The sequence below is a fragment of the Syngnathus scovelli genome, chromosome 6, assembly GCF_024217435.2.
Source record: "Syngnathus scovelli strain Florida chromosome 6, RoL_Ssco_1.2, whole genome shotgun sequence".
Lineage (NCBI taxonomy): Eukaryota > Metazoa > Chordata > Actinopteri > Syngnathiformes > Syngnathidae > Syngnathus > Syngnathus scovelli.
In genome coordinates this window covers 12,309,422-12,370,369 of record NC_090852.1, presented here as the reverse complement: position 1 = coordinate 12,370,369, position 60,948 = coordinate 12,309,422, and the positions used below count along the sequence as shown (strand labels likewise).

At 39.9% G+C, this 60,948-nt stretch overlaps 2 protein-coding genes across 3 annotated transcripts; both read left to right on the top strand.

Moving 5' to 3' along the window:
• Window positions 1-1,064: 1,064 nt before the first annotated feature.
• Window positions 1,065-3,604, top strand: fjx1 (four-jointed box kinase 1). Its single transcript, XM_049723290.2, has one exon. The coding sequence runs from the start codon at window positions 1,443-1,445 to the stop codon at window positions 2,673-2,675; it is 1,233 nt and encodes a 410-aa protein (XP_049579247.1). The 5' UTR covers window positions 1,065-1,442; the 3' UTR covers window positions 2,676-3,604.
• A 14,928-nt stretch (window positions 3,605-18,532) lies between these two features.
• Window positions 18,533-45,219, top strand: trim44 (tripartite motif containing 44). Of its 2 annotated transcripts, none has more exons than XM_049722683.1 (6): window positions 18,533-18,746; window positions 19,672-20,285; window positions 21,011-21,088; window positions 28,523-28,810; window positions 31,213-31,235; window positions 44,194-45,219. In XM_049722683.1, the coding sequence occupies exons 2-6, from the start codon at window positions 19,722-19,724 to the stop codon at window positions 44,276-44,278; spliced, it is 1,038 nt and encodes a 345-aa protein (XP_049578640.1). In that variant the 5' UTR covers window positions 18,533-18,746; window positions 19,672-19,721; the 3' UTR covers window positions 44,279-45,219. The 2 variants fall into 2 exon arrangements, with proteins under 2 accessions (XP_049578640.1, XP_049578642.1); XM_049722685.2 differs by having other exon boundaries at window positions 19,651-20,285.
• The last annotated feature ends 15,729 nt before the right edge of the window (window positions 45,220-60,948 follow it).

Sequence of the window (60,948 nt, the reverse complement as noted above, 5' to 3'; positions counted from 1 at the left end):
AATTAGCCATCTTTTTCCTTGAGGTATTTCAGTGGAAGGCCTGGTACTCTGGAAACACTAACCTAGAGGTGGCATTCATGCAAAGCCAGGGACGATATTTCCGGAGGGCTGCATTGGATCTCAGCATCAATAAAATCTTGATTCGGCAAATGCTTCGGAGTATGATAAAGCCTTTTCTCATGCTACCTTCCAGGTTATTCAAAGGGCTTCAAACACAAGATTATAATGTTCAACAACCTGAAGTCACTACGAACCTATTATTTGGTGCCAGGCTGCAATTTTGTAATGCTGGTTTAGTGTCACTTGGCGAGGGATGGGCAAGGGAATGACAGGCTTAAACTGCCAAGCCTAAGCTGTTAAATGTTGATGGCCTCACGACTGTCCAACTGATACCTAAAATGACAGAAAATGGAAGTGTGTAGTGGTGACTTCTGGGACACACTGAGAGTAAATTTCTTTTTATTTTGCACTGAAGTACATTGAGAGCCTGAACTTTTTTTTTTTTTTTTTTACAAATATTGTTGAACTAAAAGCCTTTTTTTATACAACTACTTGTATTTTTACATAAGTAAAAATACATTGGTTACTTTTGCTTCCCTGGTGTGTCAAGTGAAGTGAAGTGAAGTGAAGTGAAGTGAAGTGAAGTGAAGTGAAGTGAAGTGAAGTGAAGTCAAGTCAAGTCAAGTCAAGTCAAGTCAAGTCAAGTCAAGTCAAGTCAAGTCAAGTCAAGTCAAGTCAAGTCAAGTCAAGTCAAGTCAAGTCAAGTCAAAGTCAAAGTCAAGTCAAGTTATATAGCCCTAAATCTCAAGCAGTCTCAAAGGGCTTCACATATACAAAAGAAATTGACGATTAGTCTCTGGTGTGGAATAGCCGGACTTTAGGTTAAGGAGATGAGTCATTCTGAAAACTCTTTTGCTGTTTTAAAATGAGAAGAATATGCATGACCCAAAATATAGAAAAGGGATCCCATCCACTACCACGCAAACAGAGCGCAGAGCGCATGGTGCACTTGCTCCGCTCCTCCCTGCGCCCTCCTCCGCACGAACCTCCCATCAACCCGACAACGGAGTCACGTGATTCACCACCGAGCTTTTCAACAAGCCCACACCGCCACAAATCAAACTCAGCCAACACCAGTTTGCAGAGAGAGAGAGCGAGAGAGATAGGGAGACGAGCAAGTGAGAGGATGAGAAGCAGTGAGGCGTCCAGAGCCACTCCATCACCGAAGAGAAACGATGACGAGGGTTCAGTAGAGGACAGATCCAAAATGTCTCCGCGGCGAGGAGGCTTTTGATAAGCATCTGAGATGAGCGGCACGCCGCTTTGGAGTCTCGTTCTCAAGCTGTCCGCTTGCCATTGGGCTCGAGGAGCGCACACGCTTTCGGGCGCCTCAGCTCAGCCGCAGCTTGAATAGAAGTGGATCTTTTGTTGTGCCCTTCGCCATGAGGGTTCTGACATCCAACTTGTTCGCGCTGCTCTTCCTGGGTGCATTCGCGGGGGTTTTCTACGTGTGGAGCTCGCTCGAGGACCGCTTGGAGCGACACAAACGAGGCTTTGCAGTGCCGGGCGTCGGGTCGTTCTTCCCCAAACTCCCCGTGGATCTTTCCGCTAAAACTTTCCGCACTCTGCTTGCTGTCCCAGCAGCACAAAAAATCCAACTCAAGGCTCACAACGAGACCTCAGTAATTCGCCAAGACCACGTGAATGGGAATTCACGGGGAGGGTCAGACAAATTGGACCCCCCCGTGGAGGATGGCATATTTTGGAGCGCCTGGCTGGAAGATCTACTGCCGGTGGGATTCACAGAAGGATACGCCAGGGCTTGGCGAGACAGGGCGAGGGCAGCACGGGTCGTGAAGCTGGAGCCAGGATGCGGCAGGATATCTAATCAGCTCGCCACTTTCGCGGATGGCTCCAAAGCGTGTGTGCGCTACGGGATCAACGCGGATCAGGTGCAAGGTGAAACTTTGACCTATTACCTTGCTTGCTTGCTGGGCATCACCAACGTGCCCCCTCTGGTGCTATCCCAGCTGAACACCTTCAGTGAACAATGGGGGATGGTGAGAACGCACCTAGGTGAACTACAATGGAGCGACCACGCCGTAGTTTCTCTCACTGAGTGGGTTTACAACCTGAGCGGGGTGGTCACACCTGCTCCGCTACGCCAGGAGAGCAGCGGGCTGCACCCCGAGCTTCTAAACAAGACAACGGAGGAGCTCGTAGATCTCATGCAGTGGAGCGACCTGATCATATTTGACTACATGACGGCCAACTTTGACCGGCTGGTGAGCAACCTTTTCAGCCTGCAATGGGACGCGCACGTCATGGAAAGGGACACCAACAATCTCCTGAAAACGCCCCGCGGAGACCTGGTTTTTATAGACAACGAAGCCGGGTTAGTGCACGGCTTCCGGGTGTTAAACATGTGGGAGCAATATCACCAGACTGTGCTGGGCTCCGTGTGCGTGTTCAGGAAGAGGACCGCGCAGCGCGTGGCCGAGCTCCACCAGCGCAGAGATGCCAGGACAAGGCTGCTGGAGCTCTATAGAGACAGCGAGCCATTGTCAGCCAAAATGGGTTTCCTTTCAGACGAGCACGCCGCTGTCCTCCAGGACAGGATAGACAGAGTATACAAACACATTCTAGACTGCAAAGAGAAGTACGGCCAGCTATGAGCATCCACGATGGCCCAAAGATGCAAAACAGACAGTTTTGTCTGGAATATGCAACTGAACTACCTCTTATGGATCAAATATGACGCCTACTTTATCACTATTTGTGCCAGCTTAATCCCTGCTGATTTATCTCACACTATGAATCGCGCTTTGTACACTCTCTTGATTAGGATAACGTGAAGATTATAACAGTGACTGCATGGGGTAACATATAGCCCCTCATGCTCTATGTGTGTTTGGATTATTGCCGTATGGTCTTTAATCCAGATCAAATAAACTCCCGAGCCTTACTGTTTACAATTCAATATTTCATACTTTATTTCTGTTAACATCTGGTCGCTTTTATAGAAAATCTTTTTGCACAGTCAGCTGCCGTACAGGAAGCTGGCACTTGTATTTTTCTTTTTATTCAGCCTTAAAAGTGTAGTATTGTACATGTTGTAAATATTGCTCACCAACTTGTATTAGCAAGTCAGAGGTCCACTAATTTAATGTGCATTGTAACATTCCCAAATACCTTGCCCCACCCCCTCCTTTTAAATATACTCTAATTTATGTTAAAACAATGTGTGCCGTTTAACCGTTATTGTGGTCTGTCAAACATTTAGCAGCCTGCAAGCCGCTATGCCGATCATTACAGTGCTTTCATTGGGGTGGATAAATGCGTGATACTGGCATGAATGTTCCCTCTGAGCCGTCCTGTCAGCCAAAGGCACGCTACCACGGGAAAATGCTAATCCTTTATAATCTTACCAGGAATTATGAAGGAGGAGACAAGTGACATCATTTGATGCATTTTCAAAAGGATTTGCTGTTTCCTAACTAAATTGAAATTAGTTTTCATCTCTTCTTCCACGCCGATCAAATGGCTTCATCAAATAGCTTCGTCTGTTCAGTTAAAGAGTAAAAAACATCTCCTTGAGAGACTATACTGTGCCGAGAGGATAATTAATTAATGCTTTTTCTCTCCGAGGAGGGCTTTCTTTATCATTTTTCAAAGATTGAATTTGAACTGTGGAATGTGTTCAAAGCACGAGTGCACGGGTTTTTATTTGACCGTTTTAAAAGAGCTCTTTCTTTATTAGTTCCATAACAGATTGGACTTCTCTGATCTTTCGAGCAAAAACCAACGATATATGTTTGGAAAGTCCTATTTTCAGCTGCTTGCTCTTCTGCAGCTGGTTTCTTTTACTACTTCTGTATATTCAGCCAACTCACTCCACGGCGCATCACTATTTGCGCATCTTGCGGCATGATAAGTTTTGCGTGCATTATTTCAAACGGTGGCTCCTTATCCGTTTATCAATGGTTGACGCACGTGCAAGTGATTTTATGGTTTTGCCTGGTGGGTCACAATGGCAGTGATGTAGTGTACAAGGTTAAACGGGTATAACAATTTCATCCAGTGCAACCACTTGCTTCAGCCGCTTAGTAGATCAATATATGCTCAAAGTGTGGAGAAAGGAGGTCATGGTAATGGGTTGGTAAATATGTCGACTTGAATTTCACTGGGGGGGGGGGGGGGGGGGGGGGGGCAAGTATTACGTGTACTGTGCATACAGCTGGGCACCATCTAAGCTTGCCTGTTCATGCGGAAAGAGATTTACGACGGGTTGCAGACACCAGGGATTAAACAATGTTGAACTGTGGTCTGCATGTGTAAACCAGACTCACGAGTCCCCTGCTTTTTCTGCCTTTCACGATTTGCCTCACATTTTGTCTTTTGAGCTTTTAATCAATTGTTCACAATACTTTACCTATTTGGTAGCAAAAACAACTAATGAGCTAAATTTTTGCAATTTTTTTTTTTAAATTTAGCCTATTTGTAAATCACACATCGCCCCCAGTTTTTACGCCCGATTTATTCTCTGCCTGCGACACTGCAATGAATGAAACTTTTCCTATAGCTCATGGCACAAAAGCAGTATGTGGGACTTAATTACACCCTTAGTGTGCTGTGGGTCTCCTCACATGTGGTACTTTTGTGTGTGCATGGGTGTGTGTTTGTGTACATGTACAAAGAGTCGCCAGCTCAGACAGTCATGCATCCTGAAGCCAGCAGCTGGCCTCAGCACAGATCTGCAGGTACTTCAAGTGATCTTCCACTTATTTGTGCTCATTGCAAACATTCCAGAGGAGCAGAGGGAGGATCATCTCCATGGACACGCACACACAGTAATTTCTCCAGCAGGAAAATGAAACGGGAACCAGCTGTGTACACAGGCTGTCTTTAATGTTGAAGGTTTGAACCCTGATCGCTTTTCTTCTCACTTATATGAATCCCACGAGAATACGATTGATTCGGATAGTAATTTTCAGAGCACCGATTTTTTTACATAATATTTTAGATTAAAAAATAAAAAGGTAAAATAATATGTAGGTGCTTTGCCATTAAATGACTAACGGAGCAACCCCTCCTTTCCCAGTGGGCTCGCCATGTGTGTGGATGGACATAACTGGCATTCTTTCAAGGCTACATAGTGCAGGGGACTTCCTGCGCATGGCTGAATGATTTCATTATAAAACACAGCACATCGGGAGGAGAGTCACTTAGTCACAGTTGAATGGATACCGTCCATAAAGGGTCAATCGTGGGGGGGCTGGTGCACCGACTCGAGGGGCTCTCACATTGTGGGACGGACATCCAGGCGCTGGTGCGCTGGGAGAGCTGGCACAAAGCCTGACTGTGTTCAAACCAGGGCTACAAACATAAGGTCAGGACCTTTAGGTTTTGTTCTTCAAGAAAGACAAGTTGGAGTCAGACAAGTGAACAACACATTCCTCTGCTAAACAACATAAAAGTACATCTGAATTCCAAATACTTGAATTATTCTAGTTATTTTATAAATGCAGAAAATTCTGCTCGACATTTCATTACATCTTGGAAGTTTAAGAATGAGTATGAATGTTTTTTCTATGTATGCCCTGCGATCGGCTGGCGGCCAATTCAGAAGGCCTCCTGCCCAAAGACAGCCGGGATAGGTTCCAACATGCCCGCGAGCTCGAGAAGATGAGCGATTCAGAAAATGGGAAGCTTAAGAATCATCTTAAAGCAGGACACACTCAAATGTATTCATCTAACGCTTGAGCAGTTTAGTTTTGCATTTTCTGATCATTAAAGAATGCTGCGTGTCAGAGCAAACACAAAAACAGGTGTTGTCCAATCTTTAAGTGATGAAAGGAAAACAAGGAAAACATTGCTCCCTACTTATCCTTCTCGCATCAATTTGTTATCACGGTTGAATAGGCCTCAACTTTATTGCTTTGTTGTAAATTTGACAAACCGCTGATAACAGTTACTTTGATATTTCTACTCATATTGTATCCTGCAATGTGTACAAGTAGGCAAATATCCCTGTCCTGTAATCACAATAAAATCTGTTATAACCTCATTTGAGGTTGTCTCTTTTTTCCCTTCATAAGATTTACTTCATGGTAGTCTTTGCACAAAATAAATCTAGATTAATTTCAATTACATCTTATTTGTTATGCTTCACCCTTAAAAATCTGTCTCCAAAATGTCCTGCAGAGTTTGAATTTTAATTTAAACATTAACACTCCTTCACACAAAGAAAATAGTGTCACATTATTTAATATTTTTTTACATACAGTAAATGCCCTGATATGAAAAATTCTTTACTGAATAAATTGGATTTATTTTCACAATTATGAGAGTATCCCAAAAACCCTTTCAATGTGGCACTTAAAGATAACAATGAGTTGTGCTATGAAGGAGACATGAATTGTTTTCACCTTTGAAAACAGATCCCAGGTATCCTTATTGAAGGCCTTTGACATTCTGGGGTGTAAATAAACAAAGAATAAATAACCACGGCACACTTGAGATCCACTTGCATCGCTCTTGAAATTGGTTGGGGATATAGAGGCTGAGACTAAGCACACTACTGTAGTGCCAATGCAGAGTAGGCTACACATTATGTTACCATGACCAGGTCAGTCCTTGATACAAAGCACCCCAGAGTCTGAATAGATAGATAAGTGAGCCCGCGTAAAGACATATTTTTAACTCATAGACTTCATCACTAACATACTCTTGTCTATCAGTGTGCAGATCTGTACATGTGATGACCACATCACCAAACATAAAGCTGCACATTTACAGCTTGGCAGGTTCTATCCGCTAATCCTAACCCCAAACCCCTTACCCGCTGAACAGATGCATATGTGCCAGTTATTAGATGCTAATGCAAATAATGTTTTTAGCTTCAGATAATTAGTGCTAACGCTGCAGCTCTGCTGACCGACCTATGTGCTTCTTTTAGTCCTTGAAAATGGCTGAGCTTTGCCCACCCTAGCTGCCAGAAACTTAGTGTGAGGGCAGCATTGTCTAAATTAGGCACACTGTTACACTGCAATATGGCAACATTCACCACAACTCACTCACAATTTTTTTTTTTTAATATCAAAGACATTTACATGTAATTTCACACCTAGTGGGTGCAACAACTACCACAAAAAAAAAGAATGTTACCGAATAATAGATAGTCGATATTGTTGTTTAGTATTTCTTTGTTTTATTCACAGATTGTGAAATCAGTTTCTTAGAATACTTATTTCACAGCAGTCAGTTTTTCTCTTCATAACCTGTGATTGACATGCTCAGCTGTTGGTATTTCCATGTTATGCTGCCTTGCTGTATCAAGGGTGCCACTTTCTAGAGCATACTCATTTGCATTAGGTTCATCTCTATGCAAATGAGAATTAGTGTGCTTATGGAAATGACTCGTAAGTTTTCCTTTTCACTGTAGTTTTTCTAACACATTGCACTTAAAAATTTATGCAAAGACCTGCACCTGCCCATTTCTGAATGAACATGATTAAGTAATTTAGCAAATATGAATACTGTTCCGGAGGCGTGTCCAAACTCGGTCCTCGGGGACCATTGTCCTGCCTGATTTCTCCTTGCCTCAACACACCTGATTCAAACGTCCATGGTCGTCATTGTCAAGGTTCTTGTCCTGCTTGTACCAAATTCTGAATATGGTCTAAATATGGGACATTGGAGGTGCACTAACCAGCTAGTGGATTAATGGGCACTCCAAAGGAGAGAGAAAAAGCAGTTAGAGGCACTAAATTAGAATCAGGCACTGAGACTTGCAGTATAAATTGGCCTTAAAGTGCTTATTTTCAGGTTTTGTGATTTGCTCAGTTTGCTGCGACAAAGTCATACAAGCTTTGTGCCAAACATGCCTGAAGTGCAGGGAGGATCAATACACAGAAGGGCAAGAGGACTTGTGATGACACAATTCTTCGACCCTGCTGAAAAAGCACATTCCTCCGGGCTGACTTGATCCCTTGCTGCTTCCCTTGCTCGGCTGCTTTCCGAGTGTAACCTATCCAAGGTGGTGCTCTTGAATTATAGTATCTATTGACACTGCAAGAACTCTGTAATTTGGTCATTTCTATGTAAATTGTGTGTTTGTGACACCATCATAATCTGTACTACTGCACAGGCAGTGCAGCTTTCCATAATCCACAATGTTGTACTTCCACGCAGGAATGAGTGAAGCAGTGGGAAGGTGTCGGAAGAGTCAATCAGTTAAGTAGATAGTTGACAAAGAGTCTAGTGAGAGAAGCAGAGGGCACTCGAGCATGCAGGGATGAGGAGAGGCATTTAAGGTAACTATTTTGGGTTGGATCCAGGTGCGAGCCTCTCTCCCTCAGTATCAGTGGGATACGGCAACAGCTCACCAGAGGCAGACAAAAGTGGGTTTATGGCTTCATTGTCATTTGAATAGGATTTGACATGACCTTCTGATGGTGAGATGAGACCACCAAGTGCAGCATGTACAAGACTGGGGGCAATCTGTCATAATTGTGGCACGATAATACAAATATATGCTGATGTGAGTTGATGGATAGTCGGCTTTGGCTTGAGTGCAAAATGAGACCATCAACCAGAGCGGCTATAGCCAACAAATCTACAAACAGAGGCGCTTTGTTTCTAAAGGTCAACAAGTTGGCAAGAAAATCCTAGAAGTGATTCATTACCTCAGTAACTATCAAGGTTATAATGTCCCTTTGAAAATGATGGTCCCATTTTGAGTCAGAGAAAATAAAACACTGGGTGTTGTCTCCGTCACCATCCTACAACTTTGAGCATTCTTTTTTTTAAAGCTTTGCATCGTGTCCTTGGTATCTCAGGCAGTTCCAACTCTCACTCCTCCTTTCCACTTGTGGCACAACATAAAACAAATTGGTGACAGTCAAAATACCAAAGTCAAGACTTCAAAGCAAGTTCACAGAGCAATGACCAACATCACAAAAGTGCAATCCTATTCTCTCATGTGCTCTGGCAATGTGTAGAGCCTGGGGCAAGATTTTAAAATAGTCGGCCGAGGCCGAGGGATGAGAACATATCCCGAGTATAACACTTTTGAACGTACCGCCACACGGCAAGAGCAACACATCACACACAAAGGGATTTGATTTATGAATAATTCCCACGTCAGATGGGAAATCTTGCAAAACCTCCCGAGATTAAACGTGACTTCGGAGTAAACAAACATAATGAACACGGAAAACGACAGTTTCTGATTTGTTTTGAGCAGAAAAGACACGTTTTGGTGTGCCATGACTTTTGCACCGCATCATCGTCCTTCTGAGCGGCCGAGATTGGGATCGACCTACGATTGTCGGTAGGCGAGATTCAAGGCTAAAATTGGACTGATAATCGTGCGGTATTAACTTGGTTTAAGATCACACTTTTATCAGAATTTTAAATCTTTGAGATACGAGTCATAAATATTTTTATTATTTTGCTTTGACCTGCAAAAACAAACATGAGATACAATGTGTATGCTACAGTGAACTCAACTCAATTTACTTCAGAATAAGCTGCAGTTTGGCTGAATGGAGGAAAAAAAAGAGGCTTCAAGCTGTTCAGTGCTGCTCGTATTTGAAGGTCATTGTCAAACTAAACCTAAAAAAGAAAATTAAATGTTGTGTCAAAAAATGGGATTACTAAAGCCTTCGATGTGACAGTCGTAAATACTTTAAAGGTGGAGTGTGCCATTTTCAAGCTCCCAGCCAGTTTCGAATGTAGTTTGGGGATAGATGATCCAAGTTTTTGGGAGTTATGTATATGGTCCTCAAAAAAAGTAAATTCGTATCTCAAGGAACCATTGTATGATCCAAAGTTATGGTCTATCACTAGTTTTGTTGATTTTATGACCTTTTTCAGTCAGTCATTTTGAAGAATAAAAAAATATCATAGCCAATTTCTGCATCTTGAAACAATACATTACATTTAGTAAGATTCATTTTAGATGTGCAAATACAGGAATATTTCAGGCGTTTGACATCTTAGTGGGAAGCAGGTAAGATACAGTATTTACTTTTTATTGTTTTTCTGTGTTGCCCATTGTTGAAATTTCATAGACCTGAATTTGTAGTTGTATCCCGAGTTTGACCTTCATTTTATACCACGCCTATGAATTCCCAAGTAATGTGATAGAACCACCAAAGAGTCTCACAAAGAGTGATTCTCCTTGTCCCACAGCTAGCAGAACAACAGAGCACTTCTTAATTTTATTGGAGAGGTCATGGCAGTAGTCATGTGGTTGGAGACACACTTGGTCCTTTGTGAAGTCTTTTTTCCATACACAGTACTGTAGTCTTTTGACTTCCCCCACTTGTCGAGTGAAGCACATAGCTGTTGTCACACGCTTTACTGACTTGTCTCAAAAAGGAAGTTGCCCAGACAGACCCAGTTATTACAACACACCTGCAGGGCAAGTCTAGCGTTTTTCCGCAACTCACTGTAGCACTACCTTAAACAAAAGAAAACCAGAGCAAGCATAGTGACACATTTCCGAACCTAAATCCTGGAATATCCTCCCAGTAACACAGAGAATAAATCTGGATCTATTACCACTGTGTCCCTTCATGATTTAATGATCTTATTATTGTTATTATTATATTTGCTTACATCTATTGGTTCTGTGTAGAAATATTTACGATACATTGTAAAAACATCATTTGAATGGAGGTAGGTAAACTTTTGAGCAAACTCCAAAGACAGCTACAAAAGCAGTTTTGTTGGAAGACATGTTTATTTAGTTTATCATTCCCAAAGTGGTTTCTTCAACATAGGCAATCTTTTTTGGGGGGCTGCTGTCATTTGTTTAATCTTATTTCAATTTGAAACTGATTTGTATCATGTCATTTATCTTTAAAAGGCGATGAGAGAGTTTTATTGAACACCTGGGGGTTTGAAAAACAGTATGTCACTCTAAATGGCAAAATTCATGGCCATCCAGTAGGAAATGAAAAACTACATTTAGTGACTGTGAGACTTTGCGTGCGTGTGTGCGTGCGTGTGAAATTATAGCATTGACAAATAACTCTGATGGGCACTTCACTTTTCATTTAATAACATAGAGCTTGTCATCTGCATGGCTTCATTCCAGGCATTTTTATTAAGAAATGCTGTGTGTATTGAATGTCTTTTATGTGAATGTTTGGGATACAATATAATTACATCAATTAATTAAGCAAATCAGGTGCTGGCAGAGACACATTCTTGACTTTTAATTATTCAGTGCAGACATGGTTCGACATTCCTTAAACCAGCTGGTGGAATTCCTCCCTTCTCCCAGCATGACTGTGATCTCGATGTCATGCTTAAATTCATTTGGTGTAGAAGCAAAAGAGAGATCTGGCAGCCAGCTTGAATCTGTTCAACTTTGTTCTTTTTTTTCCCCCCTTCTTTCTAAAATCTGAAGGAAACACAGCTGTTTGCTGAGCGCTCTGAGGTGGGGGGGACTCAGCAAAGAAAAGAATAAGGTAAGGAAGAACAGGGCAGAACGTGGAGAAGCAGAAGACAGAAAAAGAAAAACTATTTAACCGAAGTATATCTAAATACCGTATTTTCCGCACTATAAGGCGCACCTAAAAACCTCAAATTTTCCCAAAAGCCGACAGTGCGCCTTATAATCAGGTGCGCCTTATATATGGACCAATATTGAACCACTACAGCAGGCATGTCCAAAGTCCGGCCCGCGGGCCAAATGTATATATCTTACATATGGACAAAGTTTTAAAATGGGCCATTCATTGAAGGTGCGCCTTATAATCCGGTGCACCTTATATAAGGAGAAAGTTTTAAAATGGGCCATTCATTGAAGGTGCACCTTATAGTGCGGAAAATAAGGTACAGCAGACTATCTCCATTAGGGTAAGGACTTTTTTTGGGGGGGGGGGGAGTCTAGTAGGGGCTCCATGTGAGAACACCTAGATAAACTCTATTGTAATTGTATAAAATAAAACAATATGTAGGGACTTTACCTGCTTTGAAGAACAGCATTTTATGGTCACAAATAGACACATCATCAACACGATCAACTGTCACGCTCAACATGCATGCAACACACGAAAGAAAACCGTAGCCGCGAATGTGTCCCTCATTGACAGGTAGACAAACACACCATGCTGCAACTATCGAGACACGGTGTGTTGATCATGTTCTGCAAAACTGCCAGAGTCAGGTCAGACACTGACCCCAGCCATGTTGTGTTTTTATAACCCCCCCAGGCTTTAAAAACAAACTCCCTCCCTTAAATTCTCTGCACTATTTGTTCCATATGTTGTTGAAACTTGGCCAGCGAACATGAATCACAAGACCAGTCTTGTAATCTATGGTTTCACTTTTAATTAGGAGTTCCGAGATAGTTAACCCCGGACTAATCCATCTGGTTAGCTGGATGTCATCATGTTGCTTTTTATAGATTTAAGGATGCCCAGCAACACCTCTTAGTATACCACTAGTGCTGGACCCCTTTATGCATTCCAGGTGTTCCCATAATTCACAAGCACCAAATACCATAAGGACATTCCTGAACTTCTGAGGCAAACCAGCAGATGAAAGTGTAGATTGATGGCCTGCCAATGGAGTTTGTAAGCGGGAGGGGGGTTGCAGCATGGGTGAGAAAGAGTAAAAGGACACTTCAAAGTACAGGAAGTGGTGCTGTTGTTCTCTGCAAAGCTCCCTCATAGAAATATTCACAATTCTTTTATGCTCTGTGCTTTTGACAGCTGCAGTGCACACATTCAATATGGGTTTGATTTCATTTTTTTAATGCACCATGACAAGAGCATCAGGCAGCCCCATTTAAGATGTCTATCTTCCTCTAACACACATAATTAATAAAGACAAGGTTTGGATTTTCATTCTCATGATTTCAAAGGTGACCCTTTGTGGATTGCCTCCAATTTTCTTTTATCGCACCTAGATACAATATTTCCGCCACTTTAAAATGCCATCTGCTTCTTGAGCTAGCTGGTGACTTTGCATGTAAAATCCAAGGTCATATAGAAATGTGTATCTAGCTATATTTGTGCATGTGTGAATAGATTTGTATTTTCACGTGTGCTCAACTTGCTTGTTTTCTATTGCTGGGGCTCTTGGTCACTGACATTGATGGCTGTGCAGAGCGGTGTTTTTTTTTTTTTAGGTCTGCCTCTGTAAGATTTAGTACATGTTAGTGTGACAAAAACTACAAATTTCAAGGCATTTTGCTCAACAATGCCAGATAGTGCAAAAGCAAAACAGCAAGCACAAATAGTATGGACATGAACACCTTGCATGTTTTTCAGCTCTGTCAAGCATTTCTCCCTGAACGTAAAGATGCGTGATGAATACCAAAATAAACACGGTAAGACTTCAGTTTTCCTTTACTTCCCCATTGGTTGTTATCATTAAAAGAACTATTCCTGTTCCAATTCTGGGTTATTTTCAGGAACTAGGGTGTTCCAAAAGGCATTGTTTGATCATTTTCACAGCTGTCACTGAGGTTTAGCCTGCCAACTTGGCTAGTCAGTCATGAAAGCAAAATGTGCACCTGCAACATTGAGTTTTAAAGGTAGTAACTTATGTTACAAAGTAAGTTGTAATAAAACATACATTAATTATATTACTTTTAGCATATCATATATATTTTGCAATCTATTCATGGCTCATGGTGAAGCCTTGCTAGAACTGTTTTTGTTGGTTCTTCTTTAAATTTGTCACCTTTGTTGGCAGTCATTGCAATGAGCGAGCAAAAGTGCAAACACCCAATTCTGGACCTGTATGCTTGCCTCCACGTGAGACAGAAAGGGTATAAATAGAGGCGGCCCACACATATCATTGTGCCAGACAGAATGTGGCATCTGCTGTGCAAAGTGTTTGAGAACCTCCGAGGGCTTCTCCATTGCTCTCCCCTCCCCCCTCGCACCTTTCATTGCTCCCAGTGATCCCTCTCCTCTTCTCCCCTTCCCCCCGTGTGTCTCGTTTTCTTTCCCTAGTATTTCCCTTTCTCATTCCATTCCTCTGTCTCCTTCTAATTGCCCCTTTGCCCTCCCCCTTCGCACTTAGTGCACATCTGTTGCCGTGCTGAGTGTTGTTGAAGGGACCCAATTTTTTTTTTTTTTTGAGGCAACCAGATCTTATTTCAAAACATACAGTGAGAACCCGGGAAGGATGAAAGACAAGTAGGAATGAAGGGAAAGAGGTGAGAGGGGGGTGAAAGTATGATATTGGTCTCTCCTCCAATGTGATTGAAATCCTGATTCCATATTTACATTTGTTAACAAATTCTTCCTCAGGGAGCTACACATGCATGCAAATACAAGTTAATCCTTTAGGATTAAGCGATGTATTTGCAAGGCAATTTGGAAAAGGATTGCAACTGTGTGAGAGATAAAAGCAGTCATTGTGATTCTCTGCAGGTTAGTCCTCAACCAAAGCCCATGCTAATGATTTAGCCTTCTAATTCTCCGCTCTCGCTTATCCTGCGCAAAGTCAGTTTAACCTTTCTCTTCCTATTTTGCCTTGCAATACTTCACACAGTCACATGACCTATTGCATTTATACAGTGGAGCTAGACATGGGAATGGCATCGAATGGACCCCATTTGCTGCATACAGCCAACCACTGTACTTAGCTTTTGTTTTATTTCCCAGAAGCACACAATTTAATCTCATAATCTGCTTTCACTGTGACTAGTCTTGAATTCATTCACAGGATGGGGACAAAGAGTGGCAGACTGTAAGGCATATACACAAACACACATCGAATCACAATGCCAGCCAAATTAATGAGCATCTGAGCAGCCATTAGATTTTTTAATAATTCCTCCTTCACATGTTCTTCACCTCCCCTTTCCTTTCCACTCTATGCTTTTCATAGCTCCACCCACCTGCTTTGACAGGTAATTTTCCGTTAATGTTTGCTGACACAGCACAGTGCTCGCCCTCTGGCAGGCCAATCATTGCTTTTATCGTTGACAGTGGCGATTCACAGTAGGATAGAGCGTGAGAGGGAGGGGCTGCAGGAAGATGGCAGCCTGTCCAACTGTCAATCGGAGAAACGCCGCAGGTCGTCTTTTCATCCTTTTGTTTGCTTGCAGACTACTTTCTCATCTGTGAAGATGAAATTCTATCTCCAGCCTTTCACTCTGTGTCTTCCTGACTACTCCACCCAACCCTTTTACAATACCTGTTCTCTCCTTATTCCTTTTTAAAAATGTTTTCCCGTTTTCATTCTCTTTTTCATTTTCACCTGTGTTCTCTCCGCCATGTGATGATATCAACAAAAAATACTCCAAAGATTTGCCTTTTTTGTTGGGAAAGGTATCTTTAGTGAAGACTGAGTAAATGCGACCCACATTTAAAGGACCAGTATCATGCTGAGTCAATTTTTTGGAGCTACTAGGTACTAGCCATGTTAAAATGTTATTTCCTCATCAAAACCACCCCAAAGTGGTGTTTTCCTCCATCCACTCATCATGGAGCATTCCTGCTCATTCCACCTCACTAAAGAAAAAGAACAAAAAACAAACTCATTTTACTCAAGGGTTCAATAGCAGCAGACATGAGTTTTTATCCTATGAACATTTCAAATCCACACCAGTGCCAGGATGTGAAACATCAGGGAGCACACAAGAATATTGACCACATTTAGGGGGCTGCTGAGAGGGATCACACCGAATGTCATTACTATAAAACACAAATGACCTGCCAAGTATCTTCTGCCATCCATAATGGCTGGACAGTCCAGCTGTGCCAGAGTGTGCAAAAAACTGAGGTTGTGGTTGTTTTGCATGAAACGTCATTTTTTATGTTAACATGATTATACTTATACCTATTTATTTATACAAGAGGTGGTTTGAATGTTTGCTATATAGTGTTCCATTCATGCATGCATCTGTCCGACTGCCCGCCCATCCGTCAGTCCGCCCGTCCATCCATCCATTCATCCATCCCCCCCATCCATTCATCCATTTTCTGTACTGCTTGCTCATTAGGGTTGCAAGTGATCCGGAGCCTATTTCAGTTAACTTTGGATGAGAGAAAAGGTACACTCTGTACTTGACACATAGATCTTTGCAAGCTAGACAGCGGTGCACAAGTCTCCTTCATGGCATTCCCATCAATTTACTTTCTGTCTTGATGCCAAATACCACAGTACCCCATCTGGACTCCATGTCTCAGTGAGCTCAAAATATTTTGGCACCAGTAGCTTGACTTACACAATATTAGACAGGTGGTCACGATGATCGAAACAAGTAAATTCGACTTGAATTTGATTTTATTTCATCTTAAAGACCACAGATACCCTTTTCCATTTTTAATCACTTCCACTAATCATGTACGGTGATCCCCAGAGACTCAGTTCCTGCCTCTCTTAAGAGAAGACTCAACCATAAAAGCAAAAGAAATCTTCTCGTTGTATATCTCTGCCCTACAATTTGTGGTGATAGAGTTACCCTGATCACAGAGTATGTGGAAGAGGCTGATAGCGAGTTAGGATCAAACAAGGATGCTGCAATCAACGCCAAGACATTGAAGCAGAACAAGAAAAGGTTCAGACCTACAAGTACAACTACAACAAATAAATACTATATCCCCCACTTTGAACGTTAACATTACAAAGGAGGTATTCTCCGCCTCCGCCATTTGCTAAAGTAAGAACGTATGAGGCAACTTTCAGAACATCTTTTCATTTACAGTATAGGTGGAGAGGCAGAATGGCTTTAGAGACGAATCCAGAGAAAGAGAGTAATGAGTTGCTTTGCATGACACACGTCAAAATACCTCAGAGGTATTGACACAGTGGGACAAACGAGAACTAGAGCATGAAGAATTAATTTGAAATGGTTCGTTGAGTTAGACATTAAGATTCCTAGGTCGAACATTTCAATTTTGTTCAGACGCCAAAGCAAAAACATTAACTATGTCCTACAACACTAAAGCAAAGTGTTTCATTGGCAGACACAACATAAATTTCCTTTGATTAAGTTTTAAGAACCATCAAAAGCAAATCATTCGATCGTCTTTGGCATTCCCGCAAACTTTGAGCTATAAAGATTATGTGTGTGTGTATATAGATTTATTTTTGACAGTTGTCGAGTTCATCGTGATAAATATATAAATATATAATATAAAAAATGTGCAAATGTGTTTTTGGTAGACCAATTCTTTGTTAAATTAATATTTTATTGATGAAAGCCTGTTTATGTCTGCTGGTGCCTCTGTTGCTTGTTTGGTGTTTGATGGATTGGACAATTGAAGGTTTTAGAAACAAGACCTGAAAATGTACAATTTACAATGTAACAATTTATTCATTTAACAATCAAGTGTCTAGTAGTAACATTTCACACAGAGAGATGTATATGCTCTTGGGTTGGGTATAGTTATCAAAATACGGTATTTAGCAGCAATGATTCAATATTTTCAAGAAGGTTTCAGCGAATACATTCATATGACTTAAGCATGTCTTATGCCCAGAAATATTTGATTTGATTGCAGCTAAATATATTTTCAGTCACCCACCATAAAAACATGACATGGCGCTATCTGTCTTTGCAAAGCAATTCTCTTTTCTTTGACGAGAACAGCACCATTCTCCTCTTGGAGTGGAGACTCTAATCTTCTTGGAACATTATTTATTGTTGTTTATGGCATGTCATTTAAATCATAGCAAGGGCAACAATTGTGGGCCAAATCCTGCTTGTGTGAAAACCAGCTCAGCAGCCTCTTTAGCACACAACACATAGGACAACTCGAATGCCTCTTCTCTCTGTCAATCTGGACGTTGAATGCTTTTCCTCTGCCTCTTAGGGCTGGTTTATGAAAGGAACAGAAGGCGAAGTGGATATCATACTGGGAAAATTTGCATGATATCATCTTTAAAATACAAATGTTATGCTTTTTCCTTCTCAAGTAACCAATTTATTTCTCATAGCTTTGTACACAGTAATGGCATGGTAAAACCCCATTGTTTCATCACATTTTGCCAAATTTCCAAAAGAACACCCTCATTTTAGATGTCATCATTCTGCTTTGAATTAAGTATATAATCTAGTTTTGCGTATGTTGTTGCAGAGAATTCAGCAGTACTGTGCATCTAACATTTTTAACCTGTTTGTCCTCTTTTTGTACATTGCTTGCCCAAGTGGGACCCCATATAAGAGATGTGCTTTTACTCAATAAAGGTTAGGAAACGCTGCTTTTGAGAGATGTCAAAGTGAAGGCCTGTGAGCTCTCCAACTAGTTATAACGCCCCAAATAAAATAAAAATAAAAAAAGATTAATATAATATGTACCTTTTTCACTTGCTACTAGTACTTGTAAAAAATCAGCACAGTTATTTGAATATGAATAGTTTCATCACTACAGGGAAGCTTAATTTTGTATTCATTACGATGCAGCCATTGGAATAAGCACGTTTAGTGTCACAATATTACTATAATAAAATGATCAAAAATAATGTTCCGCCAAATTCCAATTGATTATTTAGATAGATTTGAACTCACACTATTATGATGTAATGTTTGTTATTACGCTTGCATGTGTGACGTCTTACCGGAAGTTAAAAAACAAGGAAGTAAACTCTGCTCGCTCGGTTACCATTTAACACTGTAAAGTGAAAGTTACTTTGGGAGATCGGTAAATTTAAGCACGTCGCCAACTCCTATGAAGACAAATGTTAAGCTTATGCATCAGCTGACTCGTCCTAAACAAGCGCTTGTAAGAAAAGCCGAGGTGGGGGCACGAAAACACCGATCAGTAAGTAAACTTAATAAACTCTCCAGGACCGTGTATGTTCGTGCAAACAAGCACCCTGCAAATATCACAAATAATTTAATAACGATGGTAAAATGTAATGTTTTTTATTTTCATTCCCACCCGAGACGTGTGTGTGTGTGTGTATGTCGCTCGTAGGAACGTGCAGCGGCGGTCATAGCTTGAATGGCCACTTTGGTGACTACCACCCCCGCCTACAGGCGCACACATACATGAATGGAAAAACGCATGCGAGTGAACCTCATATTTTCTATGAAATATGTTGAATTAAATATAAATACAGCAACAGCAAATAATATTTAGATTTATGGCAACGGAATTGAAAGAACACACATCTTGCACTGCACAAATGGAAAAAAATGCAATATCATACTGCAATAATTTGATATATAAACTGTGGAGGTATGTAGATGAAATGTGCATCAGCAGGAGCACAAAATGCTGTCTCAGATATGAGGAAAAAAATACAGTATTAAATGCAGCATGTTCATTTCATTTGATCCAGATAATTGTTCTTACCCAAGTAGCAACAGCCGACATATTATTAGAAGCATTTGCTTTGCTAGTCTTGTTTGCTGTGTTAGTGTGGATTCAGACATCAGCCTACACAGGACGCTTTTATTGTGAGTCGGTAAATAAAGTGAGTGTTTCCAGTCAAATAGTTCCATAACTGCAAAATTTCCTTCCTGTTTCCTGCCTTCGTAAAATTGTGTACTTTGGTAAAGCTTGTTTCTGTGGGCTCCCTCCATCCAGTTCTTTCTGTTTTATTATATCAGCGGGAATTAGTCTTGTGTGTCTCGATCTTTGCACTGTGTGAGTAATAGGTCCACTCATAGAAGCATTTTTAGTTATTATCCTCTCGTTTACTCACTGTATTTTCTATAAGATGCTGTCATCTACCACCCAGGTATATTATAAGCATTCAGGGACCACAAAGGAAAACCTTTGGAAGGAATCATGAGTCTGGAGGAGCTACCGCAGATGGATGGAACATGTGATGCATGTGAGCCTGATGAGGCTCAACTGGCCACGCAAGTATGCCACACCTGTGGCTTTGCCTTCTGCTGTTTGCATGCTGACAGACATGGCTCCAGTACACATCACCCACTAATGCCCTATATCCATGAGGGGACTCACTCTACTGAAGTTAACGCAAATGGACACTCCGGATTTGGAAGTGGGACTAAGGAGGAGTCTTTGACGGGGTCTCTGAATGAACAGGATGCAGGTCTGGCACAAGCAACACTTGTAGACAAGACTGGTGATGATATGAATGGCCGTGAATCCAGGAATCCCCTGGGGGCTGAGGGTTCAGAAGATAGCCAAGAGGACATGACTGCTACAGAGGCAGTGAAGAAGGACACTGTGTCAGTAATTAGGCTACGTTGCCCGGAGCATGGGCACGAAGGCTCCCTCTACTGTAAACAAGATGAAAAAATAATCTGTGTCATATGTGCTATGCAGGGTGAGCACCAGGCACATGAGATTATTACCCTGCATGAAGCTTACATCTGGCAGAAGGTGAGTTTCGCACATGGGACACAACTCTTTTTAATGCAAACTATTGTGACAGTAGTTTAGGGTGAGACATTTCAGTGAAAGTCACCGTCAGGACCATCTTTAATACAATCCTATCACAAAATGGCCATATCACAACAGTAACATAACAAAGCCACTAATTACATTTGTGACATGGTGACACATATTCACCACTAAACGTTTCTGTTAAAAATGTGCTGATGTAAGTGAGGTAGAGTAAGAAAGCTAGACATTTTAGCAGAAAAAATATACAGTACAGATTTTATGATAAATGTAAAATGTACAATATAACCATCATGGAGTGTTTTAGTGTTGTCCTTCGGCCTGCTGCTAAGCCTCTGAAAAACAAAGTAGCTCACATTAGCTGCAACACTTTCTCTTCCATTAGGGCTACTTATGGATTGGCGCGACACAAAGGGGGTCACTCACAGCCAAAGGCTGTATTATTCATGCTAAAATCACTCAAGCGTTTTGTCCTCTTTCTGTGTATTCCTACGAGAGAACGTTAGGAGGGGTGAAATGGATTTCCTTTAGTGTTTTTCAATCCTTGCCCCATCAAAATTCCCCTAACTGGCCCCATACTACTACAGCTATTCTAGAAACCATTCCAGCAATTCAAACCTGAATGATTCTATAAGTAACATGCATTATTATGACTAATGATATTGATAATGACATTGTGTTTACTGTTTGTCTGCATTTTGTAGAGTAGGCATTGTTTTGACCTGCTGGACTGCACACGACACATAGAAGAAAAGATCTCAAATAAAAAGAAAAACTCAGAGGTGAGTTCAATGATCTCAATCAATTGTGACTACAAAAAAAGACAGATACCAATTAAAGTTTTCTCTGTAGTCTTGCAGGGTTTGCAGGTTGTGAGCCAACCACATTGTGTAATTTCGTGATTCTTACTTGAATTAAAAAAAAAAACACTCATCCACTCAATGTACAGTATGCTATGCTACGCTATAAGAAAGAAAAGTTCTTCTTTACTATGGCAACAAAATAATATGGATACATCTAGTTGCTTTTAGACCCCTAATAAAATGGTCTAACAAATACAAGTCTTGGAATGAGATGACCTTTAGTTCAAATTTAAATGTGTATTATCTTTGCATGAACTAAATTGAAGTGTCATTGCTGAGCTGTTTCTCATTTGTAAATTTCTAGTTCTGCGGCTCAGACAGTGCAGTGGCAAAGACGAGTTTGTAGATTGTGTCAACGAAGTGGTGAGGGCCATATTTTACCAAGTGAATTATCAATTCATACACATATTTATCATTCTTCTCCATTCATTGACCAGAGCTTGCCTGGATTTGGTTCATGCTGATATATTTGTATAAGAGACTTGGGAGTTATTGTGTGATGACTGACTTCTCTTGATGTCACCCCTTTACATTCAAGATAAGGATAATTCTATCATTGTCTTATATAAAATTGAGAACATGTCGAACCAGATTTTCTTTTGCGGCTTAAACCCCAGTGGACCAAAATCAGTTAATTAATTCTAGGGTTTAACGGTATGTGTGTTATGTGTTTCAAACAGTGGTAAATAACGATCATTGATTTAATGCAGTGCCATTATACACAAGTAACATTCGGGGTAATTACTACAGGGACAATTTACATGTTAATTAATTACAACATTCCCCTTCTGTTATTCTTCGCGGATCTACATACACCGTCTTATATTGATAGCGCCTTAGCTTTAAGTTCTCCATTCTTACTAATATAGATATATTGGCAGCAGAAAATAGAGGAACCCCTGACAGCCTTTTTTTTGCTGCTTAATTTTTTGGTTACGATTTTATAACTTATTAATATTCTTATTTTAAATTTGATTATGCAGAGTGGTTGATGATGCTGTACCTTAAATTTTTCATCATTGTTTTTTTCTAAATGGTAACTTTACAGGAGTGGGATGGTATAAAGCTGTACCTTTGCTTTCACATAAGTTGGCTGTCGTGCAAGGGTGTCATTTTTGTCGTGGGACACATCATGGTTATGGTTTCCCTCAGGGGGCCTTTATGATTGTGATCCCGTATATATGTATGATCGCATTTCAGCACCACAAATACACATCAATGGAAAATGGATGGATGGATTAAAGTGTAGACAATTTGCAAGAAAAATGAAGTTGATACATGATTTGCTTTTGCGGGCGAGATTAAACAGTCAAGCTCCCGGGCCTTGAGTTTGACACCTCTGATATCCCACTACCATAGACTGTAACATTATGGTATTTATTGTGGTACACATTTCTATAATCAGCCAAATGTTGTGAAAAGAGGTCACAGGATCTATATATATAAAAAAAAAAGAATCTATATATCAACCACAATTTTGTAAAATGTATATTTTTTGTCATGGGACATATTTTGCAAATAACACTTGACTGCACTTGTTGTGTAATGCGCAATGTCAAAGTGTGCATCAAGGACAGGTCTAGCTACCGCAGTCTCAGACTGTCATCCATCATTGAGAGCATGTGTTTTTTCAGCCACCTGTGTAGGCTCCACCTTAACTCGGACTGAACCCAGTGGAAGAAATGAGAACAGAGTCGCAGAAATTTGATCTAACTTCAATAGCATTCATTTAAGTGACCGGCTTATTATCAAACTGAAATATCAATAGTGTCCCTAGGACTGCCTTTACATTAATCAGTCATCTGCTGTAGCGATGGGTATAGAGGCGCACTGCATCGGCCGAAACCCACTTCCCCGCTTACTATTCGGGCAATGGTAGACATATTATGTGGATTTGTAAGCGTGTCCTCTCTACACTCCCAAATGTCAGCGCTTGCATTATTATGCATGGCAGGCAAGCATCAGAGTGACGGCTTCTGGTAAGGAAAGGTCTCTGTGTGTGAGAGCTAGTAAAAGAGACAAGACATAAGTTGCACAAGTTAGAGTTGTACTGTATGAATGGATTTAAGAGTTTGAGAAAGAAGACGAAATGAGCTGGGCAGGTTGAGATGAAATTATCATTGACGTAACCTTGCTTAATTATTTACATGAAAGGGAATGTCACATCTCCGAACACTTTTTGACACATCGAGATATGTGGAATCTCAGTATCTTGGTGCGAAGATCTGTGTGCGCATTGGCTAAATATATCTTCTCTGCCTTGTAAAACCTTCAAGAAAAACCAGGATAGACTTTGAAAAAAATGATTTTGTTTGTGTTTCTCCATACATCAGTTGTTTATAGTTTTTCCTCTCATCCACTTTGTTCTATCCTCTCTCCTTCTACTTTTCGTTTCTACCCCCTTCTCCCATTGCGTCGTAAGTCTGTAGCCCTGCCTCTGCTCACAGAATTTTAATTGAGTGACTCAGTATCATTCCCAAAGAAGGTGGCTTGGCTTGCTACTTGGGCTTCTGTGTGAGAAAAAAAACAAACAATTAAAAGGTGTCAACAAAAAACTTTTTTTTGTCTAAAACTTTTTATTTTCCTCTCTGAATATGTGGATGTTAATCCTGCATATAAGTATTTTAGTAATTGTTTAATCTGTCAATTATTTTGTTAAAAAAAACATGTTTTATTTTCTGTCCCTTTTTATTCAAAGATAGGATATTATTTTTGAATTGACAGTGCAGAAAATGCACAAACATATGATCTATTAGTATTTCCTACTACCTATTGTTTTCCTACTAAATGCAAGTGTTTTATTTTGATTCAACACATAGTCATTCTGCTTGCAGGGAGTACAGAAATAATTTAGTGTTGGGAAGCTGAATTTTGATTCAATACTCATTAAAAAAATAGCAATTAATAGTGATAATCTATTAGTTGTCAATTAATTAATGAATTGTTGCAGCTCTAGTCCACCATGTGCTATCCAAAATTACTTCAAAAATACTCTTGTGATTTTTAAATTTAACTGCATGACATTTCTGACAAGTTGTATTGTGTTCAGTTGTAGTAGTGCAGCCCATTTTTTGTTGATTTTGTTCAAAGGTATTGCCCTTTCAATCTAATCAATTGTATTGCAAAAATACTAGAAAAATAATAATTGTGAAACCCATACGTAGTTCCATCTTTAATTATGGAAAAGTACTGTATATCTTTTGTTCTGGGCTTTGTATGCACATCACCCCATAATCTACCATTATGGAGTGTATCGCTGAACTTCTGTTGTGGTTGTCTTTTCTAATTTACTATTGTCAGGAATAAGTGTGAGAATTGGGACCCAAGAGCAAGTATGGGTTAAATATTCGTTTTTTGAATGCGTTGAAGAATGACCCATGGGAGTCGACTCTGGAGAGGGGTGTGCAATGAGACTAACAGGTTCAATGGTAAGGCCAACAAAGTACTACAAAGTTCAGTAGGATGCCGGTGCGGGAACCCTGACGGGTCACAGGATAGGACTATAAAATACAAGTGCGGATCAAGGCAAGAGTGCATGATAATGAGCTGGATGTCGCTCTCATACAGAAGGGAAGGGGCAGGGCTCTCGGAGGAGAGGCAGCAGACTTGACACCTAACAGACACGACAACGCATTAAGGACTCTCGGTGTAAAGGTCAGACGACAACAGTTTCTGTTGTTAATATGTCACAACCTACTAGGGTGTTATTTGACTTAAGATAACCGTTGTTTGTGTGAGAGTTAAATTTAATGGTTTGATGTGACCAATATTTGAGATCAGAGTGGCATCAAAAGTAATGGGGCACTTTACATTGATCGAGGATGAGAAGATGTGAGAAAATGTTTAAAAACACATCCATTTACTCCCAATGTTCCATTAATACTTTTATTGAAGGTCTTTTTTTAAATATAATTGCGAACTAAAAACTAACTTTTTTTCTTCTAAAACGTCCTGTAATGGCCTAGTGAAGTCTAGATTTTCCTCTGCCGTTTTACAATAACAGAACCACATACAGAGGTAGCTTGCAACTCATGTTGTAGCGTGATGTTCTACCTCAGCTTGTATTTTTTTTTTCTGATTTCTCTTTCATCGGTCAATGCTTACTCTTATCATCTCTTACGAGCAGGCTCACCTGAGTCCTCGTTTTGTGACCTTAGCTTGACTGCAATGCAAATGAAGTCTAGCAAGCATGAATGCATCTTCCATGCAAGCTTGATATATTCTCAGGGAAATATATTCTCTAACTAAAAGTTAGGAGAGCACATTGCTGTTCCCAGTAAACAAAGAACAGGGATCTAGCTTCAAGGCGCCATCTGCCATTGAGGCCACGGGAAACCTCTAAAAGGGCAGAGAGATTGGAGGCGGTCCTCCAGATTGACTGTGGTAGTGAAAGAATGTGTCAGATAAGATAATAAGGCTGATCAGATTTATGTTAGAATTCCTGTTGTGGCTTGGTTAATGGACGCAGCAGTGTTCCGTGGATTTATGTTCACTGCTTTCTTTCCACTTACATTCATAGAAAGTGAGCAGGGAGAGGCTAAATGGATGTTAAGGCTGACACTGTACTCAAGGGACTGCTTTCTTTAATTTTTTTTGACATTTTCCACATACATGTAAATGGTTATAACAATGCCTTAAATTAATTGACGTACTTAGATATGAGTATAAGTATTTTTTTTTTTTTATCTTGCCATACAAATGGTGTTTGTGCCACACAATAAAAATAAATTGCCTTCGTTCCTTGAGGCCGACTGACAGCTTGTAAAGTAATAAAATGCCAATATGGATTAGTTGGTATGTGAAATAATCAAATATATAAGATAATAAAATATAAGAAAAAAAAAAAAAGAATTAGCCACAGCCTTTATGTACACTGGAATATCGACGCACAATGGCTTGTAAATGTAAATGGTGTGTTCGAATAAAAATAGTTGATTGATTGACTGAATACAGAATTGAGATTTTCGACATTGGAAATAGGAACTTGAGATGGGAGGACTCAGTTTATTGTTTGGGAGGACTGTGTTTATTGTTTTGTTTTATGTAATGAGTGATAACTAAAGAGATCCTTGGTGCGGAAATAGAGGTAGAATAAATATGGCAGTGAGCAGTTACAGTGCTTCGAAAGCCAAACAGATGGCCTGCTGTAGTAGTACGTCGAAAGAGCTTCTGCAGTCTCCATCTCCAGATGGGATGCATGAAGTTTACCCCCGGGGAATCTGCTCAAACTATCTGTCACAGCATCATACAGACGTTTTGGTGTGAAAATAATATTCACTTGTTGAAGTAAGTCTGTATTGTTCATTTCACATTTTAATTGTTGTAGTTAATAAATATAAAGTAAGTTGCAAGAACTGGTGGATTTGGATTTGTTATGACAACATAAACTGGGAAATAAATAATCATTACCGAGATTAACGAAGATATTGATCCGGACTGCTTTACTACTGTAATGGAATTGACAAATGTGGATACTACTTGAGAATCAGTTGAACAGTCGCATTGATTTGGAAGGAAAGCTGTCCATGATTTATTGGAACAGCAGGAGTTTAAACGCCAACTTTAGAAAAACACAGGACTATCTATTGGCATTGGATTAGGTCTTTGAAAAACTTGGACTAAAGATGTTTGGAGGCGGGGTTCCACCTTGAAGGATACAAATTTGTCTGCAGGAGCAACAAATCTAGTGGAGGAGATATGCTCTATACTGAAACATTAGATTCCTTGTCAGTGCTGGTAGGAAAGGCATTAGAATGTGTATCAATTGAAGTCAATATGAGAAAAGACAAAAAAAAAACCCAGTAATAATCATGAGGGATTTGCTCGCTAATCTTAATCAGAAGGAGGCCTTACAAAAACAGTGAAGAGTTCATTGCTAAAACAATACCAATGTCGACATGGCAACATGATAAAATATACTGTGAGTTATTATGACTACCGGCTTATATTATGTCTAGCCTTCCAAGCAGGGCCAGTGCCCGAGACCTCATTGCAATATCTGAAACTTGGATTATAAAGACTCTTATGAACCCCCCAGAAAGCAGATCATTCGGACACTTGGACAGAAAAATAAACTATGAACAACCATGTTGTTGCTGTATACAACAACACCAAGGACATCACTCTAGTTTTTTGCGGTAGTATCTATGGAGCTAGGGGATGTAAATTCTTGGTTGAAATTGAGGCGGAACTAGAATTGCCCATTTCGGCAAGTCATGTATTAACAGTGCATGAAATGAAATTGTAATGAATGGTGACAATGTACTAGCCCAAATAAATAAATGTTATTTTAATTTTCAAAAATGTTTTGTTTCGCATACATGTGAGTTTTCTGTATTCAGATATTAATACCTTTGAACAAGATTCCTCAATGAGATCTCAGGTGTTTAAATAGCTTTCAATAGTGTATTTATTTCACGTTTACCATTACCACTCTGACAACTGACATTTGGCGATGGTATTGAATGTTCCAACTTGACAGGTTAAACATTACCAGTGGAAACATTGTGTTTGTCTATTGAGGTGCATGTAGATTAATTTGTAAGCTAAAAAGATACCACCGAATTAAACAATTATTACCCTTTGCTTGCCCTGTGAAGTGATTACCCTGCCTCATTACACTTGTTTGACTTATGGCAAGATGTGATTATATCATCTTATCAAATGTGCTGACCCCTTACTTGCTGAAGTCTATGAAATCCTCTGCATGCCGGTGAGGAGATGCTCGCCGTAGATCTATTATAGTGTTTATGTCAGCAGTACAAAGTAATTGCACTGAGGGGAACTTAAGTCCCATTTAGGGCTGTTTAAGTAGAGCGATTAACATACTTCAACCCTAAAATGTGGGCATGATCCCCGTCACTTATTTCGCTTTGTGTGCTCCAGAGGGTGTTGTAAGTCCAGCACCCCAGGAAGTTGAAACATCATATTGTACTGTATATAGTCAAGTACCTATATAGCCTAATTAAATTTGTATGGGTTACGAAGTGTATGTCATATTTTACTGTATATAGTCAAGTATAGAGCTACTAAGAGTGTCAACATATTGTATTTCATTTGTTGAAAAGAACAAAAAAGAAGTCCTCCCTCAGCAGGGATTGTCTAAATACACAAAATCTAACCTTAGCCCACCGCCTACCCATATGCCATTGAGTCTATTCCCACTAATTGTGTAAATGCATTAATATATCATGTAAGTCGGGACACATTTCTTGAAAATTTATGTTTTAGAACTGACTAGAGTTATGTATTAATTATTTGAGTAGAGACTTCTATAGAAAAGCATTGACATAAATCCAATGGTTTATTTGTTCATTTATTTATACTTTTCTGTCCTTTCAACTATAACATCAGCTGTCGACAATGGAATTGGAGGCATATGTGAGCAGTCAGTTCGATGCGCTTCGCAGAGCGGTATCTCTGGAAGAAAAAAGGACTCTACACCTTTTAGACCTCAAAGAGGCATTCCTGACAGCAGCTGCTGCAGAGAAGATTGCAGAGATCAACGTCCAAACTGAGCGTCTCCAGGAAGAAATGGCCAGCATTACACACCAGCTATGCTTGTTGGACAAGGCAACAACGAGCCCCTCACTGGCAGTAAAAGCCATCGTAGGAGCATCAGGACTGGACCTTCGATTAACGGTAACCTTCTCTCCATCCTCATGACCCATCCTGCACTTCTTAATGGTGTCCCCTACTCCGAAAAAGCTCACAGTCTAACAGAATGCTCATGTATTGTGTACCTCGCTTAGGTCATCCTTAAATATTATTGGTCGGTCGGTCAGCCAGCCCAACCATGCCTGAAACCATTATGCCCCGCTTTGGCATGAATGAATTAATTAATGTGGCGTTTCTACAACAATTATCTCACATTGCAGGAATTATAAATGTGTGCCCCCATGTATACGCAGACATTTATGTGCACAGTTACTGAGATGCAGCAGCGCACATTGAATGATTATTCAAATCTTTTACACATCAGTTGAATTACCATATTTTCCAGACTGAGTCACAGTTTTTTTCATAGTTATCATATTATAGAACTCTCAAAAGACTTAGCAGAAACTAATTTTTTTTAACAGTTTTATGAGTGAAATTGGGAGAATTTTAGAATCTGAGCTTCTGAATGAACCACTTGTTCTTGCCTGTCTTGTACCTGCAAAAGGGCAATGGACCCAATCAAGATGACACCAAGGTGAACTTAACAGGTTAGAACTTTCCGGAAAAGGAAGCTCACCTCTCTTCAAAATTCATCTTTGCTTCTCGTCTGGCTTTGCGCTTTACACCGGGATCTCTGAAGACTTCGTTTACCGCAGTTTTATCCAGGGGGATGTCCACGGAGTATCTATGCAACAAAAACATTTTAAACCTCCAAATGCAAAGTGTTTTCCAAGCACGCAGATCAAAGGTGCAGCCAGAGCACCAACCTGGTGGGCATGAGGTGGTTGTAATTGAAGAACTTAATGAAAGCCTTGATCTTGGACCTCTTAGCCAGCTTCTTCTTGCTCATAGTCGCGGTCACCTTGTGGGGGTAGCAGTCAATCCCGGCCACCAGGGCATGGTTATAAGGCCGGTCGGCCGTGCCGTCGTCGATATTCTGATCCACACAAGATGGAAGATACTCTTCATGTAAGAAACTTTTCAAATGGTTAATTTCATGAACTTGCCCATTTCTGCACGGTTGACAAGAAGCCATCAGTGAGGCATCACCTCGACATTATAACAAGTTATTTAGTAGAAGGAAGTAAGAAGGAAAATTTTTACCCGAGGGTTTGATCTTACTGATGCAACTAAATAATGCATTTAATGTTCAAGCAGAGAATGGGTCTATTAAGAAAACCTTGTCAATAAGCAATTACATGCTATTGGCTGCTAAGATTAAACATGCCACACAAAAAAATGTGTATGGTTCTAACGAAAAGAAATTAGCCACCTTAAATTATGCCTTTACTGATAGTGTGTCTATTTCTATGCTTGTCAGCCATTGTCAGGATAAATGACTGTGGTTTGATTGTTCCAGAGACTCGAACTGTATCTTCACTCTTCTGCCTTTTAAACCCAGTAACAGTTAACATGCTCCCTCACCTCTCTTTTAAAAAGTGAAGAGGAAGCATTTACTGCTCTGTGGCTACAAATTAAAACATCACATTGCTGTATTTGTCTTAGGTTACCATCAGCCAGGGTATCTTTAGTTTACTCTTGATGCTGCAATGGGTTAGTTACGTATAAGTCGTGGTTGTATCTCTGCTGGATTCTAGTTTTTGTGTTTTTCTGTGATAAAACAACAAAATTGCAATAACTGTATTAACCATCAAAGTGAAGTCTAACTGTAACTGTAGTCTTGAAACAAATCTGAATAAGGAAAAACACTGCAATAAAATAATGCAAACTGGTTTAAATTTGAGAGTAGCTGAGATCTCTCTCTTTCTTCTTCGTGGCAGGGGTTCACTTCGGCCTGGGGAGTTAAGTTCAGAATTCGCTTTAAAGATATCTGGCACCATCTAGCGTTGTGAATGGGTATAATGTCTAGACCCCGAATGTATGACGACCCCCACTTTTTCTGTCTTATTTCAATGCAAAAAACACCGTCTTATATTCAGGCCAATACGGTACTATGTTGTGCACTGTGCATGCAACCTGGACCATTAGCTAAGCGGTTAGCATTCTGTGCTCCCAAGCAAGTGATGAGTTGATTGTGGGTCTATCCCTGACTGGGAGGAAAACCATCCGTGACATAAAAAAAAAAAAAAAAACTATATCATTATAAAATCAATTATAAATCATTAAAACATGTATGGGCGGCTCAGTGGAGCATTGGTTACCACGTCACCTCACGGTTCAGAGGTGTCTGGATCGATTCCGACTTTCCCTGTGGTCACAAAGTGAGAGTGAGAATTTATGGGCCTGTTTTGGAGCCACACCAGCTGTGGCCCTAGTTAATGTGAATTATGTTGTTTACCTTGTACTTTATTACCCATAGCACCTGCACACTTACTTTTAGTATTTTATTCTTAGTAAATTTTTGTCTTTCTCTCTGTTTGCAGCATGACTTTGAGGCCAGACCAAGGTAAGGAAGCCACTTTGATCCATGTTGACCTTTACAAACTAAGGGCACATTAGAAACACTTCTTTCAGTATAACGTCATAAGGGGCCTGCCATTTTAGTGGGATTAATAAAACATGCAAATTGCACTTGAATGTTCCTCATAACAGATTCACGAGAAAGCAATCACTGACCAAAGGACAAAACTACCGTCGACACTGCTCTTCTCATAAATATATTTCAATTTGCACTATTTAAATTCTTTTAAAGACATAACATTACGTTTGCATTAGATCAACATCCTCCATGCTATCCCTAATGAAGTGGCCAGCTCAACTGGCGGAAAACAAATTGTGCTGATGTAGTTGTTGAAAAATTGTGAATATGAACCATGAGCTCAGTAAGGTGTGACTGTCATTCCCCATTGAACTCAAGTATCAAGGTGGATGAATTTCCTTAAATAATACTACAACGAAATTTCCACCATGTCAGTGCTCCCCAACATTTTTTCCACCGGGGTCCAGCTCCATGGGCGAGGGGTTTAATTTGACTGCTCTACGGCAAGCAAACTAACAAACAACATCCATATTTTGATGGGCAGTCGCGTCTGTGTTCATTTGTAATGAAAGGACTCTTTTTACCTTGGTCTGTGTCGGACCATTTCAAAACTTTTTCATTCTCAGACTTGCACTTATTGAGCCAGCGCCCTGTGAGAAAAAAGAAGGGCCTCTTGCACTTCCTGGTTGTGTACCTGTGCTCTTCTCAAAGTGCCCCAAACAGAACAAGATACAAATCTGCATAGGGCTCCTCAATAAAGCATATCCTTCCTATGAGAAAAAAATGATATTGACATTGACTCTCTTGCTCTCTCTCACTATTGCTCTCTCTCACTCTCTCTCTCTCTCTCTCTCTCTCTCTCTCTCTCTCTCTCTCTCTCTCTCTCTCTCTCTCTCTCTCTCTCTCTCTCTCTCTCTATCTCTCTCTCTCTCTCTCGATATATAGTGTTTATATTATACATTATTATTATTATTTTTAGCTGCTCTTACTGAGCCCAGGAATACACATCAACACCCTTCTGATCAGGAATATACATCTCTGTTAGTCATTCTTTGGGTCACACTGGAGCTCATGTAAAAAAGGAGAAGCTACAATTAAGGTATTTAAATACGTTTTACGTTGAGGTCTTGTTTGCTCTCAACAAAAATGGATGAGGAGGGTTGACTGTCAGTGAAGCGAATTTGTGCGTTACATATCTCGCATATCAGCTGCATAATGTGCATATGTAACATATAACTTGCTTGCAAGAGATTCTCAATGCACATGAGCTACTTGCTATGGTTCACGTGTGAAATACAAAAGGCACGAGTGTCACTAATATATGTAAAGCTCGCACGTGACTTACTGTAGATATCTTGCGAGCACAGGTTGTAAGTGTTGAGTGCATGTTATATCTATCATATTGTCTCCAGTGTTCTATAGTTACTTAGTGGAAAACAATATGTCATTAATGATTCAGACAGTATTATGAGCTCCCAGGTTGAAGCAGATGGCAGCAAGGCTGGGCCGAAGGGTGAGATGACGCTGCCCTTGACCAAGGTTAACTGCTACCTCTTACGACATTCCCTGATATAATTACTCTCAAGTTCCCCGTATTGCACTAAATTGCAGTGTTCTGGAATCTTTTGTAGCTAGTGGAAAATACCTTTGTCATATAAATAATAGCTTCTTTTTTTTTCGATTTTGTCTGAAATGCTTCAAGACATGAATAATTAACAATGAATTCCACACAATCTCCTGAATTCTTGACAATCCATTCATTTATCTCCAGGACCCCCAAGTTAAATTAATTTATCTAATAGGGTAAGAGGAAAAGTGTAACAAGAGAAAAGAGGCAGAAATCCATAGAGGATTTTCTACAAAAGAAATCGAGAGAAAAATTGATAATGCAGCAAAAACAGAATTCTGCTGTCAGAGCCCGCCCAATATCACTACTCAAGACAAAGTGTTCCCCTCACACTATAATCCCCATACCGACACACATTTTTGCACCAGTTGCATATCAATGCAGTGCTTGCCAAGGTCTTCTAAATTCAAATCTCAGTTCTGCTCTCAGGTCATCCAACAGACTGTTGCCTTAATGAGATGCATTTTAATTTAAATTAAATTTAAAATTTCATTTCTCTAATTTAACAATTACATGCCTTGCTTCCCCTGACCCTCCCTTCATTTTTTATTTTCTTTTTATTTCCTTACATTTATATATATTATATGTATTTATTTGTATGAACACTATGAAGCTCTTGCACATATTAGTCCTTAAAATGTTTTATTGTATTTTATGCGACCTGTGGAATTTATTACTTAAAAGAAAATCAATTAATACGATGTGGAATTTAGCTTTGTTGGGTACATTCCAAAAGGAGTCAGTTAATTTCAGGGGTACAATGTGTACACTAGATCGAATGCAGTGAGTTACTGACTTGTTCACAATTGTCCACGATATTTTAGAAATGAAGGAACTATGAACGAACTAAATGAATTATATGATAAAAACTGATGATTCAATGTTAGAAATACCAAGTCTTTAGGCATGGCTGCTTTCCAATGGTTGGAGAACATCTAAAGAAAAAAAAAAAACATAGTATTCTGCATGAGGCAACTTTGCTTAAGGAGACTAATGGTGACCGACAGAGCACTTAAATCAATGGAATCAGAATACCAGTCAGAATGGGAATTTTTGAAAGTTTGGCATATTCACTATAATTACAAAAGAGGTTTATGCAGTCAACCTTAAGTAATACCACTTAATTAGTCAGCAATAGTAAACTACCCGACATTTTCCTTTATTGACTAGCCTCACAGTTTAACACACATAGATTTACATGTCCTTAGAATAAAAATAAACAAATAAATAAATACTACGACACACGCACGCAGACATCCACATACAAATGTTGTTATTTTTAATCATAAATGACTGTATGTACATAGTGTTAAGACCAAGAGGACAAGGGAACCCTAAATAACAGCTCTTAAGTTTGCAAATTAGTATGCTGACATTTGGTTATATGATGATGGTTGTCAGCCATTAGAATTTGAAGCACACCTTCTGTCACAGTTATTGTGAAACTTAAAAACAATGAGGTTTGTATATGAGAGACATGTAGCCTTTCGTGGCTGTGAATGAATCACATTGCTCACATATTGACTTCATAATTATAGCTTTCTATGAATACCTAATTGGGGCTGATTCTACAACAGCTACATTGGAGTAATCAACAGAAGGCAACATTTTGATGAAAATCACCATGAAGAAGCTGCCAACACGATGATAAAGTAGCTCTTCCAGCAACAACAACAAAAAAAAGATCTTAACATAGCATCACATATTCTTGTTCCCAATAGAGGCTCTTTCTTCCCAAAGGCAGACTGACAAACCTATCTTTTTAGAATTTTTACAATTTTTTTTTAATGAAAATTTTAAATATTGGTAATAATACAAATCTAAATCTAGATTAAAAAAATCATTGCCTCTAAACCTAATAACTGGTTGGGCCACCCACAGCAGCAACAACATAAACCAAGCGTTTTGTGTTACTGGCAGTCAGTCTTTCACATCTCTGTGGATATATTTTGGCTCACTCTTCCTCTCCGAATTGCTTTAATTCAGCAACACTGGCAGGTTTTCAGGCATGAATGGCCTTTTGAGAAATATGCCACAGCATTTCAATCAGATTCAAATCTGGATTTAGACGAGGCTATTCAAAAACCCCTCCATTTTCAAGTTTTTTTTTCTTGTTCCACACCTTTTGACCAATTCTAACCATTCCAACTTGAAACTGTTCAACTCTATCCTATCACTCTTTTTTCCCCCAATAAAATCAAAAATTAAGGCTATTTTATTCATATTTTGTTCTGTCTATATTTTTGATCATTCCAGAGATTAATTTAAACAAATATTGAATATCCTTTTTTGATTTTGCTGCTCTGCCTCTTGACCCTGAAAGGTTTAAGCTATAGAAAATGTTCATGATGCCGATTTGTGGACAGTTAGAAGACGCTGCAATAACTGTTACGGAATTACCTATCCAAATCGGGACTGCCTCTGCAATTCTCTTCTCTTTTCGAGACATACACTGACACACATATACATGCAGTAGTATACACACACACATGCACATTACATTTTGCTGCAATAGAGTAACATTTCTGATCTCTGTTTGTAGAAGATGTGGAAAGATAGTGGCAGACTGAATCAAGGTGCAATGAATAAGTGCCTTATCAAGCCCCTGGCCCTCGGTTAGAAGTGTCAAGACAGAATAGACACACACACACACACACATACTCACAAATGTTGGCAGACATCTCCCTTCCCATAGCTGCTGCAGATGGACATCTGCAACATCAACATCACAGCAAATGTTTGTTGAATCAGTGGGATGGGACATCTCCCTCACTCAGTCCACAGTGTCCCTCTGCTCAGTTGTCATCCAAGAGAGGCAAGGGAAATCTTTTTGAAGGTTTAATTCAGTAGCCCTACCACAAGACATTGTTTAGACTAAAAGGAAACATTCCTTACATATAATAACTGTATTGGAATGTGAAGTAACCTTCCCAACCTGTTACTGGAGGTGGTTTGTTAGTCCTCCCATACTCCTCTTGCCTTCCAGGTAATCAATTACAGACTCACACAACATGAGACCAGGCAGGACAAGCTGGCTCGATACGTCAAGTCCAACCAACTCCTGTTACCATATGAGTGGCAGTTGACTTGCAATCTGCCACAATTGGCACCATGAGACAACCTAATAGCCAGTTTAATTCTTTGTTTAATTCAGTTTGTTAGCTCTGTTTGTTAATTCAATTTGTTAGCTCTGTTTCACAGCACCTTTTCTTTCTTTTTTGTCCTCCTTGCCATACGTGCATGTGATGTCCCTCCACTACTGAGTAGGGGTCAGAAAGAGGAGGAGTGGGTATCTTTTCTCAGAGAGGTGTAAGCAGCATTTTAATTTCAAAGCCCCTCTGGTGATATAGAGTTTCTGTGGTAACATGTCAGGGAACCTGGTCATTTTGCTGATTAAGATGGCGCCGGCGGTTTACTGTTTCAGAAGGGGCTGTGAGAAAGAGGCAGCAGGGGCTGGGCTGCCAGCCATCTGCCAAGTGTGTAGCCACTGCTGTGACCAGTCGGCCCTCATAATGGTTGTTTGGCCCTGTGACAAAGGCAGTTTGGTACTCACGTCAGCCTAAAACGGTCTCCCAAAGTAACCCTGAAAAGATGGTGCCTTGTGGTGGAATAATAAAAAGGTTGAGAGGACCTAACAGACAATCTGCCTCTGGGCAGTGGCAAAGGCTGAATATAACAAGTTAAAAGTAAAATGAAGAGTGAAGACCATGTACTGTTGGTGCTCACTATTCCTTATTTCTAAGATGAAGCTGTGCAAACTGAGAAGAACAAACAAAGCTTTATCTCCCCAATGTATTTTCTCTGACTTCGCTTTCATTTGTGCATTAAATTTATACTTCAAGGAGTATTAGAGACTGTGCTAAAAAAAATCTACTCAGTTCCCATTAGTTGCTTTAAATACAAATTGTGTTGGAAAGACAGATTTTGCTCTACTTGCAAAAAAAATCATTGATTGCCTGACCAGGGAGTTGTATAATGAAGTACAATAAATGGAACTTGTGCCTCAGGGTTCTGCAATGAGTAGCTGCTCGGGGCTTGGCAACCATCTTGCTTACCCCTCTAGGCAGTAATTTCAGGCTAACAAGAACAGAGTCCTATTAAACTTAATTTAGTGCGAACATAACTGTACTCTTAATTGTCTTTGCTACATAAAATGTTACATTAGAATACTTCAAATTATAAAATCGACAGTCATTGCTAAGGATTGTTGCACGTATTTATTTAAACTGTGAAGCCTTATTTACAGTCTTTAAAAATACACTGGAACTTTGGTTACGAATGTAATTTGTCCCATGAATATGTTTGCAACCAACAATGTTTTCATTGAAATGCATGGAAATGAATTTAATTCATTGCAGACCAACAACAGTTATTTTTGTTATTGTCACTGGTGTTTGGATAAAGCCGAATCATATCTGGAGGTCCACTGTAATAGAGGACATGTTTGTTAGTGACGACGTTTAACAACAAATTTTGTTTTCTTGAAGTGTATTATTAGCGATTTAGTTTTCTTAACATTCAGAGACAAATTGATGTTCTGACACAAATGTGGACAGTTCCCTCACCACATTCCTGTCTGTAGCAAACTGCACAAAAGACTGAAGGGTTACGCTTAAACAGGTTTAGATTGAGCATAACTACATAGGCCAAATAAGTTATTGATGATTATGAAATGTGTAACTCAACTCATTTAAACATGTACAATATGATGACATTTCCAAACTTCTTAACTTAAAAATTGTATGTCCTTAAAATGAAGTCCACCAATTTGAAGACAAAAGCAGCTTCAATTATTAAAGAAGCATCTGTTCAATGCAGAATTTCCTGATCATACTTAGCAAAAATATCAAGTTTTGACCCAGATTGATTTGAGAGTACTTCTCGGATAATCCCTCCCTGTCCGTCCCTCGTGGACACGAGCGTTGTTGCACCATCAAATGAGCCAATGGAAGATTGAGGTCAAATGCCATTAACGTAATGTCTCTGCATTAATTTGTCTCCAGGAATTACATTAGTCATCCATGTTTAACTGGATTGGGAATTCATTCATTTTCTCATAACATAATTATCCAACTCCTCACACCTGCTGCAGCACAGAAACCCGTGTGATCCCCGATCATCAGCTCAGTCTTTAATTGTACGTCTTTGACCTTTCCGCCCACCTGCTCAGAGCGCCTGCAGGTATCCTCGGCATAATACATGCGTCACGAACAGAGTTGACCGCACATGAACTTTTTGAAGGCGTCGTTTGCAATGTAGTACTTTCTTACCACACAATGCCATGCATGAGCATTTGCTGGAGGATGAGATTTATTCTCAGTAGTTGCACTTTGCAGCAATGAGTAAGCTGCAGAGCATACAAAGGGTCATATTAAACAGCTGCTCGTGCTTTGTCCCTGCCATGATGCATTGCCTTTTTGTTTTGCCATCCCTTCACTTCCTCCATGAGCTGATGAAGTCTCTACAACAGCCTAGAAACACCACAGGGTGTTGTATTGTTTTTTAGGGGAAGAATGTCCCAGTGACTCGATCAGTCTGAAAGGAGCACACTGTCATTGTTTTGTTTTGGTTTTAGAATTTGCAGGCATTAAGAAATCATTTTATTTCCATGCCATCCGTGTTGTAACCACACATTTTTACTTCTGGAAAATATGAATAACAGTCAATAAAGAGCAGTTAGCGTTTGTCTCTCGCGGTGTCAATGAAAGAAATGCCTGACAAATCTGTGTAATGATCATTAAGATAAAGGATAAATGTTTGAAATGGAAGGGTCGCCTAACTCAAAAAGAGTAAAAATACGTAGCTGTAGTGCTATAAGGTGAACAAACATAAGTGCTCCAGATTTACATATTTATGGTTTATATATTCAACAGTCACCTTGACAGCATCGGCAGCCTGGCTCTTCCTGCATACTGCTACTTCACTCTCTTTATTTGCTTTAAATCTCACCTCCCCATTCACTCCAGATTAATACATGCTATAGAATGCCAATTGAAACTAACATTTAATATTATTAAATATTATATATCATATAATATTAAATCTTATATCAATATTGAATTTAATATTTAACCATTTTAAAAGAAACAGAAGTACTAAAATTAAAAAAATCAAGCTACTCAGTCTTTTTTTAAATAATTTTTTTTTTCAGTAAAAATAGTTCAGTTTTAGTCTTTTGTTAAATTTACTTAAATTATTGATTCTTCTGACCACAGTATACATTACCACAACTCCATTCTATCCCAGAAAACACAGTTTCCTTTAGTAATTAAGTAAAGTTAAGTAATTTTAACTGGCATTGGAGGGTATTACAATGCTTGTCAAAGGGTTTTGAATGAATCCTAAACCCGTGTGGTCATATCAGATATAAATGTATGCAGGACTCTTTGGGATTAATCCAACAAATGGTTGAGGATTTATGTTAAAATCAAAGTATTTCTATGGAATTAAAAGCTATTCAGATTTCCACATGTGATCTCTTAAAGATCCAAACACTTCTTGATACCGTTTTTATCGAGATCAGAAACCATTTTCCTCAACATACGTTAGATGATGTGTTAGTGAAGAACAGAATTAATTGAATGGAAGAACAAAAAGATGGCATTAAAAGGACGTATCTGAGGGTTTGACCATCATGATGTAATGCTCTGCTGGGATCGAAAAATGAATGGACCAAGAGCAATCGTCTGTGATAGAACTCAATTAATGTTTATTATCACTCCAATTGATTAGGAAACTGAGAATTTGTCTGAGGTATGGACCTTGAACTTAAATGGACTGGATTATACAACTTCAATATTTCGGTATACCTCAATTGTACCTCTTTAATTGAAATTTCACATCTTGCATCAATTCCTTGTCATTACAGTAATGTCTTAGTTGGTGGTTTAAACTTAGATTTGTTATCCCCAAATGCATTGCATTATGTTGATCTTTACACATTTAATGATGATGGCCTATTTAAAATAAAATTACAGAGGGAAAAGTGTGGACATTCCACATAGGCTCTTCAACATTCTCCCACATCAGCACAGTTGTTTCCTGACAGTACAGAAGCTGCTACTGTTCTTTTTACTTGCAAAATCCCCTCCTGATCAATTATGTTTCCCATTCTTTGAATCTTCCTTTACTTCGGTGTAACGGTTCGTTTGCTCTGGTTGTTTCCCTCCCTCACATTTCTTGTCGTTAGGATACATACAAGAAATAGCACAAATTCTGCCGAAGTGTTGGAAACATCAGAGGCAGACTCCTTCGAAAAGTGTGGGCGGGGCCGGTCTTCAAGTACTCCTCAGTCAGGCTTGTCTGATAAAAGAAAAGACTATGAATCCATAAAGATGAGAGGAAGTTGGCCAGTAAGATGGAGGGGCAAAACAGAACTAAATAGGCCCTCACGATTAGACACAATAGTGTTCACATTGTTTTTTTTGTCTATTTTTTCCCTAAGTAGTAGTTTCAACTGTATGTATATCGAACAAAAAAAAAAAATCCCCCATACAATTTCTGGCTCATCTTCTGTTGCCTCTTTTGTTTTATCAAATTTTCCATGGTTCCTGCAAAGCTATTATGTTGAATCACCGAGCAGAAGTGATGGGTTTTACTTCATTAAATTGTGGCAGTGTGCTGCTTTACTTAAGAAAAATGGTATGACTTGTCCTCATGGGCTCTGTCAATAACCATTAACTATCTTCTCTCATTAGACCAAATCCCATAGACCTGGGGCTTGAGAACAGCCCCGCCACCTTATATGATGGAATACACACTGAGTAGATGTCACATTTTGAAGTGGTTTATCTCAGTCTCATTTGTTTTCATCATAAAACTCTTGCGCTAGAGCAATGTTGTTTTAACTTTTTATATCCACTATAATACTTTAGATCCTCTCTTGAGACACGCATGCACAAATTTGCACTATCCATCATATCCAAGGTACTGCAGTATGATTCATATGTCAGTAAGTCTGACTCAAGCTTGTGAGGCTGCCACAAATATGTGAGTGTTTCTAGATAATGATTTAGGATAAGTAGCAGTACCCTTGCTAGGAGCAGTACATTTAGATTTAATCAAGGCTGGGCTCCACCCTCTTCTATCTCCCAGAACCCCCAGAGGGTTGACTACCCCAAAAAAGAAATGGAATAATAGAGACAAATGTCTTAAAATGTCTTTTCATCTGGAGAAATCCTACAAAGGTGGGTTTATTGTAGAAATGTACTGTGCTGTCTAATAGGAATGTTTAAAACATACCTTTTTTTTCTGCCTGTCTCATTTGCTTTACAATAAAAGTCAAAACAATCCTTGTTCACACAGTCCTGCGAAAATGAGAAAACACATGCATCCGGAAACAGTAGATTCCTATGTTTTTTTTGGGTGCTTCCGCAGCCAGTGTGTCAGCTCTACTTGCCTAATCTCACCCCATCCTCAGGCCACGGTCATACCAAGGGGAAGAGGCAATGATCGGTTCTGATCAATAATACATTGACTGCATTAATGCTTATGAATAAGTCATGGAAGCAGAGAACCCAGGTGACAGGAATGACACCTATTTGCACGGACACGCGCTCGCACGGCCAAATGATCTTTTATTTTAGGGCTTGGAAGATGAATGAACAAGAAGAGAGCAAAGCAAGGACTTTGACTTTGCGCTTGAGAATGTATCAAGCACTTGCTGACTTTTTGTTGCATGTCAAGGCTCCTCTGTCCTTTTTCTGTCACCACCCTATATCTTTCAAGGCCCCTTTTTCCTGTGGGTGGAGTGAATACGTTATTACATCTGTGTCCTCAGTCTTACTAAACACTACTTTTATATAACTCAATTTGGTTGAAGTCATGCTTTTTTTTACTATCATTTGTATGTAAACATTACCCCGGATGCCATCTCGCACAATAGGATGGTCCATTGCACAATTTTGTGTGTGTGTGTGCGTGTGTGGTGGTTGTGGGTGTGGCTGGTTTGGTGTGTGCGTGCGCACTGCCAACAACAAAACCAGAGAGGCCTGTGTGATGCTGGAGCAAATTTGAATACTCAGTAAAATTAGTGTGGTCGATGAAAGTACATCTGGTACTGTTGCCAGGAATTTTGAATGGGAAGAGCACTATTGAATAATTAATTCACTGGATGTGCACTGAAGTGAGATGGGAGAAACTATAGCAACTGCCGTATGTGGGTGTATTCACTATGTCATCGTTTCTGTTGGCCGGCATTGCCAAGATGCATGTGTTTGTGTGGATGCTGATTGCTGCAGTGTTTTAAAAATACAAGAGTATTTTACAAGCATTTTGTGGAACGATAGTTCTGGCTTATGAGATGCCCCGTGGTGACTTTTGAGTGGTGTCTCCCCAGGAAGTGCAGGAAGGGAGGGAAATCAACTTTTTGCTTCTATGAATATGAATACACAGGGAACAGTGCTCGAAATTATCATTGGTGAATATCAGAGGTTTCTTATCTCTTCCCCTCAAATTTTCCACTGCTCCTTGCATTGGTTGAAAAAGTGATGTGGTTAAGGTAGAACAGTGTTGAGCTTCTTGATGATGACAGCGACTGTGGATGATGGAATCATGTCCTTGGAGGACCGGGAGGAGTTGAGGTCAGACAATGCAATCATGTGGCCACACAACACAAAACCAGCAGGTTTGTGTCGATTCCATCAATTTGTCGCTTGAAAAGATACCATTCCTCAAAAACGTATTAATTTCTCGCACAATGGCTTACAAAATTAAAGACACAGCCTTGCACAGATTTTTGGCAGTCGTAGCATTAATCTCTGCCAGTTCTGCTAGTCATAAACGCTTGCATCCTCATGCTTACGGTTAACAACATTAAAGGCAAGGCAATAAAAAAAAAAAATCACAAGAGCTGGGTCTCATTTTAAGTGCATCCAATTATCAAGTATGAGACATTTCACAGTTTATAGTCTGAAGATTCAATATATCCAAGACTCTAAGTACAGCAATTTCAGAGTCGTCAGCCAAATTGTGTATTACAAGGTCACATATTATACGGAGACAGCATACTTATCAAGTTTTGGGTTTGCACAAGTCAAGTAAAAAGGCCATTTAGTAAAGGTTATTATTTCACTCCATGGTTTCTCTGCACGCAAAGAAACCTTAAGCCCCTATCTCACTGAGTGGCAAATAACTGCGAGTGTTTTCGAAGGCACGGATATTGCGTTCATGTAAGGTTTTGTTGAAGGTCGCAAATGTTCTTAAAATGTTTGCCAGACGTTCGTCAACAGTTTCTGTGAGTTTTAAAAGCACACGCAAAAGTCTGCTGAACATTTGACAAACATTTGCGACCTTGAAAAAAACCTGTTAAGAACGCATTATCTACTTTCCAAAACACTTGCAATCGCTCGCCTCTCAGAGGGATAGGAGCTTTAAACATCACAATCAGCTCCTAATGACTCCTGATGAGCCTCTTCTGTCATCAGTGTTCTTGTTCTGGATGTGTGTACGTGCGTGCGTGTGAATGAGTGTATGATGTAACTTTGGGCACAGTTAAGGAAGAGAAGCTATTTTTGTCACTGTTACCATTTCATTTCGCTCTCATAATTTTATTTTTCAGGTCAGAAATGACTGCATGTTAGCATGCTAGGAGAAATTAGAATTTAGGTTAAAGCAAGTATGTGAGCATAAGTTACTCAAATGCTGAATGCCGATGTGAGTTCAACTATTACACTCACTTTGCATTAAGGATAGGCAACTAATCGTAATGATTTACGTATTATATACGCGTGTGTGTGTGTGTATAGTGTATAATTATGTAAATACTCAAATTGAGTTTATCCACTGCTGTGTTGATTATGTATGTTTTGTCGTTGCCGTTAGGCAGGATCCTCGCATCGCCAAATCCATAACTTGAGAAAACAAACAAAAAAATGTAGCATTATAAATATCGCATCATCAAACGAGTTTTCCCAGATCCTGTGAGGACTCATCAATAGTATACTATAATCTAATATATCATTAATATCCAAAATGAAATTTTTTTTTAACGTAAGCAAATTTAGACAGGAGGTTTCCACCTCGCAGTGATGAGTATACTTCAACCATGTTAGTGCAATGTGCAATTAGAGCTTTTTGTGATGTGTGGAATGTCTCCAGGCCCAGATTGCTACATCACCGCAAAACTGCCGATAGAAAAGGGACCAAATGGATGATTTTCTGCTTGAAGTGTTGATTGATTGAAACTGATTACATCTCACTAAAGTTTTTTATATTTCATAATATGTGCGTGCAATGGACTGTGTGTGTCGGATTTTTCATGATTGTGATATGATTGATTCTTTTTGTGCTCCTTTTCAGGCTACCAATACCGAGGGCAGACCCGGTGGACCCACAGAACTTTGAAGACAGTGATTCTGGACCTTCCATGGAGCACGGCCCTTAATCGTAGCCTTTCTGTTTAAGTTGAGGCTCAGCCTACTTTTAGCCTCATTGTGCTCTTAAGTATCTCTTCTCCTCAAATGACAGTGAAGTGACCTTGAATTCACTTGTGAGTGCTCAAGGGGGTTGTAATATAATTTCCCTCCTCAAAAATTACAATGTTTCTCAACCATTAACTTTGCTTGATGGAAACACTGCAGTCCTCTGTAATCGATTACAATCTGGCCCAATTTCCACTGCCAGTTGGATCCAGGGCTTCCTCGTGTGCCTGCAGACTAAGAGAGGGAGATTGGATATATTAAGCTCGGCAAATGTCACAATTTGGGCATTTCTTCAATACTGTGATTTTTACTTTAGGTTTTTCAGTTTTAGAGAGTGTCGACAGCCGATTTGTAATTGGTTGTGAAAAAAGAATAGACATCTAGCTCCTTTTTATACTCTTGCCTTTTCAACTTCCCATCATTCTGGGGCTTTAATGTTTTTTTCCCCTCATACCCCCTTACTGAACAAATCACTAACATTTAGGAATATTTCTGGATTAATGTTAATTAATAATTAGCTCTCTGCCTTTGTTGTTCATATGATGAAACATGAAAAATATGAAAGAACAAAACAAAACATGAAACAACACAGTTTGTGACAAATTAACATTGTGGCTAATTTATACTGCTTCCACCTTGGACCACTCGAGCACGGCTTTCATTCACAATGCACCACTAATATTTTGAATGTTATCGTTTCTTTTGTCATAAATTTTATGTTCACGATGGTGATATGTAGGTCATATGTGACAGCATGAAAACACTACCTGAGCGCTACACTTAAGGTGCAACAACATTCTTATCAACAAATAACGAAACCATAATTTTCGATCCCATCCTGTTAATTATATTTTGTCTAATTTTGTCTTGAATCTAGCAATAAACACTTTTGATTTGATTTGAAGGATAACTTCTGTTAGAAAGTTTCTTTTGTTGTTGCTTCTGTATTTTTCTTTTAAGCATAATGTCTGTGCTACCCTAAAGTATCTGAGACTGAATTACTTGAAAACTTTGCAAGGAAATGAGGATGGTTGAGACAATAAGGTGGATACAGTGCTGCATGTAATTCTAGTTTGACTTTATCAAAATGCAAAGAGCCAAAGCCTCCAAATAGGATTGGCTACTGGAACAAAGAGTGGTGATGGAGTCCAAAAGCGCCCTCGATTATCTGACCCACTCCAGATGCATTTAAATGCAACTAATCACAGCTCAGCTTCAGAAACCTGCTAAGCCCTGATTGGTTGTGACCTGAGACCTTGCAACTGTACTATCATTTTCAGTCGACAGCAAGTGGCAAAATGGTCGCCCCTTGAGATGGATAACAATTTTGCCTGTTTAATTCTATTTCCTCAAACAAAACAATCATAACACTGTCTCGACTAGTTTGGCTGCACAGAAGATATTATTACAAACTTTGAGGTGGACTTTGCCTTTAACTCATGTTGTTTTAGAAGTGTTGCTATGTCATGAGCCGACATCTAAATTGCTCTCGACTCACACAACGCGAGATAATAGATGGAATTCCAACATTTGTTTGATGCGTGAATGCAAATTTTGCTCCCCTCCAAAGCGTTGTAGAATACTTTTACTTTCTAGGTCAACTAAACCCTAAAAAAATCATGAGGTTCCCTGGGTCACATTAGTGTTCTGTTCTTGTGGCGACGTAACCCAAATAATAATCACTTACTTTTGACGAAAAAAAATTTCAGGCTCTACAAATAAAATGCAGCAGGTTCAGCAGGAAATGAGTGCATGTACCCAGGGGCGATATTCCTACACCGTTCATAACTTAGAAACGTCAAATAACAGGCTTGTCATAAAGCGCCCTCTCTAACTGATTAAACCTGTATTAATATTCGCCATAGTCTACATTTTCAGCATGACTGGATGAAAGGATTTGGTTTGTGTGTGAGAGAGAGCCACATCATTTGACTCGTAGTTCATTTTTTTTGCCACCGCCATAAAAGAAACAATCACAAACCAGAGGAGGGGAGGGAAGGACAACAATCAGAATTGTAGACAAGTTGTCTGATCACGTTTAACTTGTGAGACCACAAGGTTACCTTTTTTTTTTTTTCTCCACACCCAATTACACAAGTTCGATTCACCCAGGGATGGACACACACAAACACAACTCTAGGAATTCTGAATCCCGCTCCGGGGTGGTTGTATTGACACAAATTAATTGGTTTATGGATTGTGGGATTCAATTAGTTACGTGATGGGCTTACTACTAATGGTGCCGCTTTGATTGTTCTGTTTAAAAATACATTTGAACACTTCGAGTTTGCATTGATTGATCTCCATTTCTCACACATACATACACACACCACCACCAACACCCCACTGTGACATGCAGTAATGATCCTGTTCTTTACCAGCATGTAAGAACTGTCGTAAATGAGAGATTTTTCTCAAGTAACACATTACCCCAGGATTCAAAGGTGTACGTGTGTGTGTGTGTCCATGTGTGCGTTTGTGTGTGCGTGCTTCTGGTATTTGTATGAATGTGCATTAGCCTGTGAAAAATGACACACAATTGCAGAGACCCACGTCTCCGCCTTTGCTCAGATTGCATGTTCTTGTTTCATTCAAGAGATTGAATTGCTTGTCTCACGGTAAATGCAGTTTCTTATTCATCCTTCTTAGACCTCCCCCACCCACCTCCCGACACACACACACACACAGACCTGGCCTCTGACATGCAAACATACACGAACAAGACAAACAACCCATCATTCAAGGGAGAGTACTATGGATTTTCGCATTTCCCACAGTTACTTTCAATTTAATTACTGACCAAAGCTTAAAATGGTATTTACAGTACTCATTGTTTTACTCATTTTGTTGGAATGCTTACTGCCCTCAAATCAAATGTGACATGTCCATTTTTTTTTTAACAGCATGAATCCCATTCTTTTCAAATCCGACCCAGCTCACTTTTGTATGTTTTCATCAATCAGAAACATCTCCTAAAATGAGATGCAGCATTTGTCACAATTTTGTATTATGACAATAATATGTACTGATGAATACCAGGCGGGTACCCAGGAAACACCAGGGCACAACAAAGTGAGGGAGGAATTCATGTCATGTCTGGGGAGGAAGTCATGTTTCCGAAAACACAGGAGGCGACACTCCCTGTTAGCCTGCTGGCTGTTTACAACAGCCGTTAGTGTGTCCGTTTTATTGGTGAGTGACCTCCAGTACCCTATAATGATCGATGGATGGAATGGTTTGAATCTCCTCTCCTTCAACATCCTCTCTCACCAGGGGCCAAGCAAAGTAACAGGTTAGATGCTTGGACTTGACTATTTCTCTCATCGCTTAAAATAAACTCCAGCTTTGAGTTTCATCTTTAGAACAGAACGGGTGGAAACACTGCTGACTCACTGTTGGCAGCAGGCGTGAGGTGCATCCAAAGTCAGTAAAAATTCACACAGAAAAACTCCATTGATGTATTCGATGTTCATAACTACAAATATCTAAATAGTAATGAAGGATTTCTAACAATTTATAAAAGCTGACAGTAAAAATGATGGGGGAACAATCATGCGGGAGAGCTCAGGACGATGGCTATTGATGAATGAAATTTTTGATGTCAGCACCAATACTTTAAAAAAACTGTCAGTTTAAAGAAATGTTTTACCCTACTAAGCAAGCCACTTGCTTGTCGGCAGAGGCTGATCAGTACCATTTTTTTTTTTTACTCTGGGACAGGCTGAGCTCGGACTGTGAGCTGATTTCCACCCAAGTTATGGGGGTGATCGGTGCTCGCTCCTAAAGTGCTTTTCGCCTTCATCGTCTCTATTTGGTGAATAATAGAATGCTGTTGGGAAACTGTCACTGATACGTTCCACGTTCCTTTCACATATGATTTCTGTGATGGAGACTGCAGAGGATCCCTGAGTGACTGACGACAGCCAGAATCAGTCAGAGGTGGCAGGTACAGACAGCAGCCTGGCTTATGAACAACGACTGGGTAGAGCCCAGCCAGCCAGAGAACCCATTTATCCCGATGACAGCCTCGATCACTCACATCCTCAGGCCAGCAAAGATTCTTTGGGTCTACCCTCTCTAACCTCTGTGGAGTATTTTCCCGTCTGGCCACCCTACTTGGACAAGTATGAATTACAGAGCGGAAACAAAGAGGTGCATGAGTGATGCATGATCGCAGTCTATAATGACTCTTGTAAGCTGGTCCCATGCAAGGTATAAGAGATAGAGGATCACAATGATGTGGCTGCAGAGGGAAGGAACTTGCAATGGTTTGTTTCCTCTAGCTGATAATGGAGCGTGCCTCTGAATCCTAATGAACATTCTGTCTAGATAACATCTCCCGCTGTTGCTTGTGGGAGCTGAAGCACATTATACTCTCTTGCCGTCACATTTGTGATGAATTGCCTTCACAACCAAGAGAAATGTAGAATGTAGAGAAGTGGGAGGAAAAGTAAGGTATTCTCAGGCTTCCTTCCCAATATCTTTGCCCTAAGCCACTTGGAAGCAAACACAAGCTCTGTGTAAACACTGATATTAAAATGAAATCTTGCTTGGCACAAATGTGTCTCCAAAAAGACTATTCAAAGTTCTCGTCTCCCTCCAGGGAAATGACATCATCACTCTTGTCTGATGCACTTAATGTTCCTCTGCATGCTCGTGATGCAGCTTATCATTCACGCGGTGTACACAGTTTGTCCCTTTCTGTCTCCTTCCGGGCTTGTTCAGTGTGTTTGCGACACGGGTTTGTGTGTGAGGCAGCAGTCGTTTCTCTGACTTGGCCTGATGAGAGGGAAAAGCGCATCTGTCTGGTCATGCCCCAAGTCTGGGAGATTAAAAAGCTTTGTGTGATAAAAGAGCTGATATTAGCAATTTCATCAGGGATGGTGTCTTCCGTCGAGCTTGCGCCGCTGGCCCTGCTAGACCGAACTGCATTATTATGATGAAAATGATCTCTCCTGCATGCTTTGAGGCGTTCGCCAGTAGTGTTGCCACGACCTTTACATGACAGCAAGACAACTCACTTAATTGTTCTATTTGCCCCTCTATGTTCCTCTATATAAGGTTATGAAATGCTGATTTGCAAATCTACATGCATGAGGTTGAACAATCAAAAGCTTGCCTTGTCTCAAATATAACCTGATCAACATTAATCAACCATTCTCTCTAGTCTAAAGATGCTGCTGAGGAAATTATCTTAAATCAATCAAAGAACGCATTTGAAGAATAAAGTGCCGAAATCAGTGGCTCATTTATTCAAAGACACCGTTCCGCTAATATTATCAGAATTCCCTGTCACTGTAAATCAGACAAAGTGATCTGGAGTTTATCAGAGTGGAGGTTTATCATACTGCATGTGGGTCTTGACACTTTCTGTTACTGCCAAGATGAATGGACAAAATAAAATGTGAATGTTGAGAGACCTCAGTGCGATAACACTCATTATTAGCGGCACAGATGCAGATTCTATGCAAATATGCCCCCTAGGGACAGCGAGCAGCATGGCATGACTTCAGAGATGAGATGTTTTACTAACAGTAGCAACACCTCACTTCATGTTTTAATGATCATTGTGACAGCACTTATCTGAACTACTCCAGGGATTTGAAATATAGAGAAAACATTTAATCACGTGTTCCCCTCCCACATTAAGACATTGTGCATTCAATACAAAAAATGCAAAAAAAACTGTATATACTGAAGCATCATCTCTGTGTTGGGCATGTGCCTTTAAGAGGCAGGGCCTGGCGGGGTTGCGTGTGAATGTCTGGTTGAGATCTTTGGCCAACTACAGCTTCCGCCTGAGTGTGCTCCTTGTTTTACTACTCTTCCTTTGTTCAATAACTGAATGAGAAGTGCTTTGGTGTCTTTGTATATCCGTTCTCACATGCAAGAGCATTACAGAAAGTAAATCCACTGTGAGGACTTCAGTATTCGCATGTGAGTGGTCAAAAATAAAAAATAAAAAAAATAAAAAATCAAGATGATCTGTAGATGAATTTGAATTTTTGGCACAGATGGAGGCATTCTTTTGTTATCGTCAGTGTTGTTTTTAGGATTAGAATTCCTAGTCCACCGACTGTGCAAATACCTTTTTTGTTGTTAGCTTTGAGTTTCGCGACAGCCGATGAGCTCGTACAGTGTTGGTTGGAATTTAAAATTAAGACCTGCAAAAGCACACGATGTATGCTCAGCTTAAGGCAAAGAGAACAAATGCATTCTCATTTCTCCAAGCTTAGCCCCATAGGAACTTCTAAATCCCCTTAATAGACATTAAATCCAAGTTCCTCCTAAGGCACTGACTAGTGTAAAATGGTGATCCGAAGAGCGGAAACCTCGTAATTTTAAAGTTCCTATCCAGAAAGACTTCAATCGATGAGGCAAAGTAAAAGCAGAAGAAAGTAAGTTTGATTTTCAAGCTTTAAGCTTAAACACTGTCAGGAAGCAAGATACTCTTCAATCTTGTTCCCCAAAGTACACATTTTTGCGACGTGCCCTACAGGGTTCACAATTTAACCCCAGGTACAAATAAGTACTATTTATGGTTACAAAATATACATGAACGGTCCAAAAGTACTGTAGGGCTAGGCTTCGGTGAATACCTTTCGAAAGAGCCTACCTCATCTTCGGTATCCAAATTAAACAGTTGGGCAAGTTCACCACTGAACATGCCAAGTTCCCTCTCGCCATTGTCTCGTCGTTGTTGCGTTGCTCTTCGGCAATGATCCCGTCTTTTTGTCTCTTTGTCCATGCCATTTTAGAGGGTCCTAATGCCATTTGATTTGCACAAACCGATAGTATTTATTTATCAATGGCAGCGGCGGTACGTACTCTACATATTATGTACAGTCTTCTATTTGGTTTACAGCCCCAGTCTACTTATTTTGCGTAGAATGTAAAGTCCTCTGATTGGTTCATCGGGTCTACATATTACGCCTACATATTACGTCCCTGTGTAGCAGTAGCCACACAAAACAACTTTGCAGATTTTGGAATATGGGCTGCACAAAAGGCGCACCTTATTAAAAGGTGCACTTTCGGTTTTTGAGAAAATTAAAGGCTTTTAAGTGCGCCTTGTGCTCCGGGAAATACGGTACATATATGTATTTGTATGTTGTTTTTGCTATATGATGCTATGTAAAGTTACTCCATTTGTAAATAGGAGGATGAAATTATGGTTTTGTTGTGGCGTTTGAAAATATCTGGTTGCTTATTTAGAATCTAACTGCAACTACTTTTCATTACGGCGGCAAAAGCATTCACAGACGCTTCTGATTGACATTATCTGCTGACAGCCAATTTTAGCAGCGCTGTGGTGTATTTGTCCTCCCTCTAACCTTGTGTTCCCAGCCACCACAACAAACCCCAATCGGCATCCCGCCCTGTCCCTTGCATGCTGGACTTAGTCAGCTTCACGTTCATGTCTAGGTGACCTTTGGAAGTTTAAAAGATAGATGCTCACGTCATCAGTCATATCAGACCAAGTACACGCATAAAGACAATCGGGCTGTTTTTGTCCCTTCCTTGCCAAAGATTTCAAATGCCTATTTCACACTGTATTTTATATGTATGTATGTATAATTGGGTCCAAAACGAGTCAGGGCTGACATGATTTAGTATTAAACGTGTTCATTAGATATTTACCAGCAAAAATATGTGGAAAAAGCCCACTCTCGAGTCATTTGGCTTTGTTGACTCAGATGTGACCAATAGACAGGCAATCAAGGAAGCGCTCTCTGACTGACAAACAATAAAGCCTGGGGTAAATGGTAAAACCAAATTGTAAAAGCAGCTTGTGTTACACAATGAACCTGTAGTGAGTTTTACTTATCTTGAGCAAAAACCCAGGTGGCCGAATTGTATAATAAAGCAAGAGAAGAGATTCTACTAGCAGAGGATCAACTAAGTAGTATCAATTTAACATTTTAAAGGCAATAAAATAGACCCGGTGTGGTGCACACCACTCACATAAACATTGTCCAAGTATTGTTGTAAAACACAATAAATGTATACTCTGAAGATTGTGCCGTGACCATAGATGGGTGCTAACGGCTCACTTGCTTGAACCCAGAAATTATATTTCATTTGTGTGTATGCTTTTGTTCGCTTTACTTGGCTAGAATTTGAGATGTCACCACATCGTGCAACTGCGATTCATACTGTATATTGAATTGCCGCAAAAGCAGTGACCGAACCCACCCCAGTGGAGTTCTGCCACATACGGGCTCGCACAGTTGAGTTGATTGAGTTGAGTTGATTCCCAAATGATCGGTGCCTGTTGTAATAGAGAAGCAATGGAGATCAAGCCAGGCAAGCAAAACTGAGAAAGAGTGGGTCCAGGCGGTTCTGGAATCTGTAATGGAAAAGTGCCTTTAAGCATGGTAAGGGCATTGAAACTCCTACTCTGTATAATTTGGGGTGCAAATTTAAGGGTCCCAGTATGTACATACAATAATGACAAGCCATTCGACTTTCAAATGTACAAATTCAGCACATTTCTTTCTTACAATGTAGCACATCGCTACTTCTGAAGTATCGGACTCCAATAGAGGGATGGATTATGATCGCTTGTGTTGTGCTACTCCAAGATGTTCCAAATCAATTAACAATCTAGACAAGGTAATATGAGGACACGGAAAAGTTGAAAGGGAAATATCAATAGGATATTGGCTTATAACAGTAACAACATGCATTTATTCACTAACATAAGGAAGTCCTTTATGTCCTTGCAACTCCCTGCACCCTTGTGGTGAGGTCTTCCCCATGGTGAGACTCATTAAAAATGTAGAACGAGTAATGATTAATTTAAAATGCATATATACCCTAAAAAAAATCATCACATCTCACTTTGTGAAGTTCTGAGGAACCGAATGGATTCCAGCTTTGAAAGTGCATAGCCTCCCCTTCGTCATATCTACACCTCCCACTTTCTTCCTATCCCTGCCTCGTGCTACGTTTTGTTTAGGTTTTCGCATTTGGGAGGGATGGGGGTTTCATCAAGAGGAAAAACTTAGAAGGGCTAGCACATATCTAATAACGCAGATAAAAGTTTAAATCTGGAAGCATTTAAACCCCCAGATGATGCCATTTGTAGATGACATACTGTGGCTAAAGGTTATGAATTGCCAGACCAGACATGACAAACTATCTGTAATGGACAAACTGTCACATTTATGGATTAAATGTGTTTATATTTGTAGCTCATGTCAACTTGTGCCCTAAGAGATTGCGATATCTTAGATTTGAGTGTCTTTCGCGACAACTGAACATCCGTTCGTGTTGGCAACCAGTGGATTGAGATGAATATGTTCCAATTTTGGCCAGCCGCTTGAGCGCCCTGCAGGGTCTCTCAGTGTACCGAAGGTGAGTGAAGTGAGAGGCGTCCCAAGGTAGTTAAGAATGTTGGAGTGGCCTTGAAACGTTTACCTGTGGGCGGAATATCAAATGCTCTGTGAAAGCAATTACCGTATTTTCTGGACTATAAGTCGCTTCAGAGTACAAGTCACACCAGCCATAAAATGCATAATAAAGAAGAAAAAAACACATGTAAGTCGCACCGGAGTACAAGTCGCATTTTTGGGGGGACTTTATTTGACAAAATCCAACACCAAAAACAGACATGAATAGGCAACAACAGGCTAAACGATACGGTATGCTAACGTTACATAAACAAACGAGGAACTGAGAACGTGCCTGACATAACATATTAACAGTTATTCAAATCACTATAACATCAATAACATGTTTATCAAACCATCCGTTTCATTCCAAATCATTAAATCCATCGAAATCTTCGTCCTTCGCTGCTGCTGACTCTGGAAGTACATGTGGCGCTGAGGTCAGACTCATTGTCAGTGGCGGCTCCAATTGTTCCACAGACCTAGTGCACCCTCATGCGGTTTAAAGCGAAAATAACATGTGAAGTGATCAACTATACTATAGTAAGTAAGTATTGTGTTAATGATCAAGTGTTAAGAATTTCACATATAAGTCGCTCCTGATTATAAGTTGCACCCCCGGCCAAACTATGAAACAAAATTGCGACTTATAGTCCGGAAAATACGGTAATTCCAAGCAGTTGCAATAGACAGGTCTTTCCATCCACTATGATTCTTCTCTACAGCCTCAAAGGTCAGACTTTTAAAATCGGTGTAATCATCTCAAAGGTGGCTTTTCTATCTCCATTACCATGGTCATGCATGGCAGATAAATGGGTGTGCGTGGGTACATTCATAAGAAATGAGCCGCTTCTTTCTATGATTGAGCATCTCTTTATTCAGATATTCCCCATCTCATGGCCGAGCTACAAAGAGTATTTTCTTCATGAAAGCTTTTCTAGCAGTGAGTGGAATAATGAGCGGCTGCTCAACTTATGCTCATGGCTTTTCTGATTATTCTCAAGATGAACCTAAATGCTACAGAGTCTGGATGCATAACGACCTCGGTACCAATGCAATCATTAAATGTTTCTGTAAACGCAAGAAGCTAACTAATTTTTTCCTACTCTTGGACATGCCCACTTTTTGGTACTTTCATAAGATGTCCTGACGCAGTATACATAAGCAGTAGTTTGGAATTGTGTTTATTTATACTCACACTGCATCTATGTTTCAGTCCATGAACCACCCTAAAGCATGACTTTAGTGTTCAGTCATTGGCAGGTCTATACTCACATGATCATCCTGATCTCATGTAGTGTGGGTGTGTTCTGTGTATGGATAGTGTAAGTGAATGTTATTACGTGCTACTTGAATTAGATTGTTTTCAATGTGTTGTTTTTAATTTTGTCAGTTAGCTGAGTAACATATATATATGTATATATTTTTTAAATGGCGGCACATCTTGAGTATTCAAAGCACATATATTTGAGACAATTTGTAATTGTGAGAAACAAATGAACTTCAATTATTTTCCCCCCGGCTAAGCTAATTTCATTGCATAGTTATAAAGTAGCTCCAGCTCGCCCATGACACTGAATGGAATAGAAAATTGCTGAATGCTTTATTTAAATTCAAATATTTTTGTGGGGGTAAAAACAAACTACAATACATCTAATAGAGGGCATGCCTGTATAAATTATCAATTGTTGTTTTAGCAATGATTTGATTTGGATTTCAAAAGCAACCCATTTGTGCAAAAGACTTCAGTTAGGTCACCATTTTATACAGGTTAGACAGCAATATCAAATTTGTTGCTAATTCCAATAATGTGATATATAAAGTACATCTTGAAATGAATTTGCTCATTTCTGTGCTGCTCAAGGTTATGTATAAACAGTAATGCGAGGGGAAATTTCTTTTTTATCATGATCACAACATTAAAATCGCTCTTATTAAAGGCACATTCACGACTTTTGATTGTCCCTGGAATGAAAGGTCATGCTCAGCATGTGCTTGGACTCTATTGCCTCCAGCAATGCGATTTAATGAGATTTTCTCAATTACGTTAGCCACAGGAAAGTGAAGACGTGGCCAGTTCCTTTCACTTCTGTCTGACATTAAAGATGATGCTGGGTGTGTTTCCTGAATGCATCACAGCAGTGAAAAGCGGTTGATCAAATGACTGGGCTGATTTCAGACGTTTTCGTAAACACTTCGAGCCCGTAAATACAAAAGAATCAGCACAGAGGAACTCTGTATTATGCTCGTACATTTGCCGGAATGCTGGCTCTGACCCTGGCAGTGTGCAGAGAACCACCTCCCCTCCTTTGAGGATTAGAAACCACAAAGCCATGCTCACTCCATGCTCACATTTCCTTGCTCTCGACTGCAGGCTGGAAACCCCCATCGGCCCAAACACACCGGAGGGAGGAATGGCAGGAATACTCTGCTGAAACCTGCCATTTCATTTCCCTACTCTGTTGCCTGTATCCAAAGGGCTCATTTTCTAGCTGAATTGTAGACTCATACCGTAGTTGGAATACTGTATCACAATTTAAATTGTTTTGTGACAGGTCTAGACCAGAGCCTTAGTACATTCAAAGATGTCCCACATTACTTTGGCAGCACATTCTGGGTCCAAAATGTGAGTGTCATATTGCCTGTAGGTGTGTTCAGATTTAATTCTCGCTCTTTTCTCAGGTTCGGTCCAAAGCAGAAAATCACACATTGCACATTTGCATGGATCAGTAAATATTCACACTGACATATCTTCAATATTGGGCCAAAAGGTTCCCAGGGAAATCAGTTGGATATGAAAATACAAAATTAGATATAATAGATATGCTGCAAGTAGACAGTGATTCTCACAAATCAACGACGAAAAGAACCAAGGGTGCCTTTTTCCCGTGTTTTCTAAATCAGTTGTCCTCATTAGTGTTGCGGGTGAGCTCTAATTATTGTTGGTCAAATGAGGGCTTCAAGGCTTGACTGGTGTAATTTTGTGATGTTTCTATGTATTCAATGAATGACTTTCTTGCTGTGTCCCTAAATTTTTACCTGGTTGTATATTGTTTATGTTGTCTGTGTCTAGACCTCGCTCTTGTCTGAAAATAAAGCTGAGTAAAAACAAAACAGCAAAACATTTGCTGTTGACAAATCGTGTTGTAAGAAAGGGCTTAATAAGTGAACATCAACCTCGTGGCATTTTTCTGGCTGTGGGCCCAGAAGCAGTGGGGACTGAGCTGGTTAGTCATGACGATCAAAGGTTCTGCTCTCTGGCGCTCACTTGGTTTGACTCATACCAGTTACAGCTCAAAGCAGCAGAGCGAGAGTTATAACCATGTGGTGCTACTTACTGTTTACTATCCCAGAACCTTTCAGATCTTACTGGTTCTGACAAAGCTGTCTAACACCTCACTGTGCGGACTCTTAAACCTTCTGAATACAACTTCCTCTTGCCAAAGTCAGTCGCCATCTCCAAGTAGTCTCTTTCTCCTCATACTATTCTGGTCTGTGCCTCTGTTTCTTAAACTCTTTCTAACCCCGCCATAATCCGGTTTCCCGTGGCCTTGATGAAACTCCCGATTCCATAAAGTTTTCATTCCTTGCACTACCTTCACACACACACAGACAAACACGGGCAATGCACATGAGCGCTGCGTTTTGATTTGGAGATTGTTATTTTTCTATTTGAAGTCAATTTTCTCAAGTGTTTTCCATTGGTTCTTCTGTAACAACTCTCACTTGATTTAAAACTGTCAATCACTTTCTCAAGCTACTGTATACGCAATCTCATTGCCTTGTACTATCATCTCAGAGACACACACGACAGCTTTTGTACTTTCAAGGTTTCGCCCAATGTTAGAGTGGCACCCTTGTGGGTCTTTTTATCATTTATTTATCACAGCCTGGAGCACTGAGCAGTTGAATGAAAAATGCACAACCAAGCCAGGCTAATGGCAAGCAGGCAGGCGGGCAGCGAACGATTGGCCCATAAAAGACACCTGCTTCTTCTAGATGGTGATGCACTAAACAAGTCAGCCTCCAGGTGTTAGCAGCAAGCCAAGCCACAAAGATGTCATAAAATGAATCAACCTGGCTGTTGGCATTTCTTGACCCCACACCCCCACCAGCCATCCACACAACCTATTTCGATGTGATTTTTCCTCCTATTAATTTTTAGAGATGCTTACTGCACTTGGTCGCCCGTGTCCGATCATTTGCACGATTGAACGATTTTAAGTGACTGTGGTAATGTCTTGGTTACCATTGAGAACTGCTGAGAACTCTGTTCTCTCGCGCGATAAAATTTCTTCAGATGTGGGCATCATCTTTCGTCCCTGAGTTTGAATATTATTACCAAAAGCAATACACAGGACTATGTATGGCTAATACAGGCCTAATCAGTAGGAAGTTTGGAATTGTTAGCCTGGGTGATCCAGGAACCGACCAACTCAACGTGTCAGTACGTTCTCTAAGTGGGTGATGTAACTTTGATGTTCATGAAATATGTATTTGATGCATTCATTTTTTTTATAGCGTCATTTTGTTTTACTTGTGCACTTTTACTTGTCTTTTCAATTAATCTCATCGCGTGTCTGTTCTAGTCTTCTTTTCTCAAACGCTTTGTGACAGAATTGAGAGCATTTATATAATCTAACTTCTTCCAATCTGTGCATTTTTTTGTCCTGATGCATTACGATAGTAATTGTTGATGATTCAAGCATCTCTCACTTAAATTGTTTTTGGCCCGAGCCGCTGAAATCCCAAATCAATATCAGTTCTTTACTTGTGTGACACACGGGCAAACCCACACACAATGCACAGTTTTCCCGTCCCTCTAATTCAATTGGTGATGTCTTTCTGCTTTCATCAGTTTTGACAGCGACTGTAGATGTTGATTGCTAATCTGGGGTTACGTGTGTATTTGCATTCTAAGTGGAAAGCATTTCTTTTGTGTGCTCAGCATATTTCTAGCTAAAGTCAACATTTTATTAGATGGGCTGAGACAAACTTTTGCATTTTGCCATATTTCCCATGACCCATTTGACAAATATGATTGTTAGCTCAATGGTAGGGTGCTAACTACGCAGGTTTCACTAAACAAATGTTCAACCAGATTCCTTTCAATTGTGACCTCAAATGTAATTTGAGGTATGGAGAACCTCTGACCAAATGTCAGTATTTGATGGATGGGAAGTAAGACTGCACTGTCTCCTTCCTGTGTCATGAATGTAAAGAGTCTCGCTCCAGGGAGTGAAACTTCCATTTCCAGGCCTCTTGGGTCCTTGGCATTTCACAGTTAGCCCATGCAGTACAGTCTGACGTGACAAGGACGTGACACCTTGAAGCTCTCATGACTTGCATTACTGCCACCCCTGCCTCATTTTATCCTCTCATTAGATAAAGCAAAGAACTTTAATTGCAATTGAGGAAAAAAAAAAGCACTGTCATTTTAACAATGAAGACGTAAAAGAAAAATATCATACCAGCAGACTACCCCTCTAGAAAGTTTAACACATGTCAATTTTGCATTTACTTTAACGTAAGATAAGTTCACGCCTCGATCTGATTCTTTTGCCCGATTTGTAACTGATTCGACTGCAACCATCTGGGTCGCTTTCCTACATGGTCCTGGATCGGATACGTATCGGATTTTTTACAATGAAACTGCCGGCTGAACGGCCGGGTTGCAAATATTCAACCTTCGATGTCATCATGCGCTCCGAGCAGGCGGGTGAGGAGGGCTTGGGAGGGGGATTGGCTATTTGATTGATCGTGAATCTGCATATTTGCTTTGACTTATATATATATTACTTTCATTTAAACTCACTTAAAACATGAAGAAGCATAAAGTGGACATTTGTCGTGATAGTAGAAGTTAAATCGTGCAGAAGTTAGTTCAATAATGTTAGTAGAAGTTCAAATCATGTTGACACTTCATTGTTACAGCTGTAGGTGTTGTATTCATTGCGGGCAATAATGACGTGTCATCATCTTTTCAAAAAGCCTCGCCTCATTTTTGTGCAGTACTCAGAATTTTTTTTTTTTCTTATCTGTGTTGCCCATTATTTTGTGTTGTATTTTTTTGGGCATCTTATCTGCTTCTTTATTATCTTTCTCCGCATCCACCTTCTTGGCCTCTGGCTTTCTCATACAATTCTCCTTCCTAACTGCTTTGCGTGTTGTTTTCGCCACACCCACCCACACAAGTTCTCTTTGCAACCTCTGAGACAAACAGTACAGCCTTATACTTCTCACGTCATCTCAGACTCAATTTCAAGTTCCTTCTCAATGCCAGCTCTCACCAAGGGGCCAAGTCATGCTTATTTGTTGCATGTTGCGAGTTTGTGAAATATGGTCTCTAATTTGATTTCATATTAGTGTTTAATGTTCCTCTAATGAGTCAATTTGTTGGCACGCATCATATTAGGACTTTACTGTTTAGATAAAACCCTACCCTAATCGATGGGCATCAATTAACACCGTCCTATGCAAATGAAGCCTTGTCACTTTGTGCTTTTAGTCTACAGCTTGGTTGTACGGGGTCCTTAAAAATATTAGTGACACATTCTAGTGGATCCAAAAGCTCAAAAAGTGATCCGTTCACCCGCTTATTCTACCTATTGTATTGTGGAGTTGGAACCTATCCTATTGGGTTAAAGACAGATTATACCCTGGACTAATCACTACCTTGACTAATCACTTATGAAGTGTTTTTAAACAGCGTATTAAATGTGAATCATTCTACATGAAGTATACAAAAGTCAGTTGCGTGAACCAATGGGTATGCATATAGTTGCATATGTCTGAAGATAAATGACTGTGATTTTATTGGCTAACGATCATATCTCCACAAAAGATGATTTGATGCAGTTTTCGATACGTAGGGTGCAAAACGATTTAACAATGGATGGACGGACGGACGAATTTGTATGTATGTCACGTTTGTGTGCAGTTTTTAGTTCTGTTATTTTGTTTTTTAATTTACTGTTGTGTTCAGTTATTTATTGTTGTGTTTTGCTCTTCAGGGCCACTGCAAGTCTCACATAACATATGGGGAATTTTGATTTGGGAAGTTTCACTGTATTAGTGACCCCTTGTTCTTCAAAAAGTTTCTCATTCTCTTTTATCGAAGACCTTTTGTCAACAGCTGATTTTATTTGCAATTTGTGTTGAGCAGACTTGCCTCTGCTGTCATCTGCTCTGGCAATAGTCGAAATATTCATGTCTGCCAGCCACAGAGTTTTTAAAAC

Excerpts from the sequence above, each read along its gene's own strand:
- fjx1 (XM_049723290.2), top strand. The coding sequence starts at position 1,443 with ATGAGGGTTCTGACATCCAACTTGTTCGCGCTGCTCTTCCTGGGTGCA.
- trim44 (XM_049722683.1), top strand. The coding sequence starts at position 19,722 with ATGAGTCTGGAGGAGCTACCGCAGATGGATGGAACATGTGATGCATGT. Across the intron at positions 20,286-21,010 it reads AAGCTTACATCTGGCAGAAG|AGTAGGCATTGTTTTGACCT; the intron begins GTGAGTTTCGCA and ends TGCATTTTGTAG. Across the intron at positions 31,236-44,193 it reads GACTTTGAGGCCAGACCAAG|GCTACCAATACCGAGGGCAG; the intron begins GTAAGGAAGCCA and ends GCTCCTTTTCAG.